This window comes from Lygodium microphyllum, chromosome 8 (assembly GCF_053477565.2).
Source record: "Lygodium microphyllum isolate KBCC chromosome 8, Lygodium_microphyllum_v1.1.10, whole genome shotgun sequence".
In the NCBI taxonomy this organism is placed as follows: domain Eukaryota; kingdom Viridiplantae; phylum Streptophyta; class Polypodiopsida; order Schizaeales; family Lygodiaceae; genus Lygodium; species Lygodium microphyllum.
In genome coordinates, this window is record NC_141142.1 from 155352705 (window position 1) to 155424793 (window position 72089).

General features: G+C 40.0%; 1 protein-coding gene across 2 annotated transcripts; it reads right to left on the minus strand.

Annotated features, from left to right (window-relative positions):
* Positions 1–5783: 5783 nt before the first annotated feature.
* Positions 5784–47700, minus strand: LOC148033029 (proteinaceous RNase P 1, chloroplastic/mitochondrial-like). Of its 2 annotated transcripts, none has more exons than XM_087683735.1 (6): positions 46406–47700; positions 45942–46040; positions 29559–29740; positions 29301–29421; positions 7625–7693; positions 5784–7518 (listed from the first exon to the last, which is right to left on the minus strand). In XM_087683735.1, exons 1-6 carry the CDS (start codon positions 47504–47506, stop codon positions 7477–7479), a joined length of 1614 nt encoding a protein of 537 aa, XP_087539861.1. In that variant the 5' UTR covers positions 47507–47700; the 3' UTR covers positions 5784–7476. The 2 variants fall into 2 exon arrangements, with proteins under 2 accessions (XP_087539861.1, XP_087539860.1); XM_087683734.1 differs by having other exon boundaries at positions 5788–7555; positions 46406–47699.
* Positions 47701–72089: the final 24389 nt, after the last annotated feature.

A 72089-nucleotide genomic window follows, 5' to 3' on the forward strand; every position in this document is an offset into this window, starting at 1 on the left:
CGTTATCTTAGTATTTCGATGACTTTTCATAATATAAATTTAATTTTTTGAAAGTTTCAACAATATCTTGTATCTAAAGTCAAATAAAGGACTCAAGTAGAGGTAACCTTAAACTTCACTCTCTAAGATAGACATTATTACATTATCCCTTCTCCCAAGAAGTGTGGTTTTAGATTAATAGACCCAAAATATAGAGCAATCGATATCAAAACTTTGAAAGACATAGTTCGAATCTTTGAAATTTTGAACAAAATTTACAAAATTCTCTTTTAGCCAAATTCAAATAGACAAACTATCTATAGCTTAAGATAGGAGTGTTTAAGACATCTCATGTTTAAGATAGGAGTATTGATGAGTCATATCCTGAGTACATGTACTCTCCCTTGGACTCTAAATGCATCAAAATTGTACTCTTTATCTAGGTCTCCATTTCTTGCCATCTCTCTTAGGTTGCCAACCATTCTACATGGCATTGTCTAGTTGTGTTGTTTTTATATCTTACTTCCCTAACTTCATATATTTCCCTACTTACAAATTCTACTTCAGAGATTTTGGACTTTTTTTTCCCTCTCATATCGTATCTCTGATCTCTTACACCACCATTGGAATAATTGCCTCATGGAATTGGAATCATTGATGCCATCTCCATGATCAATTGCCTTTTTTTTAAAGCATAGCGAGCTTGCCAATGAGATCGTTCCATGCCTTGAGTTGACCATACTACTAAACTCCCTTGATCTAGAAAGTATGGACCATGTGCCTCAAGTATATGCTACATAAGAAAAAGAGATTAGAAACACAAACTAATTTGCAATGATAATATATTTTTGTAATGGTGATAATATTGACCATGTAGTGTGTTATGTTGTTTGAAGTCTATGCCTCCACCATAGGGTTGTGAAATTTTGCAAGTGTCTTTGTAAATGTATTGGCATTACCATCCCTAAACCTCAACTTTTGTAAGAGAGATGCTAATCTATCTAGATGTATCCACACTTCTGCCTTTGCAATCATCATTCATGCCCCATTGCTCCAATCTAGAACAACAAGCTACAACTTTTCCATGCTTCATACTTCTCTAATTGTTTCACAAGTATATTGCCTTCCTCATCTCAAGATGGAGATACAACTTTCTAACCTTGGGTCCGCCAAAGCATGGTTTGCAAGGGATATTTCCACTCTTGCATATATCCTTTTTTATTTCTACTTGGCTCCCATGTAATCCAAATTTAGAGAGGACTTGTTCTATCTTCCTACATGTAGCATCAGCTTTTGACATAGGTTGAATCTTGTATGTGAAGCATACATATTCATATACTAGCTTCTCAATTATTCTAATCAAACAATGCAATGTGCAAAAGTAAACTCTTCTTAATGGTATTTTCAAAATAGGATGCTAATTTGGATCCATTGGAACAAGCATTCCATTTCTCATGACTTTTTGATCATATGTTGCAGCATCTTGTTGCCATGTCTTGGCAAGCCATTATTTCTTTCCATCTTTTCCTTTATTCCTAGTTTGCATATAGTATATGTATGAAAAATTTGTATTTGCTGCATTCAATAAACCAAACATACACTTTATTATTTTTAAATCACTTGCAAGAGGCCATTCAATTTAAGTCTCCAAATCCTTTAACATGTAACATTGCTCTATTACTTTGTTGTTGAATAACACTGGGTATATTAGTGAGGTTTAAAAAAACTGTGCTTCATGGTCCTCCTTTGGTATTTCAAATGCTACAAGCCACCATATTTCATTCTCTGATTGCACCCCTAAAGTATAAAGTATGGTTTTCATTGATGTTGGGATTCAATGCTCGATTCATAAGTATTATACTCACAAGTTCAAGTTTTTTCCCCTTAATCTCACTCTCGTCAAGTTTGAGGATAAACTTAAGCTTGCCTCTACATTATTCAATTGACATATTGTAAAACTTAACTATAGCCACATGCATCCCACATATATCCAATACAAAGTTGTTGGATGCATTCAATATAAAGGTAACTTCTTTGGAACCATACTTGTGTGTGTGTGTGTATTCCAAATGTATAAGCTCACCACTCAGTTCTCAAACTTTCTTATTTAGTTCTTTTCAAGCCTTCTTCACGTGAAAAGGTTTTCGCAGAGGCACTACTTGCTTAGTTTTAAAAACTTGCTTAAACCTTTATCCAATTGTTGATAGAGCATGCTCTATGACTCAAAACTCATTCCCACCTTGTTGCATAATCCCTGAGCATCTGTAGCAATAAACAAATTTACATCCCTAAGATGTTCACTTTCGACACCATCCACAATATCCCTAAAATTTACGATTTTCCAATGCATTTTTTACTATGTCATCGTTGCTAAGGACTTTAGCAATAGTATCGTTCTCTACATGAGGAAACATATTCCTCATTGTAGCAAATTAAGCATATATCCGTCTATGATATTATCCACTTCTTTTGGTTAATTGGTTAATTTGTTTAAATAATCTAATGTGTTGATATGCTTCTTCGGTTTTTAAAGTGGACCCAATCTTCAAAGTTTTTATGAGCTTCCTCTTTATATTTCTATTCTTCTTCTCCAAGTCCATAATTTTAGTTTGTAACTCTATATTTTGTACCTATGTAGCATGCATAGCATCTTCAATGATAGACATTACTTGTTGTAGGTTGTGATTCTCCCTATCCTTCTCAGCCAACTATATATCTTTTTCCATCAAAGACTACACATATCCTTGTAATCTTATTTGTATATTTGTTAAGGCTTGATGAACCCCTTCTAATCCTTGTGTCACAAATCTATATGTGTATCCGTACAATCTTTCATTACCTTGTACAAAAAAACTTTACAAATGATGTAAGCTCACTAAATAGTGGTGCCCTTTGAGTTAGTGGATAAGGTGGATAAATGCACCCATCAACCCAAAGGTCCACATTTTTTTTCCTGCATTTCTTTCTTGTTGCATATTGTATCTTATTGTGTCATCCCTTTCCATAGTTCTTTTAAACAGTGGTACATATTCATCCTCCAATTGCAAATGAATCTCTCTTTCTCTTAGTATGTCTCGCACCTCTGTTCTGCAAAGAAAAATGTATGACAATTTTAACTTGGATTAACATCCAAATCACACAATTATACCTCTTTGATTCATTGTATCTTTATTCTTTTTTACCCAATTGGATCTTGACTCTTTCTCTTAATTTTAGTCATGATAGGCCCTAATCAAACCCTAATTAGCCTCTAGTCTTAGCTTGTAATCAAGTCCTAATTAACCTCTAATTTTTCTTAGTTTGTCTCACACAATCAAATTCTCTCGTACGCTCGATGCTTAAGGCCCGAGCTTAAGCCCCTTTCTTAGATCCCTGGCTTGCAACAAACAAGCCCTCAACTTCCAAGTAATAAGTTTTCCCCTACTTAAGTAGGCCATGTACTTACATACATCAAAGCCCTATACTAAGATTTCTTCCCGAGATTTCAAAGCCAATCTATTTTACTTTAATTTTAACCATTAATGGCTACCCAAATCCAATCAAATTGGACTATGAAAACTACCAAATTGAGCCTCAATGGCTCCTTAAGCCAAAATACCCATTTGACTTAGATGTAGAGCTTGGTGATGAGAAAAGTGTCTCTATTAATATGTGGAAAACAAGCACAAAATATTGTAAGAAGCTCAAATCCTTGATCTTCATGACAAACTTTACTCCTCACACTCCTCACTCCAAGCATGAGCTCCCTTAAACACCTTTTTTATTTCAATTCATAGGGAACAAATGGTGGAATGTGATATAGAAGCTATAGAGTGCAAGAGGGTTGAGAGAAAAGCACATAAGAGAGTTTAGTGAGTACAATGAATGGTATCATTATTCTTTGTTATCTTCACTTATGTATGATTGTGCAATATGTACCTATACAAGAGGTGCCCACTAGCCATTGGCCATTGGCCTTTTCTAGAAGAACCATGAGGTCTCATGTCCATCATAAGCCATCTGTCAAGAAGAGGCCAATACTCTTCATGTTAACCTGTCGAGTGTCACACTCTACACTTTGAATCGAAGTGATTATTTGAAAAAGTATCTCTACCTCCATGGATGGTACAACAAACTCAACTCCAAGAATCTCATGTAGCGCTAAGGATCTGCTACGTATTATCTGTGGCAACCAAATAATCCAGAGCCTCTATCTATGTTTGAATCAATGTGCCTAGGCTTGGGTCATAGAGCACTGCTAAGTATATAAGGACTGACTAGGGTTTCCAATAGTCGTTGCTTGGTATACAACCTTGTAGATATGTCTAGTGACATTGTCTCTCCAAAGGTGCCACTGATGCATATCCTATGGTAAATAGGGTCCCATGTTGCATGCATATTGAAAAAGCAACCTAACATGGCAATAAAGTGAATTGATGGCCATGTAGACAATGATCACAAAAATGTACAACCCAAATAGTGTAGGTGATAATGGGTAGTCTTGCTTAACACCAATGGTGCTAGCAATCTCTCCAAACAATCCTTCAAGGCATCTCACTCATCCACTACTCGCTCATATAGTGCATATATGCCCCATATTATATTCGATGGCACTCCCAAGGTCAATAGGCATAATTATCTACCTCTCAACACCATATCAAAGGCTTTGCAAAAGTCCACAAAGTAACTCTATAATCTCTCTCTGTCCTAGCTTGCTCAAGCATGCATCACATACTAAAAATGTGATCCAAAGTGGAGAAACATAGCAGTTAAGTGAATCGTTAGCCATGTAGACAATGATCTCAACAATGAGTAGCCTAACTAGTGTAGGTGATAGTTGACAATCCTACTCAACACCAATGGTGCTAGCAATCTCTCCAAACCATCCTCCAAGACGTCTGACTCATCCCACTACTCATTTATATAGTGCATGTGTCCCATACATCTTATGGCACTCCCTGCTTCAAGAGGCATAATAGTCCACCCCTTGACATTGCATCAAAGACTTTACAAAGTCCACAAACTGAGTATACAATCTCTCTCTCTCGATCTTGGCTTGCTCAATCATGCATATCATAATAAAAATGTGATCCAATGTGAAGAAACATTGTCTAAATCTTGCCTACCGTACTACGTACATGGACTTTCACTCAACCTAAGTGCTCCACCACTCAAAGGAGAGAGAGAGAGAGAGAGAGAGAGAGAGAGAGAGAGAGAGAGTGTGTGTGTGTGTGTGTGTGTGTGTGTGTGTGTGTGTGTGGACATGACACTCCACCACCCAAAGCCTACATAGAGAGCACAACTCGACCACAACTTAGCTTTGCAACATAGCAAAACATTTCTTGATTTCCCTTGATTTTGCCTCTTGCAAACTGCAATATTTTCAACCTTGATACCATTGTATTGGGGTGCTAGCCTTTGCTTAAAGGATCGCATCTGCACAAATTCCTCTTCAAAGCCACTCACCAACTCTTATGACTATGAAAATCATTACAATTACAAGATTAACATAAGCATGAAGATGACTATTTTCCTAGACTAAGCCCCCCCCCTCACAAAAATAAGGGTAAAGCTTTAAGGTAATATGGGATCAAAGTTTTCATGAAAATTGATCTCAAACAAGACTATCATCAAAATCAGCCTGGAATTCCCTAACAAGCTAAAGATCAAGAAAACAAAGACTACTTTCCCATAACTAAGTCCCACCTTGGGAAAAATAAGGGTAAAGCTTTAAGTTTATATGGGATCCAAGTTTTCATGAAGCAATATTGCTCTCAAACAAGACTATCACTAAAATCAAACTTGAATTGTACAACAGTTCAAAGGTAGCCTTCTTGTCAATGCATTCATCCTTCTTACAAATGAGTTAGTCTTTCCATAGTCTTTAAGATCAAGAAGCCAATAAACACCACTTTGAATTTCAACATTGATCAAAGACACTTAAGGATATGTTGCCTGTTGAGAGGGATATCAATCCCCATCATCTCATGCAACATGCAAACAGATCTTACTACTTTTGAATTATACATATCGAATGAACGCTAGGAGTGATCGCTAGGGCTAGAGAAAGAAAAGGCGATGATTTTGATGACACCATATATGACCCGTCACATGTTCTTGAGTGCTTTGCAAGATCTACGTAAATTACCCCTGTTCATAAAGTCTCCACTTAACCAAAAAAACAAGACATGGCCCATCTTGTAGCTAAGAAATGACGACTAGCTTAAAATCTCATAGACAAGACAAAGCCCATCTTGTATATATAAGAAATGACCAATAAGGCTAGCTAATTAGCATAGCCGCCAAGATCTACTATGCTGTGCCATGAGGTGGAGAACAATGGTGTTTACTCTGCAGACATTATTGACCCCACTATTCCATTGCTCTCTTACTATAGCTCATATGCTGAAAACCTTCTTGACGATTCGGTCCAAAACATACCGCTGTTGCTATAGTAACTCTATACTGCTCTTGCCGGCTTGATTGTCCAACTGACATGCACCAGTAATCAGCTTTGACATTTTAACCGGTCGTTCTAAGCCATTCAGGCAAGTCTCTGCGCCTCAAAAGATATGAACGAGCAGCTAACATCGCAAAATCCATAAGATCATTTACATCCTCCAAGAAAAACTTCATGAGCTTAGAAGAGACCTACTTCACAAATCAAGTGGTGGGAGGCTTACAATCCAGCATAAGTGATTACTTCATAAAGCTTTGGACACTTCAAGAAGCTCTCTTGTCATTCATTATCCTAGATTTGCATTCACACCTTCCAAAAACCAGAGAATGATCAATTTGCATTGCAGTAGAAAATTTCTTCTCTTTACTAGACTCTATGCCCGATGACATGGTCCGAATTTGGCCATCCTGGAGGGCAACAGCCAAGAGCTTCTCATCTCAATCAAACTATTGTGATTAGCTTCTTTAACTTCAATTGTGACCTTTTTTGAGCCAAACATTTCTACTATGGACACTTAAGGAGCCTCTCCTAGGCATACTGGTACTTTGGTTGATGTTGCTATAACAACTTAACCAGCCTCTAACTCCCTCCCATTCCCTTCCCTCCCCTTTCAACAACTTCAAACAAAGCATTGTGTCCTCTGTTCACACTCCTCCCATTGGATAGGAAGAAGAACCACATACAACAAGAATGAACTCGTCAGAGAGCCAGGTAGATTTTAGTCAAACCAGAAATGCACTGCCCATCCTCATTTCATGCAGTGGAAAAATACTCATCAAACTATACCATCCTTGAAATGCCGCGATCCCCTATACTTCTACATTTCTTAGAATGAGTTCTAGCACTGCAAACCCTCCAGTGCCTTCAGACCAAAAACGTGATGTACACGCTGTCCTCAGCTAAGAAGATGCCATTGAGCAACATGGAGCCAGCCAGAAGAGAAAAGCCTGCACCTTAAATACTAATAGTGGTTATTTCTCCACATGCTCATGCTTTGGACCACTATTGCATTTGATGGACACTGACATCCCATGGAAAATGTTAACTATTATGCCGTGTCATACACAACCACTCTCTTGGAGCTTCAATGTCATCACCACCTTGTTGAGGGATGTGCCATGACCCATCCAATGATTCCTACAGAAATCTCAAGTAAGACTTCTTGAAAGTAACCATCAAGAGGAAATAAAAGTCATGAATCATTACCTGAATGACAGTTGAATATGGAGGTGGCATGTGCAGCTGCAAAGAATTTGGTGTAACATTGTATCGGACCTGACAGTAAAACAATTTCATACTTAAAACATAGAAATAACAACGAACCGTTAAACCCCGGAACCCTGATTAGTATGGATTTCAACAGGAGAATCTCTTGTAAGTCCATAAAGCCTAACTAAATATTTTATCATCACTGATAGAAATCACATTATTCTACATTTGACAATCCCAAGGAATCAAATCAACATAGCACTCGACAGACTACCACCCAAGTAGATGATAGAAGTCATGATGAACTGGAGTTCCTTTTTCCAAGACAGATTTCTACTAAATCCACCTCAGCTATGAGCCAAGGTCAAAAATATCAAAACGAACACCATCAAAAACAAGTATTAAAAATCTAGTTAGGAGGTCTACAAAAGCCATGTCAAGAAAAATGCTTCCTTGAAGAATGTGCCAGAATTCCACATGGAAATGCCTCCCATCTTAGAATCACCCTAGAGTATATCTAGGGACCACTGAGCATGTGAATCATCTTTGACCTAATCTGGAAAAGTGTCTTTAAGGGGGGAGTGGTAGACATATAGTCAACAGCCTATCTGCATCTTCCATCCAAATGTACCATGCTATAACGCTAACAGTGAGCTCCCATGTGCGGTGCTGTCTTGCAGCTCACAGAGTCAATAAGTAGTCAAGAGTGTGCACCGCCCAAGGTATCTATAGACCACCAAGTATGTGAATCATCTTTGTCCTAATCTGGAAAAGTGTATTTAAGGAGGCGGTGGTAGTCGTATAGTCAACAGCCTACCTGCATCTTCCGTCCAAATGTACCATGCTATAACGCTAACAATGAGCTCCCATGTGCAGTGCTGCCTTGCAGCCCACTGAGCCAGTAAGTAGTAAGGAGTGTAGACCCCCAAGGGCTCCTGCGTTGAAATGAGAAATTGAAATAGTTGTCAGAGTTGCCCTTCTGCTGGGATCTACCTCTAGTATGCAGTGCATTGGCAGACTTTTTTGCTGAAATATTTTGCCTATTGAGCTCCTCCATGAGTAAAGAGCTCTCCACATCTGAATATAACAACATAGCATTAGAATTACTCATTGTTGTCCTAAAAGTGTCCCAACTTTCAAGCAAAGTGCATAGCAAAAAGGTTGCCTCGAACTCCTCATCAATGTAAAATCCAAAGCAATTAGGTGGCTGAAAATAGAGTTAAACTCATTCAAATATACAGACATGGTTGTACCTTCATACAAAGGTCCATCAGTTTCGTCAACCAATAAACCTTGTTGGCTGCACTTTTCCGAGCATATAACTCCTGAAGTCTTTGCCACATATCATGGGTAGATTTCAGTTTCTCGATGTTGAAAGGCCAAGTGTCTGACACTAAAAAAACTCTATGGTAAAGCGTCCAAGCTCATCTAACTCTTCCCACTCTTCCAAATCCATGGTTTGTTGATTTTACCCCTTTTGTCTTGTATCCTCTTTCTTCTGCACCAAGACATTATAGCACTCCTACCACCATATAGCAAAGGTATGTGCACCCTCAAGCTTCTTAATGTGCAAAAGATTGCTGCTATCACTACTACCAGCCATGATTTACAACTCAAAGGTCACTCAAAGGCCAACAAATGTGAGCCCAACTGTCACACAAATAACCAAGGTACAAAGCAAGTACCAACCAGCAATGAAAATTCAAGTAATTACAAAAATTTCAGATCTGCAAATTAATTTTCATAAGTATAAAATGTGTGCTACAGCACACCACAAGCAATTACAGCCGTATCATGGGCTAATACATTAATTGCATGAGAAAGCCCCAAAATTTAGCTGCAATTTCTGCTCCAAATGCATCCATGGGCACAAATTCGTTTCTCACCATCAAAAGCCCCCAAATTTCTCTGCTCAGCCCTAAATTTGTCCAAGGTCCTATGTGCTCAGCTTGCATAGAAACTGCATTGTAAGTACATACCAAGACCAAATTTTACAAAAACCCCAAATTGTATGGAATCTAGTGTGTCAAAATTCCAAGAATTGTACCTGTCCCACTGCAATTTCTGCAGCTATGCAAAAAGCCCCAATTTCTAAGACCCGAGAGTGTGCAAAAATCCACAAATTTTACTCTACCAAGTAAGTTGTCTACCCACCAGCGCTGACCTACCAATATGTCGCTTGACTGCCTGCCAACACTGACCTACCAAGATGTCCCCTGTGACAGCCCACACACGTGTCACCTACCTTCGCATGCAGCCTACGTGTCGCCCCCTGCCCGCCTGACATGACCTGACGGCTGCTGCTGCTGACTAGATAGTCCCGTGACATGACTAAGACTGATTGATTGCAGTGGCCTATGCGCAATGAAGATTTGATGTTCAACAATGGCAATGGCAACGACAATGGCAGAGAGAGAGAGAGAGGAGCAGCAATAGAGAGTGAGATGCATGATACAAAAATGCACTAGTTCCACCTCATCGAAAGTGTCTAAGACACATTAACTAAAAGACAATCTCAATATCAAAGCTCTAGAAGTCCTCATCTAACTCAGATTGAGGCTCATAGGTAGGAGATAAACATATATGACACAGGATTGCTAACAATATACTTGGTTGAGTTCTTCTATATCTAGTGCATCCTTTATTGGCATTTATAAAAAGGTACCAATCTAGATCTCCAAAGTAACTACAATTGGTGTCTGCATAACCTATGCAAAAATAGAGGACTTTAGCTAATACAATTCACAAGGATTATATGAACCTACCATTGTGTCGGAGTGCAGCAAATGCGGAAGCATATGTACAAGACTGAAAGAAAACGAACACGAAAGAATGGGAGAGAGAAAAGAGACAGAAGAATGCAAAAATCTGCAATCAAAGGATGCTGAAATGAAGAGGGCAAATATGCAAGGGCAGTCAATGTATCTCCTCGAGCCATATCTCTCCCACCAGCACACCTGAAAAGCAAATGAGAAGGGTAGGCTGCTGCTAAGGCCTAAAATAGGAAGAAATAATGCCATAAAATAATGTAGACAACCAACAAAACCGGCAACCTGATCAAAAAACTGCCGACTACACCACAAATGAATAAAATAATCAGTGAATAATCCTACAACTACCATGTGGCATCATCGCATGCCTAATAAACTACCCGTACACTGTGCATGCTGAAAATGCCCACTGATTGACTGACATAATTAATAATGCCCTCCAAGAGTACCTCCAAGAGAATTGACTACACCAATGGTTATAACCTGAGAAATGCTAGTCCAGGGAATGACTAATCTCTAACACCCCTCTCAAATCCTAGACATGGCATAAGGCTCAATGATCTGGAGTGCTATCGTAGAAGCAATTCAAGAAGCACCTTCGTAAACAAATCTGTGAGATTATCCTCCATCTTGCAATAAACCATATCAATGTTCTCATCCAAGATTTTCTCCCGAATGAAATGGTACTAAATCTCAATGTGCTTCGATCTAGCATGAAACACTAGGTTCCTTGCCAAAGCAGTGCAACTCTCCTTGTCGCAATGAAGTGTCGTAGAACCTATTTGAGGATAGCGAAGCTCTCCTAATAACCTCTCAAGCCATACCATCCCACATGTGGTAAAAGATGCCGCTCTATACTCTACCTCTGTGAAAAGAAGGGCAATAGTGGATTGCTTTTTGCTACTCCATGAGATAACACCTACACCCAAAGTAAAACAACATCCTATCATTAACCACCATTGGTCAATATCTCCGGCCCAATCTGAATCCATCGAACCTGTAAGAACCAAAGGTGAACCCCCAGTACCTACTGAATAATGAATACCAAGATAGGGGGTCCCCCTTAGGAACCGCAAAACCCTCATAGCAGCCTTCCAATGTATCATCTTGCGTTCACTCATGAACTCGGCCAACAAACCCACAGGAAATCGCAACTCAACCGGAGTGTTAAGAAGCCAAATCAAGAACCCAATCAATAGCCTATAGTGGATAGCATCTGCTGCCAGAGAATCTGCATGGGCTGTAGACTTCCAATTCGAATCCATAAGAGTAGAAATAGCCTTATATCCCTCCATCTCAAACGTGGCCAAAAGCTCCTGCACATTGCTACTCGGAGATGAAAATCCCCCTCAAAATCTGGTAAATCTCATGGCATAAAAAGAAATGATGAAGGCCCATATCCATCATCTCTGGACACCTCGTATAGTGTCGCCTAAGTCTCCTTGACCTTCGAGGCATAGTCACTTGTCAAAATATGATCGTCCACATAAAACACGAACAACGTGTGCCTTCCAACTAAGGTGTGGACATACAACTAGGGATCGGAAGAGGAACATCGATACCCCAACCTTAGTACCCCGAAACGGCGTTTCGGGCTGCCAAAACGGACCGGCTGTTTCGGACCGAAACGGAAACGGCAAACCGGCATTTCGGGCATCCTGCGGTCCGTTTCGGGCACTCCAACTGCCACCGCCACCACCTCCTCCTCTTCTTCTTCTTCCCCCCATTAACCTTTACTTCGTATTCTTCTTCCTCTTCCTCCTCTTCTTCGTCTTCCTCTTCCTCATCCTCCTCTTCTTCTTCCTCTTCTTCCCCCCATTAGCCTTTACTTCTTCCTCTTCCTCCTCCTCTTCTTCTTCTTCCTTTTCTTCCTCTTCCTCTTCTTCTTCTTTTTCTTCTTCTTATTCTTCTTCTTCTTCTTCTTTCCCCCATTACCTAAAGACTAATCATGGCGTTGGATCCATATTGGAGACACGTCACTCCAATCAAGGGATACGAGGGCTCCAACGGATCAAATAAGTGGCGGTACAACTATTGTGGATTGGAGAATTCAGGGAGCATAACATGCATGAACGACCACTTGGCATGCGTTTCCAACAAAGACATCGGGCCTTGTTGTCCAGACTACAGTTGCCAGTCATTCATTGATGTTGATACTTATTACTCAATAGTTACTAGAGTCTAGAGACTAGTACACAACAGTGCTCAATGCTCACTGGACTTTGGGGTTTTAACTGATTATTCACATGATATAGTTACATGTATCATTATATCTTGATTTCACTTATTATGCATCTTGATTCTTGTTCCATTGTTCTTGATGTCAGTCTTCCATTCTCTTTAGATCATAGATGATTTAGGAGTCATAAATTATAATTCATTTGTTGCCTTCAGTTTTGAAAATTGAGTCTTAATTGTGTTAAGCTGTCTTAAGTTTCAACCATTGAGTCTTAACTCTTCAATCTTCACTCGTAAGTCGTAACATGTATAATGAATCATGATTTCAATCATATACCATGGACTCAAAAGTTTTGTATGAAATTTGGGTACATGTTATTGTAGGCATTGATATATTTACATACCCACATAATACTGTATTTATTTTAGTATACAATCCGAAACGTCGTTTCCCCGTTTCCAAAATTTGGCCAAAACTCCGAAACTCCGATTTTTCCCGTTTCCGAAAGTCCCCCGTACTATGACCCCAACTTCCCTTGGAGGAACGAGTCTATCTTCTTGTTCCAAGTATATGGAGCCTGTTTGAGGCCGTACAAGGCCTTCTTCAATTTGTACACCTGTACATCGATAAGGAAAAGACAGGAGGCTGCTCAACATAGATCTTCTCCTTCAAATCACCATTTAGGAAGGCAAATTTCACATTAAGCTGATAAATCGGCCATCTCTATGGCTACCTAAGGCAAAAGCTGCTCTAATGGTAGCCATCCGAGCTGTAGGTACAAAGGTGCCATGGAAATCTACCCCTGGCCACTGTGTGAAGCCCTTTCCAACGAGCCACACCTTGGGCTCATCCATAGTACCATCACAGTGATATTTAATCTTGAAGGCTCATTTTACAACAATCACCTTCCTATGAACAGGCCAAGACACAACATCCTAAGAGCCATTCCGCTCAATAGCATCCAACTCTTGCTCCATAGTCTTCTTCCAATGCTTTGACTGCAACCTCTCCTTCATAGAGGTGGACTCCCTATCCTATATGGCACGGATCTCTCCTCGTCACATTCCATCTACTAAAGTCTCTGGAATATCCACTGGCAATGACTCATTAGAAAAAGCCGGTGGAAAAGTAGTATCCTCATCCAAAGATAAAGCATCTCCACAAGGCACGGGCTCCAAAGGTACACTCGCTGGCGCCCAACTATCTCCTGGATCTCCAAGCACGGGATGCTCTTCACGCCCCTTTGAGGCCGAAACCCCCACAAACCAAACATCTCAACTTGTCTAGATATCCCACTTAACGGGATCATACAATCAGTAACCCGAAGACATCGAGCTGTAGCCCACAAACACTTGTCTTTGGAAAGCCGCTTCAAATTTATCACAATCTTCAGGATGTGGACATAGGCATCACACCCAGAAACCCTGAAATAAGAAACATCGGGCTTAGACCCAAAATACGCCTCATATGGTGTCATACCAATAATAGCTGAAGTGGGGGATAGATTAAGAATGTGAACTGCAGTAGCCATAGCCTCGACACAAAGACATTCAGGTGTCTATCTATGCTCCATCATGGTGCAAGCCATCTCAATCACACTTCTGTTCCTCCACTCCAATATGAGGTGTGTTTGTGTTTGCAAACTCCTGGTGGATACCACAATTTGCATAAAATCTAGCAAGCCCATTAGAGACAAATTCTCCTTCCTTATCCAATTGTAACGTCTTTAGTTTCTAGCCTAATCGGTTCTCCTCAAAGAGTAACCAATCCTTGAAGTGGGAGAAAGGCTACGACTTTACCTGCAAAAAATAAACCCATGTCATCCAACTAAAGTCGCCCACTATCAACATGAAATACAAGCTCCCCTTAAGGGACTCTGTCCTCATAGGTCCACACAAATATGTAGAAACAAGCTCCGAGGGTGCTGAAGACCACCTCAAAGCCTTGCTGGAAATGACATCACGATGTTGTTTCCCACAAATGCAAGATACACACGGCTGTTGGCTCACCACAATGTCTCACAACCTTGAACAAGTTGTCCCCTGGAAGCCTTCTGAAGGTAATCATAATTTAGGTGGCCAATCCGAGCATGCCAAAGCTTGGACTGTATGTGAAAGGTGAGAAGAAGAGAGGCCAAGGAAGAAGGAGACCTTAGCTTGTAGACTCCATTCTCCCCATAACCGGAAGTAAGCATCTATCTCAATCCATGATCAACAACCTGAAAGCAATCCTCGTCAAACTCAACCAAGAGACCGAGGATGCAAATCTTGTGTATCGAAAGCAAATGGTAACCCAAGCTTGGCACATAAAGCACCTTTGAAGTATGGGCACCACCCGGTCCATCTAGAATAAGTTGCATACGATGAGAAACTATCCATGCAAAGACCGTAAACGGACACCTGTTTACAAGAGTCATGTGCCGAGAAGCACCACTATCAACAATCCACTCACAAGGATGTGGGGCTGTCAACGCAACATCAGAAGCCCTAGGGATCAATGTCTCAATCACCTCCAAGTGGAGAAAGGCAACTAATGAGAAAGCAACCATTCTCCTGAATCCTTTGAAAACTTCTCCTTCTTCTCCTTGTCGAGGCAATCCTTCTTCCAATGACATGTCTTGCCACACATGTGACAAGTGGAATCCTTTTATTTGTCCTTCTTTTGGTCCTTTCCCTTCTTCTAAGAGGCTTGATCTGTCAATGCCTCTGATTTGAAAGCATTTTGTCCTTTCAATTGCTCCTCTTGGTCCAAAACCATAGAAACCAACTCTTCCCAACAAAGAGTCTCTGAATGCCCTAAAGCAATCAGGGCAGAGTAAAATACACTAAATCAAAGCAATAACTGAGAAAAAAGAGTTATCACCATGTCCTCCGCCTTCCCTGCATTCTAGACTTGCATGTAGAATTGCCAAAGCTTATTGACATGCTCTCACATAGAAGGAGACTTGTCAAGACTCAAAGTCCTCATCTAAACCTCCAAAGACACTCGCTTCATCATGGTCATCCAATTGTACATCTAATCAAGCTCTGGCCATATGTCCCACGCCACGGTCAAGTACTCAATGTGAGCAATGATTGCTGGAGTGTAAGAGAGAAAGAGGAAAGAATAGATACGAGCATTCAATTTATCCCGATGTGCATGTACCTTCATCAACTCGGCTTTTTTATCTAAAGAAAGCTTGGAGACATCGCGAGCTTAGAACAGTCTATAGCCTCAGTCACGACCTCTACCAAATCATAAGACTCCAAGATGGCAAGCATCATTACGTGCCATATGCGGTAATTCTCCCCATCAAGCTTTTGATTTGAAGGAAGAGCCAGTAACATGGGGACCTTATGGTCGATAATAGGTTGAAACTTTGCGTCAATTTGGTCAACATTGTAAATATGGATGACCTCCACAAAAACAAGGCAATCCCCCTCTAACTTTGCACATGGTGCTCGTACCTGCTAGGGCTTTCTCCGCTCGTCCTCAAAAAGTTTCACTTACCAGAGGTGATGAAAACTCAAAATCTGCAACAGAAGGCTGAAAATGCAATCTTTTCTCCTTCGCGAACAACAAGGACCCGCAAAAAACAGTAACTTTGCTCCTTCTCCGTGCACAACTTGTTACCACAATCTCCAAAGACTGAAAACTCAAACTTTTGTCATAAAGAATCCTCCCCATTAAGTCAACCCATGATCAAAACAATCAGCCCTTCTACGTTGCTCTGATACCATGTCAGAGTGCAATGAATATGGAAGCGTATGGACAAGACTAAAAGAAAATGAACACGAGAGAAAGGGAGACAGAAAAGAGACAGAAGAATGCAGAAATCTATAGCCAATGAATGCTAAAATGAAGAAGGAAAATATACAAGGGCAATGTATCTCCTCGAGCCGTATCTCTCCCACCAACACCTAAAAAGCAAGTGAGGGCAAGCTGCCACCATAGGCTAAATAGAAGGAAATAATGCAAGCAGCTAGCAAAACTGGCCAACCTGATCAGAAAACTGTCAGCTACACCACAAATGAATAAAAGAATTAGTGAATAATCCTCCAACTGCCACTTGGCATCATCACCTACTTGATAAACTGCCTGTACATTGTGCTTGCTGAAAATGCACATTGGCTAACAAGAATAATGAATAATGCCCTCTGAGAGTACCTCCAAGAGAACTAACTATACCAATGGTAACTTGAGAAATGCTAGTCCAAGGAATGATTAATCTCTAACACATTGGACCTTGCTATGATAAAGACATTGGATAATCACTAGTCTAGAAAGTGGTTTGTCCTCCAACCAAGAGGTGGCCATCCTCACAAAGCAATTCCTAACATTAATATATATCTCCCTCTAGTGTACCTTAGGGAGCAGTAAACAAAAAACCTATTTCACCTTGACAAAAGATGAAACAACGAAACACACAAAGCCTATTGTTTTGTTTTCACGGATTGGGGCCAAAAAATGGGATATCTTTTTGTAAATTGAAAAAAAAATTCACAATTTCATAAAAAAGAGAACATGTGGGCTGTTTTTCTTTTACATCGCTTTTTGTTTCCACACCTCTTGTATGTGCCATCACCTTCTCATCCTCGTGCATCTCCTTCTCCTCCATCTCTTTCTACTCCCACCTCTTTATCCTCCTCTACCTTGGGCCTCCACCTCCTCAACAAGAAATGTCTCCCCACAATTACTCCACTCATTGAAATAAATTTTCACATTTACTTTGCATTAGGTATTTTCCATATGTTGTAACTTATGCGTTGTGATTTGTAAATAGTGAATGCTTACTTCTAAATAAGTAGGTGAAATGCCTCCACAATCCTCAACTAACAAATGCCTCCCCACAAGGAAACCACTCATGAACATCAATTTTCATTTTCACTTTGCATTAGGTATTATCCATATGTTGCAACCTATATATTGAGATTTATAAATCATGAGTGCTAATTTGACTCTAGGATCTAGGTGGAATGAAGTCTTTCATTTAATGGATGTATTTCTTCCTCTAATATTATTAATATATAACAATCTTAATTATAATAGATAACATTTTTTGAAACCTTCAGGTAGCTAACAAAAAAAACTCAAAACCTCAAAGTACGAAACAGGACAAAATGTTTTAGCTTGTGCCAAAGTAGTGTTGGATTAAATCAACAGCTCAATAGACAAGAAGTAAAGTAGAGAGTAAGAGTAGACACACGAGGAAGTAAGCAAGAGTACCTTCACTAAAATGAATCACAGGAATTGGAATACAAGGTACAACCCTAAGGTTATATAGACCTACACATTGAAGTGTGTTCACATGGGAAAAATACCCCTTCCATGCAAGAGGGTAACAAGTGCCCCTAGATAGGGTGTGTTCACACTAGAACAACTCAAGAGGAAAATACAAGGTGTATTTAACAAAACCCCCTAGAGTGAGTGATGTGAACGAAAACAGGGATGTCACACATGAATCCCCAAATGGAAGTAAGCCTAAAGGTTTACAAAAAGCTTCAAACTCTTCTCTAGATAGAGCCTTGGTGAATATGTTTGCTATGTTATCCTACGTAGGCACATAGACCAAATCAATCTCGCCTACATGGAGTCTCTTCCCCAAGGACCTTCGCAACAAATACATGTTTCATCATGTACAACCAAGTGGAATAGCCACTACCATCCAACTTGTCATCAGCAAAAAGCATCCTTAACAACTCATTCTGATTATGTGCCATCTTGACACATGTTGAATACACAAATGCAACTTGGGCAACTACTCAATATTGACCAAAAATGGATAAGGGAGTTGTTGTCCCAACACCTGTGTGCTAAAAAAAATGACTAAAAGGTAAAATGAGATGAAAAAGAGCTTACAACCAATGCAACTGTTAATGTAGATGCTGTTTGGGCATTTACATGCAGAAATATTTGGGGCAACAAGTTGAAATGTATCAAAATCCCCAAATTATGCACACGAATATTGGAGAACTTGCTGAATTTGTACAAATTCAAGGAAGATCCATGCAATGGAAGGTGAATCCAACAAAAGTCCCAAATTTTATGGTGAAAATTTCAAGAAATTGCAAAATTTTGGACAAGTCTCAAAATAACCCCAAATTTCCAAGTACCGAGCGCGTGAAACTAAGAATCTCATGGAAATTAGGATGAGACGGGAAAGACAAATTGAAATTTACAAAAAAATAAAAAATAAAACCCCCAAATTCAAAAATTAGGGTTTCTAAGATTTTCTATGCAGCAAAAAAAGCCAAAGACAAGCAAGATGAACCAAAAATTGTAGAAATTTAAGAAAATCCTCAAATTCAAAAATTAGGGTTTTTTTGTGTTTTTTTGGGATCTTTAGAAAATGGCGAGTAAGACTGAGAGAGACTACATGCAAGGCTGAGAGAGGTCATGTGCAAGGGCGGCGTGTAGGGCTGCACATGAAACTGCGTGCAAGTTGCGTAGAGAGAAAACACAGCAGAAGTGTCACGGGTGAGGTGACAGCACCTGCAGGCAGCAATGCCATGACAAACTCCGTGCATCAAAGTTGGCAATGGAACCAATGTGGCAATGGCAATGAGGCCAGCAGCACAATGGCTCCAATACCACTATTGGATCAAATGGACAGCTCAGTAGACAATAAGTGAAGTGGAGAGTGAGAGTGAGAGTAGAGACACAAAGAAGCATGCAAACTAAAATGAATCACAAGAATTGGAACACAAGGTACAACCCTAAGGTTGTATAGACCTACACACTGAAGTGTGTTCGCATGGGAAAAAAACGCCTCCCATGCAAGAGGGTAAAAAGTGCCCATGGATAGGGTGTGTTCACACCAAAACAACTTAAGAGAAAAATACAAGGTGTATTTCACAAGTAGATGGAGAAATATGTAGAGGATTGGTTGTAAAATATACATTCTTTGAATATAGTCCCAAAACTCTACCTCAATCATCTATCTTAATATCATAACACAATGGAAAATCAATTTTGTATCCTTTCTAATTAGTTTGTATAATCAATTATTTATTGAATTTTCTTTCTTTGTAATTATTAGATATCTAGAAATGTGCATTAGAGCTAGCCACCGATAAGTGGTCATAGGTTATGGTGGAACCATGCAATGGATTAGAAAAAAGATAGTACATGCTTCCACCTATATAACCTAATTGGCACTTGTGATTGGAACTCATGCATATTAAGGTCAAACTCACACAAAGAGAGGATCGATGCCTTTAAGTGTGGATTATATCCACTAGAATAGACAATTACAATCAACAAGATGGCACGATCACAAAAAGTTACTTAATATAGATATGTAGGTTGGAAGTTCAAATTGCACATATCTTTGAGTAGAAAACTCATATGAAGATTTTAATACTATCTTTCTAATATACTCGAAAAGAGCTTTCACTAATACCCACATTGTAGGGGCTCCTAAGGAGCCTCAAATTGACCTAAAAATACTAAGTTTCAAAAATATGGATGACATTCTAAAAATAGTAAGTCTATGTTCTAACAATTCTTATTAAATTTAGTTGTTTCTATTTCTAGCTAGTTCTCCTCCAAAAAGGAAAGCCATAAAGAAGAGAGAAGTGTCTTGACACTTGTGACACAAGCTTCCAAGTGTCCCACCACTTGTCCCACTTCATGGCATGTAACGACACTCCCTCTTTGCACTAAGTCTTCCTTTCTTCTATAACAAGAGCTTGTTTTCCTCTCATCCTACATTAGTTTTCACTATTGTAAACTCGTGCAATAGTTGAAGATAGCCCCAAAGTTGGTCCCGCCTATCTCCCACATCATCCTCCACTTATTCATCACATTGTTCTTTACAAGACAATAGACCTATAAATTCATCAGCGCCTCTTTTTGGAGATCTTCTTTCACTTCAAGATCACAAAGAAAGCCATGTCAATATACTACTAATCAACCATGAAGAAAGTCTGATTTTCCTTCTCTTCCTACTCTCAGTTTGTAAAAAAAATTGTTGTTTTATAACACAGTGAGTAGGTGAAGTTTATAATTGTCATGCATACTACGTTGTCCTAGACATTTTGTACATCCTTTACATGATCTTGTGAGTAAGAAATGCTTCTCCTCACTTTCAACTTGATTGCAACCGAGCTCATCCCTAATGAGCTTGGCCCTCAATTTGTCTCCATTAGTTTTGTGTCCATGGCTATAATTTTCTGAATAAAAGTCCTGTTCAGCTGCAAGTATTCACTTTTCTCAATTTTCTTAAAATGTTAAGTCTCAAAAATAAGTGAAGTTTACAATTGTCCTACATACAACATTGTCCCAAGCGTTTATATCAAAGTCTAATAAAGAGTAAGTAGAGAAGGAATAAGCTAAAGAGAAGTATTGTTCTCCTCGTGACATATCAATGGAATAGTACTGCTGCAAAGCCTCCAGAGAAGGAGAGGCAGTGTAGGTAGAAAGCTCCTAGGATGAAGGTGACTAATACACCATGGTTTAATATGTGCCGCTCATGAAAACCTAGCTCTCACAATATTCATGCACATTACTCTTACAAAAGCACCAGCTGTAATACCATATGAGGATATCCTAGGATTTACAGTGAAACACAAAGAGTGAACAAGCACAACTAACACAATGAGCTTAGATAAAATACAAATAAAAAAGAATAATGAATGAACAAACGTTGGATGAATGAACTCAATTAACAAACTGATACGGGAATGATACAATGGATGCTCAAGGAGCAGAGAGCTGTCCAACAGCCTGTGTGTGTGTGGGGGGTGTGTGTGTGTGTGTGTGTTTTGGGGGGGGGGGGGGGGGCAGCTAAGAGAGAGTATTGGAGACTGTTGTCCTCCAAAAAGGATGCAATAAACCACAAAGCTCAATGCAGAAATCTGATGAAGACTGCCACGGACAGCAGTTCCGAAAAGGGATTAGGAGGAACATGATGTCAAAAAGCTGGGCAACAGCAGGCCAGCACGCCAAGACGCAAAACACAGCTACAATAAGACCAAATGCAGTGGATATGAAGGCCTTGAGTGGAAACACAGTGGCTGGAATGGTTGAGATGGGAGACAACAGTAACTGTGCAGAGGTGGACAGCAGGACAGTAGCCGGATGATGAGAGTGGCAGAAGAGAGGGAAAGTTGGCTCTGAGTTTTGGGGCAGGAAGGTGATGTAGGAGAGCTGGCATTGAGTAAGAAAAGTGGTAATGCACATGGTCCCCCCTATGGAACTTTCTGAGCCAGTCATCCTACCATAATTCTAGAATGTCACTTTGATGGTTTTTTTCTTTTTGGGGACTCTTTCAAAAACCAGAAAATAAACATTAAATAGTGGCAATTTCTTGGTGGCTGTCATTCTTGGCACCTAGTGCAATGTTCTTTAAACTTTGCCTCTTCATCATTTCCGCTCCTTAGGCGTTCAAGCATGCCTAGGATCTAAGAAGGGGTATCAACATGTTCGCCATCTCCTATTTGTTATACCTAGACTGAGTCAGTGATAAGGGACATTAAGATATCGTTCCATTTTCCCAGTTTTGGCCACACCTTTTATTATCCACCTTTTCGTTCACTCAATTTAATTTGGACCTTACTAAACACCAATCAAGGGTCACTAAGCTGTACAGCGCACCTTTACTATCTCAGCCTATCGATATGGCGAGACACTATCCAGTGGATATGAAGGCCTTGAGTGGAAACACAGTGGCTGAAATGGCTGAGATGGCAGACAACAGTAACTGCGCAGAGGTGGACAGCAGGACAGTAGCCGGATGATGGGAGTGGCAGAAGAGAGGGAAAGCTGGCTCTCAGTTTTGGGGCAGGAAGGTGATGTAGGAGAGCTGGCATTGAGTAAGAAAAGTGGTAATGCACATGGTCCCCCTTATGTAGGGACCGGTTAGACACGGAGTTCGGGACAGACTGTCGCTACACACAGTGAGAGACAGAGAGAGTGAGAGAGAGCAGAGTAGAGAGTGAACACATTTTCAGGTATAATGATGAGTGTGTACCTTTAGGTTTTTAGATAGATATATATGTGTAAGTACAAGTGCTAAGGGTGTGTTCACACCCAAGCACATTTCAAAGGCACGAGGCCTTTATTCCCAACAACCTCCCACCTAAAGGCAATGTGCCTTAAGAGGAGAAAAGAATCAGCTAAGTCTAGGTATGTACAAAGCTGAAATACATATATCTATCCAACTCCCATCATCTGTCGGCAATGAGAGAACCGCTCTGCTGGAAGACCCTTCGTGAGAAGGTCTGCAAGGTTATCATCTGTATGCACTTTGACAAGCTCAATGCATTTGCTATCAAGTACATCTCTAATGAAGTGGTACTTCACCTGTATGTGCTTTATCTTTGCATGAAAGACAAGATTCCATGCTAGCATGATAGCACTCTGACTATCGCAATGGACAACAGGTAACTCTGTGATGCCAAGCTCTCCTACTAGACGTGAAAGCCATAAAGCCTCCTTGCATGCCTCAGTGGCAGCCACATACTCTGCCTCTGTAGTAAACAATGCAACACACCTTTGTAGCCTGGAGATCCAAGAGACTGCTCCTCCTGTGAAAGTAAACACATACCCAAAAGTGGACTTCCTACAATCCGCATGACCAGCATAGTCTGCATCCATAAAGCCAACAACAGATGGCTTCTGCTTTCCAAAGAAGATGCACAACTCCTTTGTGCCTTTGAGGTATCTCATAATACCTTTCACCGCATCCCAACGCTTCTTGCCAAGGGTTGCTATGTATCTGCTAACCACTCCCATTGCAAAGGCAATGTCATGACGTGTAGCAACCATAGCATACATCAAACTACCAACATCTGAAGCATATGGTATCTTGGCCATTTCAGCCTTCTCATCATCAGATATAGAGCTTTCCTCTGCACTAAGTTTTACATATAGAGGCAATGGAACCCCAATTGTTTTCCCCTCCTCCATATTGAAACATTGCAAAACTTTGGAGATATACTCCTGGTAAGATAGATAAAGTAAGCCTTTCGATCTATCTCTGAGGATTCACATGCCAAGAATGTGATTTGCATCACCAAGATCCTTCATGTCAAAGTTGCCATGAAGACTTTGCTTCAATGAATCCAAGGCATGAGTATCCCTGCCAGCAATCAGCATGTCATCAACATACAAAACCAAGATAATCACGCTGTCATCTGCTACCTTCTTGGCGTACAAGCAGTGATCCACTTGACTTCTATGAAAGCCTTGGGATTGCATAAATGTATCAAACTTATGATACCATTCTCTTCGTGCTTGTTTCAGCCCATACAAACTCCTTTTGAATTTACATACTATTTTTCCTTTCCCTTGTTCAACAAACCCTTCAGGTTGCTGCATATATATGTCTTCATGCAGATCACCATGTAAAAACACAGTCTTTACATCCATCTATATAAGCTCCATATCCTCAACTGCAACCAAGCCCAAAATGGTTCTCAATGTAGTCATCTTGACTACATGAGAGAAAATCTCATCAAAGTCAATTCCATGCTCCAGCTCATACCCCTTTGCAACCAATCTTGCTTTGTACTTTGGTGAGGAACCAAAAGTGACCATCTTATAAACCCATTTACATGGAAGGGTTTTCTGCCCTTTAGGCAACTACACCAAGTCCCAAGTGCCATTTTTTTCAAGAGATTCCATCTTTGACAACATGGCTTTATACCATTTCTTGCTGTCTTGTCTGTCCATTGCTTCCTTGAAGCAAGACACTTCACCATAGTCTGTCAACACGACATAATCAGCTACATTGATTGCACCAGGAACAAACCTGTCAGGTTATCTAGTAGCCCTAGACAATCTCCTAACCTAATCGTCATCGTTTGCTAGCTATTCCTGCAAATTTCCATTTTCAGCATGCTGTCCTGGCATTTCAAATCAGCATTAACAGCTTACTGTCCTGGCTGTTTCTGCACATGTAATGGCTCATTTTCATGGGCAATAGCTGGCTGATCATTTCCTGCATTTACAGGTTCATTTACAGCAGGTATTTGCTGCTGTACAACGGGCACATTTTGCTGTCCAAAAGGTATTTCTTCTCGGAATACAACCCTACGAACCTCCTCAATCTTTTCGGGCTGTTTGTGCATGCGATCTTCCCGGAAGATAACGTCATTGCTGCGTGCTACTTTCCTTTTCTCGAGATCCCACAATCTATACCCCATTTCACCCTCATCACCATATCCTAGGAAAATGCATTTACAGGACTTTGGCTCAAGTTTGCTGCGTATTTCTTTACGAATGTGCACAAAAGCCTCGCAGCCAAACACTTTCAGATGAGCATATGAAGGTGGCTTGCCCGACCATGCTTCTTGGGGAACTCCCCCCCCCCCCCCCCAAAGACCTATTTGGTGACCGATTGAATTAGTGAACGGCTGTCATAACAGCCTCTGCCCAAAAACCATGGGTTAATGCAGCATGAGACAGCATCGTATGGACCTTATCCTATATGGTCCGATTCATACGCTCTGCAACTCCATTTTGGGGCGGATTATGAGAGGCATTGAGCTCCCTCTTTATCCCTTTGCTGTCACAAAATGCCTGAAAGACCTTGGACACATATTCCCCACCATTGTCAGAGCAAAGACACTTAAGTGTCTTATCTGTCTGATTTTCAGCCGATGCCAAGAATTTTTTAAACTTATCAAGCACTTCCTCCTTGCTACGAATGGGATAAACCTATACCTTCCGTGTAGCATCATCGACAAAGGTGACAAAATATTTCTTTCCCCCTAAAGATAATCTTGGCATTTGACATACATCCGAATGTACTAACTCTAAAGGAGAAGATTTCAAAGAAAGAGACTTTTTGTGAGACGTCTGTGCATGTTTGCCATAAATGCAATGATCACAATGCTTAAAATCAGCATAACGAATATAAGGCAAGTAACCCAAACGAGAAAGAACTTTCATTCATGTTTGACTCATGTGTCCCAACCGGCCATGCCACAAAGAAACGCTTGGTTGCTCAGTCATGGCAACAACATGGTCACGCACACTAGATACATGAAGTGGATGCAAAGTATCACTCTTGCAACCTCTGGCAATAACCCTAGATCCCTTACAAATCTTCTATTTTCCATCACCAAAGGTGGTATGAAAACCATCATCATATGGCTGCCCTGTGCTAATCAAGCTCTTCTTGAGCTAAGGTACATGCTGTACATACTGAAGTGTAAAGACAAAGCCATGCTGAAACTGTAACTGCACACTGCCAATACCTGCAATCTCACATGCATAGTTGTCCCCAAGATGGACAACACCATGTCAGCCCCTTATATAGGCGGAAAACCACTCACGATGAGGAGTGACATCAAAGGAAGCACCTAAATCAAGAATCCAAGTATGCATGTCATCATCTGTATCTGCAAGTAAAGCATGTGCACCAAAGTGTGAAGAGACAAAGAGTACATCACTCCCACTGTCACTATCATAAATGACTACATTCACATCTTCAATTTTTACAATGCTCTTCTTAGGCTGACTGTCCTTCTTCTCTTCCTTGCTATCATCTATCTTCTTGCCTTTTCCTTTCTTTTTCTTCCATTTGTAGCAGTCACGTTTGAAGTGACCCTTCTTGCCACAATGATGGCATTCAACATCTTTGCCACGTGATTTACTGCGTCCCTTGCCATTATATTTGCCCTTTTGCTATGATCTGCCCCTAGTATACAAAGCACTGGAAGACTTACTGGATGCATTGTTCTGCCGATTCATCTCTTTCATAAGTAGAGTACTCTCTACATCAGCATACAAAAGGATTACATTAGAATTGCTCATAGAAGTCCTGAATGTATCCCAACTCTCCGGTAGAGTGCAAAGCTAGAAAGTAGCCTTAAATTCCTCATCAATCATGAACTTCAAGGCAACCAGCTAGCTGAAAATGGAGATAAACTCACTCAAGTGAGTAGACATTGTTGTACCCTCTTTCATACGCAAATTCATAAGCTTTTTCGGCCAATACACTTTGCTTGCAGCACTCTTCTGTGCTGTTTCTTCCAATCTAGTCCATATAGCATATGCAGAATCCAAACCTTCAATGTTGAAGAGCAAGGCATCAGAAATCGATAGCTCTATGGTTGAGCATGCAAGCTCATTTAACTCATCCCAATCGTCCTAATCCATGTCCACAGGCTTTGCCCCTTTGGTTTTGATCGGCTTTGTCTGCTTCTTTTGTAACAGGATATTGTAGAACTGCTTTTGCCAAACTGCAAAATTGTGTGTGCCTTCAAGCTTCTTTATGTGCATCAGATTACTACTGTCATTGCTGCCAGCCATGATTTTCAGCCCAAATGTGACCAAAAAACCAGCAAATGCAGGCCCAAACTATCACCCAAGTGACCAAGGTACAAACAAGTACCAATCAGCAATAAATGACCACGCATAAGCACAGATTTCAGATCTGTAATTAAATTTTCAGAAGCACCAAACCATGTGCTACAACATTATCCAACTGATTACAGCTGTTCCAAGGGCATGTGCATCACATTACATGAGGAATCCCAAAATTTCAGCTGCAATCTCTGTTGTACATGTACCCACGGGCATAAAATTTGACACGAACGGTCAACAGCCCCAAAATTTTGTGCTCAAAGCATCAACCACAGATCTACATTTTCTGTCATGCATAGAACAGTCCAATTTTTCCAAAATAGAGCAATTTCAGCAAAACCCCCAAATTTTACCAAGTGTTGATGTCCAAATTGCGTGGAATTCAACCTGCATGTACATAAAATGACCAAATGCTGCACAAATTTTGCCCAAACTGCAATAGCCCCAAATTGCACGGGGTCCAATGTGCATTAATGTCGAGAAATTGGATAAATTTCAGCCCAATTTGTGCATGTACATGAAAAGCCCCAAATGTCGAGGACAAAATGTCACAAATTCCTGCAATTTCTGAGACAGATTTGCTTGTCCTACATCAAATTCCCCAAATCTAGGTAAAGCCCCAAATTTATGGGCCAAGATTGCATGAAAATTGGAAGCTGTGCCTCCACCCGTGAACGTCTATCAATGGGAAAAAGGAATTTCAAGAAGAAATTGATTTTGTCAAAAATTAGGTGGGATGTGTGACTGACAGCCCGCTGGCGGCCGTCCCCTGCCTATCGCCCATCACGCATCGCGTCGTCAGATCGCCTGCCAAAAAGCCGCCGCACGTTAGCAGGTCGCCGTGTAGTCACTCGTCGCACAGCAATGCCCCGTCACGCAGCACCGCTGCCTCCAACCCCGTCGCACAGCAGTCCATTGCGACTGGACGCCTCCAATCAACGCAATAGTCATGCAGCAATCACCTGTTACCCCTCTCGCCTGCTCACGCTTTAGCTGCTGTCCGTCGCGCACCTGGTCCACGTCAACTGCTGCGTGGCCTGGCGACTGCTGCTCCCACTACTCACACGTCACGTCTACTAGAGTCTTCTACAGGTTACAACCAATTGCCTGTGATAGAATGCCGCCTGATTCAAGCTACAGCTCCCGTCACTCGCCTCACGACCTGCTCGCTTGTCCTGCTCGAACTTCGAGAGGTACGAACACCTCAACCGCAGCTCTGATACCAATTTGTAGGGACTGGTTGGGCACGGTGTTCGAGACAAACTATCGCTACGCGCAATGAGAGACAAAGAGTGAGAGAGAGCTTAGTAGAGAGTGAACACGTTTTCAGGTACAATGACGAGTGTGTACCTTTAGGTTTTTAGATAGATATATACGTGTAAGTACAAGTGCTAAGGGTATGTTTACACCCGAGCACATTTAAAGGCACGAGGCCTTTATTCCCAACACCTTATGGAACTTTTTGAGCCAGTAATCCTACCATAATTCTAGAATGTCACTTTGATGGTTTTTTTCTTTTTGGGGGCTCTTTCAAAAACCAGAAAATAAACATTAAATAGTCATTCTTGGCACCTAGTGCAATGTTCTTTAAACTATGCCTCTTCATCATTTCCGCTCCTTAGGCATTCAAGCACGCCTGGGATCTGAGAAGGGGTATCAACACGTTCTCCATCTATTGTATCAGCCTTCTTCATCCTTTAGCTCTGTAGAAAATAGATATTGAGAATAATTCACTCATTCGCAATAACAAAGGTCTCAGAATCTTTCTAGCAGCTGTGCGCACAAGCCATCATATTGCAAAAGAAACTGTTCGCAGCAAACACACTTGTTTTTCCATATAGAAATACACACAATCCCAGTCAACGTGTCACTAATATGTCTGAAAAAAAAAGAACAAGATAATTAATGTATGAACTTGAACAAAACTTGTAGGAAGTTTGTTAACATGATTGCCATAGACTTAGGTCCATAAAAGTCAGATACAAAACAGAAAAGACCCACAGCTTCTTAAAACTACTCATTGGCTGGATGTGTATCAGAGAAGCCAACTACCAATGGCAAAGAGGCAGCCTTTCCCACTTTGAGATTGGGATTCATAGTATCAAATTTGCAGGTTAGGCAGTCAATGTATTTAGGACTATGAAAACTGTCATCATGATTGACAAGCTGTTCAAACTGAGTACCCCTAATTTGCAGGTTAGGCAGTCAATGTATTTAAGACTATGAAAACTATCATGAATCATGACAAGCTGTTCAAACTGAGTACAGCTAATGCTTCCACATCCTTATAGGGACCCACAACAAAAAAAAAAATCTTTTTAATATCATGATTTTGGAGTCCAAGAGATTTCAGATGATTTCACATCTTTAATACATCTCATGAATCACCCATTAACTGCTCAAAAAAGTCAAAAATTCCAGTGCATACCTGATGTCTTTCTTTCCATTTGGGGAAGAAGCTAGTTCCCAAAAGTTGAAAAATATGATCTCGCATCTCATCATTTGTTACAAGCAAGCACTTACACTTGACTGCAGCATACAGCCAGTACCTGAACAGCACAAATTGTGCCTAGTTTTAGGAACAACTGTATTTGTCCACCTTATGTGATTCATTAATTAACAAGTAGAAAACAAAAGGAGGGAGGGAGAATCTGAGAAAGTTCATGTAAAATACACAATTCCATACCAATCGTCATTGGATCCATAGGGAGTACTGTAAAGGGCATTCTCCTTGATCCACCCTTCAATTAATGATCTATCATTTGGTGACAGACCTGCTCCACTTGAGATACGCCTAGAATGGAGAACAATTAATGGAGATTTGTTAGTCGAGCTTCTTGATCTTACTTCTGTTGCCACTGCATTCAGCTGCATATGAAAAAATAACACAGTAGCTGGTCAATATCTGTTATTTCTTGCTTCCCCATATGGACTTGTCGTTCTCAGTGGAAATACAGAACAGGAGAAGCACAAAGAGACAGGTCAATACACAAAGTTAATGATGTCCAGCTGTCTCAATGATAAGATACCAAGAGGATTCAAAACATCAAGCGTAAAATTTTAACAAATAATGTAGACCCTGGTCTGGCATATAAATATGCAAATGGTGGGGTTCAAGGCACTGACGCAGATATGTTGACATTATACAAGCTTTAAGGATGAAAAGCCGTAAAAACAAGAGCAGCAATCCTTCAGTAATGCATCATTCAACATATACCTAACAAATGGAAGGTTGATACCCCAGCTATGCACATTCAATGTCCCAGCTGAGCAGCAAATGGAAGGGTACGAGAGCAATAAACATCACATATGCTCACAGAAACAAGGCAACCATACCAGTGTAAACTTGCAGTTTGCCATTTATTGTATGACAACTTAATGTCTCTAAATGGCACTCATGGTGTGATGATAGGGACCTAGGGAGTGCAGGTGTTACAAGCATGTGAATCTGGTCTTAGAGATTTGGGCACACACAACCATGCATGGGTATTGTCAAGTAACAGCAGGGTTTGCAAGGAGGAACACACTGTATGTAACACAGCATATGTACGGCAAACACTATGACATGGAACTCAGAAACACAAAAAGTGAATGTAGTAATGAATCATGTACAATATCAATACAAACACAAACAAGATCTATAGAAAAAAATACCAAAATCTACTCAAACTGAAAATATTCAATTACTTACCAGGACTGGTAATGAGGCGAGCAAAGTCGAGTCAATGATATTGATTAGAGCTCAAGAACAATTACCTGGCTGATCAATCAGTAGTACCTGTGGACAAGGGTGCTCTCTAAAGGGAGTGAAACGCAGTCCTCCGGGCAAGAGATGTCTGAGAAGAAACAGGGTGATGATGGACAATAGTAGAGTGTTAGCAGTGTGCATGCCAGAGTGTTTATTGTGGGTGCCAAGACCCACAGTCAGTGTGCATTTCATTTTTATGACAGTGCCATTTTGGCCAGTTGGCTGCATTTATTGCACCCACAACTACTCACTCACTCATCATTTTTATGTATTTATTTTAGCCTCTTTATAGGCTGCTCTTCCTCCACTGTGTTTCAGTCTCATGAGATACTCGTCCTACAGCAAGCCTGCTTCTTGGTGAAGAGAGGGGGAGTCTATTGCACTTTTCTGGCTGCACACACAGCCCATCTCATTGTACTGCTCTTGAGCCTTGGTATGTCAAGTCTATTCTATCTGAGTTCTTGTATTCTTGCTATTCTTTTTTGTTATTTGTGTTCATTGCAGCTTCTATCAATAGTGTCTCTTTACTTCATTGCTCCAAACTTTTCTGACATGGCATCAAAGCTTGTGGCTCTAGGTTCTAGCCTAGCTGCAATGTTTGACTCGTTTTTCAGGTCTGCTGGCACCTAGATCAAGGTAACCATGAAACGTTTCACCCTGAAACATTTCACAATTCAAAGGGCAGATGTCACAAGGATGTGAGATTTTGATGCTTTGCTTATCATTTTGATTAAAAATTAATCAAATGTGCAAATGTGACTTGCACATGTGAGGTGCAAGTTAATTATTTCGCAATGTGGGACCCAAGACCCTTAGATTTCAGTCGGTGCTAGAGGCAAAAGCTATAAAAAGTTATGCCCGACAAGTGTTAGATGGTATCCGGTGTCAAAACTTGGCCTAGAACATTTAATTATTGCCTAGCCAAATTATTTTTTGAACCATACATAATTATAATTTAATAAAGTTTGATAATGCTAGAAATTGTTTTGGAAGGCCAAATTATTTTTTGAACCATAAATAATTATAATTTAATAAAGTTGGATAATGCTAGAAATTGTTTTGGTAGGCTGCTACTTATCAAGACTTGCCTATGCAAGTGGGAAAAACGTTTTTGAGGTTTCCGAGGGGAGGGGCGGGCCCATAGTTGCCAAGAAGCTCATTTCATAAGGTTAGGAAACTCATTTTATACCTACGCATTTCATAAACATATGAAACACCTATTTGAAACTTCTACAAATGCCATACCTTAGATGTCTTGGAACTTTTGTAATCATTGTTTATCATGGATTTATTTAACAATTTGACATGGGTCTTGGCATTGATTGCCAAAGTTTTGTTTTGAGTTCTTATCCATAATGATTGCATATATTGATCGCTCCTTTTACAACTAAAGTTGATGTTGGGCATGGATAGTGGACCATGATGCATGCAAATATTGATGCTATATTAAATGTTCATTTGCATTGTATAAAATAATGAATAATGTCAATCTTTGTTCTCTACATCACATGGGTCATATAGTACATATATATAAAGCTTTCATACTTTTTTTCATCTTGATTGAAACCTACTTCTAACATTTTACAAAACTCATATGAACCTATGAAACTCATTTCATACCTCCCATTTCAAAAACCCTTGGCAACTTTTTTTTTTTAGAGGGGAGAGAGAGTCATTCCCATCTTGTGCAACCTCAAAGACATACACACACACAGGGAGAGAGGGAGGGAGGGCTGCTGTTGATGCTGCAACAATTGACAAGTCATTTCTAGCCAGTAGGAGACCCTCCAAGAGCTGGTGGCATACCCAGAATAAACTACAGTAGCAAGTGACAGCAATTTGATGGCTATTTCAACCAAGCAACATTATATTGGGAGTGATCCATTAGTGGAGACAGCTTTCATGGTTGTCAAGGAGAGCTAGCAATTGATTTCTTCCATTTTCTCGTAATGGAAGTCTGAATTTTCTCTCTCCTTAGTATTCTCTCTCATCCTCCAACCTATTCTCATCCTTCCTCAAAAATTTCCAACAAAATCAGCCATTGGAGGTAGATATTTTGACTAATCTCTAGTGTAAGCTCTAATTTACAGCACAAATTAGGGTTGGACAGCCACCTGGAGAAGCATGCTCAAAAATTTAAGGCTTAGAGACTTGAATTTCAATCACTAAAATTGGGGTAATTTCAAGAGATTCAAGTGGGCATTCAGCCAGCAAACATAGTTGAAGGAAACGGGAAAACAAAAATGCAAACAAAAACGAAAATGAAAATGGAAACGTCAAATTTTGAGGAGGGAAAACAAATAAGCCACATCATCTGGCACGAACAGGCGGGCGGAGGGGAGGATGGAAGGGAGAAAGGGAAAAAGGACTAGCTTAGAGTCCAAGTGCTTAGAAGCTAAAACTTAGAATGCAAGTTTCATACTCAAAATCAAAGCTTTCTAATTTCCAAGCCTTAAAAGAGTCCTACAAAAGGCGTAAGCTCAAAAGAACTTTTTGATGCATACAAGGATTTTGATACATAATTAATATGTTGATTGCAAAGAAAGAACAATTATAAATATGCAATTATTATCTCTTAGCTCCTCTTCCTCTCTATCTCCCTCTTCCTCATCCATGTCATAGTCTTCAATTGTGCTATAGGCAAATCCTCTTCATTCTCATCCTCCTCATTAACGAAGAAAATTGAAACGGAAAGAAATGACTCTAAGCTTAATCATTTTAAATAATTAAACACTAAATATGTAATGATTTGAGCTTAATTAATGAAACATTCAACATTTAAATATTAAATATTAAGGGACTATTTAATGTTATGAGTTTTAAAGAAAACGCTACATTAAAACATTAAACATTAAAAAGCGCAAAGAACATGAGATTAATAATGCTTAAAGCGTAAAGAACATGACGATTAATAACCCTATGCTCAATAAGTGTAAAGAACATAATGATTAATAATACTACATTTTAAGCATAAAGAATATAGTACATTTTACTGAAAACATTTTGGGCTTGCTGGGAAACGGGGTAAACCGAAACGTTTTCCCAAGGGGAAACAACACATGGCAGCCATTTCCCCTTTGGAAAAAGGTTTCGGACAAGGAAACATGTTTTGGATCCTCCTCCACATGTTTCAACATTTCGGGGTGTTTCCCGCTTCTATGCAACAAACATTTCGAGCTGACTTTGTCACCCAAAGGAATACAATTAAAAACCAATCCCCAAGGAAACCAAGGAGCATATTGTTTTGAAGGCTTGCTGGTCATTTATGAAAATAAGAGACAATTGGACAGTAAAGGAGATTCAAGGAATCTCATTGTATTCCATCCAGATTGCAATTTAAGATAAAGAAATACCACAAGATTCACCAATTTTGGGTCCAATAGGTTGTCCATTGTCCAAGATTAAGTGATGACATTTGCATTTTATGCTTGCTGTAATTGTTCATTAATCAAGTCATTACCACCCTCTCTAAGAAGGAAGGCTCATTTCAATAAATCCCATGTGTCAATTGTTGTGCTTCTAATACTACACCCTTCACATATGTTCCTATCTTCGTGTTTTTAAGCTTCGACAAACACCACAATGTTTGTGGGCCAAAGCAATGGCTGCCACCGTTCATATCCTTACTAACCACCACCTCAATCATTCCCGAAACAACTCCCTTTGAGGCTTATTTTGGACCAAAGCCTCATATGTCTTATTTAAAGGTCTCGGATGTGAGACATATATTCATCCAAGGAAGGAATGTGACAATTTGAGCCGAAGTCCAAGAAGCAAGTGTTTGTTGGCTATAATTCCTAGTCACAAGGATTCTACTATTGAGCTAAAAATGCATTAGCTTGGCTTAAATAGCCCCAACAGACGCTTAATTAATGAAGAAACCTTCTTATCTTAAAAAGAGACACAATCCTACAGAGTTACTATGGCCCATATGCAAAATGCTAATTTGGGTGTCCCAAACTTTCTATAGATCAGCATGCAGCCACCAATCTCCCTTAATCTCGGTTTTGCAGGTTTCAAGAGCTGTATCTTTGCTGCCCATACCCCATTCATAGAGGACATCATGGTCAGCAAAGCTTTCCCCAGCCATCTCCTACCATCTGGCACCTAATTCCAACCTTCGCCTTCACTCTGCAATTGTCGCCTGGTATCCTGGAGCTATCGTCTACAATCAGATTGCTGCGTTTGATGCTGACTTGATCATCTCGTGCTATTGCCATCAGTCTAGAGTTGCTGCCCTGACATTCTCTCTCCTCCACAAAATGCATTTACAGTTTTTGACTATCACCCTAACTTTTCCCTCTCCTCTATCTGCTGCATTTGCATCTAACAACTATCGCTCAATTTTTCTCTCTCCTCAGGTACCAATGTTTTAGTCTTTCTCTCTCCTGCACTACCATCTACATCAAATCCAACCTTCCTTGCTATGTTTCTTGGTGTTCAGCACATGGAGGCTGCCTTGCTACATTTCGGGATCCATTCAGAGTACGACACACTCTACAACTCATAACCTCTGTGTAAGTATTTCGTCCCTTCCTTTTCCTTGGTCAATATAAAGTAGGTGCATCTTCGTCTAATGCATTTAATGGACAAAAGAAACCAATCATGTTTCCACAACAACATCCATCACAAATCCATTTGGACTCCCACCCATCCCTCCCCCATCTTTCATCGTACCTTCCTTTCCACTTCCCTTAAGTACAACACATTATCCACCACGCCGAGGGATCCTGCACATTTAGGCATAGCCTTTAGAACCTCTCCATACATGTTTCCAAGTGGTGTACTAGTGACAAAGGCTCTACCTCCCACACACTTGAGTTATCCCTTTGGGAGTGCATCCAAGACATACTGGAGTGTGGATCGGTTGGTACCGCAGTTCACCTCTATGGCATTACCTAGTGGACCATCCAGTCATTCTATTGTGCCCCAACCAACATTTAGACAAGGCTATCATGTCCCAATGCCTTCACCTACACCTACAATATCATATGGGCCTATATCCATTTCCGTACCTCTACATCAATCGACACTCGTTGGACATCAACAACCTGTTTCTGCTTATCCAACCTTTACCCCTTCCTCCTCCTTATCCACCAATACTACCACCATCTTATCCCATCTATCCATCTTCACAAACACCTTATGTTTCTAGTTCCTCATCCGCCAAGCATGCTTTGAATGACAAGACTCATTTCAACGAGTCAAACTACACTACTTGGTCAAATTTAATGAGGCATGTCTTAGACTCTCAGAAACCTATGGGATTTAGTATAGGGGTTGGAACCCCAACCTAATCCTGCCCTTATTCCATACGAGGTCGTCCACTCATGGAAGGCTTGTAATGCCTCTACTATTGTTGAGCTTATGCAAGGCTTATTACCTGAGTTTCACTCTCAACTTCATCATTTCAACTTAGCATCCGAGAGTTGGGCACACTTGACTAACCGCTATGCGGCTCTGCCCATCGCATCAATTTGAATCATGAGCTCCAAAACTTCAAAATCGCAAACAACGATGACTTAAAAGTTAAGTTGGCTTAGTATCGGTGTCTCCTCGTCATGTGCTCAACCACTAGGGCTCCTAAGTCTTCTGACAATTCAATTACTCTATTCCTTAAAAAGTGACCAAGAAAATATTTCCATTTTGTGCAACAAGTGATTTCATAGCCTCAGATGCCAACATTTTATGCGTTTGATCTCAGAGGGGGCAACAGGGCAAGGGCAAATAAAACTCAAATCAAAATCAAAGCAAGACTAGTTAATCCCCAAGAACCACTCAATCCACTCTTAAACCTAGATAGCAAAATGTACCTAAGAAGAATGGGTATTATCAACACTGTCAAAAATTTGGTCATTATGACAATAAGTATCAATCTAAGGCAAGAGGCACATAGATAAAATCCAAGAATCAGACCCTTGCACCCCAGTCAGGTAACCCCCAGCAAGGAAAACAGGGTGGTGGCAACCCCTAGCAGGGGCAGTAGCGAGGCCAAACCCACACTATCACCAGTTAATCATCACAATCGGTGAACTACTAAAATCCAGAGGATTTATCTAATTGGGTTACAGAGGCCCATAACGTCTCTTTAGAGACATCAGATACGAGTCTTGTTATCAAAAAGCATTAATTTAGCATAAACCATGGCTGAAACTGTCAATGGCTTTTATTAACATGTTGCTGTCCATGGAACCAACTATAAACCATTGAAAACTCAACATAATTTGATCATAAATTGATCACTTGCTAATCTGAGAACTAATCACAAACTAATTGCAAAAATTGATTAGTAATTGTGCAAAAGCTGATGCAAAACTAATCCCAAAAGTGACCATAAACGGCTCTCAAACCAATCAAAAACTGAGCTGAAACTGATAAGAATTTTATGTCAAAACTGAGGCAAAAAATCATGCCAAACTGATTATAAACCGATGCAAAAGTATAGTTCTAGTGCCCAAGTGAAACTCATACTCATCTACATACATTTCACAATGACTAGGACACTAAGTAGTGACCCCATGGCAGACATACTATCCACGCAGTACCTTGGATGTATGCTGAATACATCAGAGATCCACTACATACAACAGCTATCCACAACTAGAGCAATGGAAGTGCTACCTCCCCCTTGAGGATTATGCAAGGCTCTGGACCCCTGCTTTGTTGAACCAGGCTGAGCCTGAACAAAAGTCAACTCTAATTGAAAACAACTGAGGATGGTTTGTGAAGTCATCCTCTTCCATCCATTTTGCATCCATTAGTGAATAGTTCTAAAACTTCATCAAATATCTCCTAGAAACTTTACCTCTAACCTTTCTTTCCTTATGTGCCAAAATTTGCTCAAGTTGTTAAGCTAAAATGCATTAGAATGACTTAAATAGCCCCAAAACACACTTAATTAATAAAGAAACCTTACTATTTTAAAGAGAAACACAATCCTAGAGAGTAACTATGTCCCACATGCCAAATTCTAATTTGGGTGCCCCCAAACTTTCTATGAATAGGCATGTTATCCACCACTCTCCACCCACACCTTGTTTGCGGAGGACATCATGGTCAAAGCTTCCCATTACTGTTTGCTACAATCTCGCACCTGATTTCAGCCTCCATTATCCACATCTATCTGTCGCCTACTAATCCTATCACTGCCAGAATTGCGTTTGCTACCAAGTATTTCTTCCTAGCTATAGGCAACCACATCGAGGTTGCATTTACTGTCGTCTGGGGCTTCTAGAGCTATCGCCATAATCTAGATGTTGTCGCCCATATCATGGTCAAAGCTTCCCATTACTGTTTGCTACAATCTAGCGCCTAATTTCAGCCTCCATTACCCACATCTAGCTGTTGCCTACTAATCCTATCACTGCCAAACTTGCATTTGCTGCCAAGTATTTCTTCCTAGCTATAGGCAACCACATCGAGGCTGCATTTACTATCGTCTAGGGCTTCTAGAGCTATCGCTATAATCTAGATGTTGTCACCCATATCACGGTCAAAGCTTCCCGTTACTGTTTGCTACAATCTGGCGCCTGATTTCAGCCTCCATTACCCACATCTAGCTGTCACCTACTAATCCTATCACTGCCAAACTTGCGTTTGATGCCAAGTATTTCTTCCTAGCTATAGGCAACCACATCGAGGCTGCATTTACTGTCGTCTAGGGCTTCTAGAGTTATCGCCATAATCTAGATGCTGTCGCCCACATGTGGCAACCTGCCTTTTGATCTTCTCTCTCCTCCATAGTCTTCCACACTGTCACCTGCACCTTATACCTTGTCGCCCATATCAAATTATTTTTGTTTGTCTTTTCAACTGCCAGGTATTCTCTCCCCTCCACAGTTTTTGTTTACTGTAGATTCTCTCTCCTCTACTACTGTCCGCATCTGACCCTTCTATGGTTTCTGCTTTTGCCGATGAGCTTTCCGATCAGAGGCCAAGGTTTCTCAGAGAGTACCTAGATATGACACCATGTAAAGGAATGCTCTAAACAAAGAAAACACAAAACTAATCATACTACAAAGCACAAATTGATGACATAGAGCACAGTTAGGGTTAGGATAACTCAAAGACAATGAACACAATGAATAATGAAGTGAATGACTACTAAATATATGATGCTCATGCAACAAATACGCTATGCAATGAATACTGAACCTCGAACTCTCATATCTCTCGGATCAAGGGAGAGGTTATGAGCTGGAGAGTGTGTCGTACCCCTGGAACTCTCCCAAGGTAAAGTGGGTTAGAAGCCTCAACAAGCACAAGATCTTCCTAATAGTATACTCGTCAAATGAGAAAAAAAAAATCAAACTCAAGTATAAATAATAGCCACCTAACAATTATTCGTATAGCATATGGCTTGTTTATAAGACACATTCACACCATCGCTCCACTTTCCACAGCCACACATGGACAAAAACAATCAAGAGTGGGCCTCCCAACTTGCTAACTATTCGATCTAATATGAGTGAAGAGCCATCGGACTACCATGGAGTCCAAAGACCATATTAGATTTCCACTACTGAGTATGATCTCATCCTTATGCATAGGGCTCTCAACAAGAGGTTGAAGGTAAGTCAAAGTTATCTCCTTTAGATTCGATGCACAAAAATAATGATCTTGCAAGACCTTCGGAATCTCCACTATGGATGGCCATCCACATGTGGTACCTAGCACGGATTACACTCCACTTCCACATTACTTCTTTTCTCCAATGCCAGGTATGAACTCTCTTATGTTAAATTCTATGCCAACTGATTCTGTCTTTTCTATTGGATATGGGGTCGCTATTCTCCTCAAAGGAGCAGCCCGATACGCATAAAAGGCAGTGGTCTTAGTAACCCAACTGCTGCACATAGTCCTTTTGTTAGCAGAGTATTTGTCAGCTCATGTGTGAGTCTGAGCTTGATCTGGGCTGGGCATTTTTATTAGGTATTTTAGGTATTTTTCTGGTGTGGCATTTTATGCCAGTGGAGCATTTTTATGCACCAGTCGGCCAGCATTAATGCTGTCCGACCAGCATTATTGCTCCCCACTTTTTCAGCCTATTTATACTCAGTGGCTCCTCCTCAGTCAGTCACTTCACTTCACCATCTGCAGACTCTGTGGAGAGAGGAGCCAGTGCCAGTGCCAGTGCCCACGCAGCCAGTGACTCGCTGTTGTATGCGACTATCTTGTGTTCAGATATATGGATTCCATTTCCCGTGCATACATCTGAGTTCTCATCTGTATCGTGTTCTTTTCTTTTCTTTTTGTCTTGTGTTTCAGCAGTTTATTTCAGCACATGTTTATGCTTTCACCACTGCTCCACTTCTGACACCTTTAGGTGCAGAAAGAAGCGCAAGTTATTCCGCTCTTCCACCAAGTCAATCCACTTCAAGTGGGGGTGTGATCCCATCAGTCCAAACTCCTATTGTCAATCCGTTTGTCGTCATGGCACAACCCATTGCAATTCCTGCAGGGACGCCGAATCTGCCAGCTTTAGGGGTGCCTTTGCCCATTTTTAAAACCGAAGAAGATGCAGAGTTTCACATTTGTGAATTCCAAAGATTAATGTTTAATTACCACATCCAAGAGGAGGGACATCTTATGATGCTCGTGATGAAGAAGACTCTTCAAAATAACCTTTGGTTTCTAAGTAATGAGGAAGACAAAGTATTTCTTTATTAACTCAAAACTAGGTAAAAAGCTAAAAGAAAAACTTGTAAGTATTCCTTCGCTTTCTTTTTTTTCAATTTGCTTTCTCATAATCAATTTGGAGTAGGTGCATCTTCATCCAATTCTCAATTTAATGCATCTAATGGACAAAAGGAACCAACCATGTGTCCCACAACATCACCAATCACTAATCCATTTTGGGCTCCCACCTATCCCTCGTCTTCCACTACACCTTCCTTTCCACTTCCATTAAGTGCACCACATTTAACACCCCTCACCATACGGAGGGGTTTTGCACACTTAGGCACACCCTTTAGAATCTCTACATACATATTTTTTCCAAGTGGTGTATGTGTGACGAAGACTAGAACTCCCACACACATACTTTCAGGTTATCCCTATGGGAGTGCATATCCCAGATATACTGGAGTGTGGATTGTGTGATACCACAGTTTGCCTCTATGACATTACCTAGTGGACCATCTGGTCGTGGTGTTGTGCCCCAACCAACATTTGGACAAGGCTATCGTGTCTCACTGCCTCCACCTCCACCTACGGTATCATATGGGACTAAAACAATTTCAGTACCTCCATATCAATCGGCAATTCTTGAACATCAACAACCTATTTCTGCCTATCCACAATTACCCGCTCCTCCTTCTTATCCACCACCACCACCACCATCTTATCCTTCACCTTGACCGACACCTCACGGTTCTAGCTCCTCATCCGCCAAGCATGCTTTCAATGACAAGACTCATTTCAACGGGCTGAACTACACTACTTGGTCTAGCTTGATGAGCCATGTCTTAGACCCTCAAAACCTATGGGATTTAGTGCAAGGGTTAAAACCCTAATCTAATCCCGCACTTGTTCCATATAAGGTCGTCTACTCATAGAAGGCTCATAACGCTTTCCGCTATTGTCAACTTCTATAGGGGTTATTGCCAAAGTTTTCTTCATAGCAACCACAATCTATGTCCTAGACTCTCAAACTCGTTTAGTGATTGCTTGAGACAAGGCACGACCTAATGGCCTTTACCACATGACCCATTTCTTACCGAGCCAACTGTCATTGATTTGGAGTTCCATCACTTACGAGCCTTGGCCACCACATATAAGCCCATGGACTCTTAAGCGTCTTTGGCATTTTCGCTTAGGACATCTTGGCTACGACTCTCTTTATGAGTTTTCACATCAACGGATGGTTGAGGCCCTTCCATACCTAAAACTATCTGAAGAGGTCTGTAAAGCATGTCAACTAGATAAGCAACATCATACACCTTTCCCTCAATAGTCTACCACACGTACTGCAGAACCCCTTACGCTCATTCATGTAGATCTTTGTGGTCCCACATTCACTATCACCTTGGATGGCATTCCACTACAGAGAGCCTTGGAAGGTCTACTCAACTCACCCTCATGCTTCATATATATCGTTGTTTACAGTTGGTAGGAGTCTCACCCTCTATGGCATGAGGCCATGGAAAAGTAACTGGTAGTATCGACCAAAATGGAACTTGGACCTTGGTGGATCATCCTCGTCACAAGCCGATTGTTGAGACAAAATGGATTTTTAAGACCAAGCTAAAGGCTAATGATACTTTAGACAAATACAAGGCTCGCCTTGTCGTGCAAGGTTTCAAGCAAAAGCATGCCATTGACTATGAAGAAACCTTCACACCTACCGCTCGGTTGACATCTTTTCGTCTGTTGGTTACGTTTGGTTCTCACCACATTTGGGTGATCTACTAGATTGACGTTAAAAGTGTATTTTTAAACGGTTATTTAGAGGAGAAAATCTATGTTAAGCAACCTCCTAGCTTTTCTTCTACTGACCGAAATGATAAGGTATTTTGCTTACAAAAAGCTCTTTATGGACGAGTTCTTACTTACTCATGGATACCATTCTACCTCCTATGATCCTAATCTATATGTGTGCACCATGAGCGCGAGGATCAACTTTATCCTGCTGTACATTGATGGCATACTTCTCATTAGCTCAAATTCCGTCGCCATAGCACAAATCAAGGCCTGACTCATGTTTGTTGTCTTATTTTTTGGGGATAAAAATTGCTCGATCCAAGGAAAGTATATTTCTCTCACAACAAAAGTACACCCTACAACTGGTGAAACAATATTGCGCCGATCAAACACGGCCAATAGCCATGCCTCGTGAACCCATTGTTCAACTACATAAGAATATCTCGGGCCAGCCTTTTAATGCTAATACCTATCACTCCGTTATAGGAAAGCTAATTTGGTTCATACATACTAGGCCAGATCTTGCATACTCAATTAGTTAGATTAGTCAATATTTTAATGCACCCAAGATGTCTCATTGGATTCCTTGTTGTCGTGTATTACGATATTTAAGATGTACTTATAATTATGGGCTCCCTTATGGTAATGGTTTATACTTGCAGAGGTACACTGATTTTGACTGGGCGGGAGATCCTGACACCCGACATTCCCATGGCAACCACATCTTTACCTTGGGCATGACACCCATCTCTCGGGCTAGCTATAAGCAACAAACAATGGCAACTTCCACCGCCGAGATAGAGTATCGAGCTCTCTTGGATGGTACCATTGAGGCCATCTATCTAAGAAACTTGCTAGCTACACTTCAGTTTTCTTGTGAGGTGCTTACAATTATCCGTTGCAACAACTAGAGTGCCATTGCCCTTGCATTAGCCCATGCATTGACATTTTGTTCATGTAAATATGCATCTATGCGTATTTATCCCTTTTCAATCACCCTTGAAGTAGTCGACTCTAGATCCACCATACTCATAGCATTGTACATGGCAGTCTCCAAAGGCAGTTTCTTCCTATGCTTGCATACTAGCTTTGTTTATCTTGCTTGCTCACACGTCATATCGCTTCTCTCTCCTCAAATTCTCCATATGATTGGCAAATACACACCCTTAGGTAATCCCTAGGTACTTATCCTAGTAGTGTGTGGGATAGTTTTGTTTGTTTTATGAAGGTAGTGGAGCTACACATCCTTATTTCATGTACCTTGGGACACTACGACTCAATGGAATAAACATTAATCGTCACTCGACTCTCATCTCAAGAAAGCTTAGAGGAATCGCGAGCTTTAGGACGGTCCATAGGCTAGATCACAAGCTCTGCCAAATCATAAGACTCCAAGATAATAAGCATCATTACACACCACATGCAGTAATTCTCCCCATCGGGCTTTTGATCTGCAAGAAAAGCCGACAACGTCGGGACCTTACAATCCATAATAGCCTGAAACTCTATATTAATTTTAATCGGCATTGTAAATAGAATGGCTTGCACAAAAACAAGGGCAAACTGACTCCATGCATGGTGTTGGTGCCCGCTAGGGCTTTCTCCGCTCGTCCTCAAAGAGTTCCATCCGCTGGAGGCGATGACAACTCAAAATCTACAACAAAAGGATGAAAACGTAGCCTTTCCTCCTTCACGAATAGCAAAGCACTACAAAAAACAACTTCCTCCTTCTCCACGCACAACCTGTTCACCGCAACCTCCAAAGGCTGAAAACTCAAACTTTTGTCACGAAGAATCCTCCCCATTAGGTTTTCCCATGATCAATCAACCCTCCTACGCTACTTTGATACCATGTCAGAGTACAACAAATGCGGAAGCGCATAGACAAGACTGAAAGGAAATGAACACGAGAGAAAGAGAGAGAGAAAAGAGACTAAAAGGCCAAAAATTTGGAGTTAATGAATGTTGAAATGGAGAGTAGATATACAAGGGCTATAGACGTATCTTCTCCAGCCGAATCTCTCCCACCAGCACCTGAAAACAAGTGTGTGGGGCAAGCTGCCAAGCGAGCTAAATAGGAGAAAATAGTGCAATAAAATAATGTAGTCGGCCAACAAAAAACTGGCCGACCTAATCAGAAAACTACTAACTACAACATAAATGAATAAAATGATCAGTGATCAATCCTCCTCCTGCTGCCACGTGGCACCATCGCCTACTTGACAAATTATCCATACACTGTGTCTACTAAAAATGCCCACTAACTGACAAGAATAATGAATAATGCCCTCTAAAAGTACCTTCAAGAGAACTGACTGCACCAATGGTAACCTGAGAAATGCTAGTCCAAGGGATGAATAATCTCTAACATTCAGATGATAGAGTAACGGCCCACTTCTACTCCCATGAATCTAAATTGGAAGGCTTTGGCTCATGTAGTCTTCATCGTTCTTCTATCACTTTCACTCTCTTTTTTCTCTCAATGTTCATTTCTTTCTTTCAATCCGGTCATATGCTTTTGCAATTGCTGCACTATGACATGGTATTAGAGCAGTGTTGAAAGGCTAATTGATTGTGGGCAAATTTGAAGAGTAGATTATAGCACTACACCAAGAGTCTATTTTTAGTGTTCAAGGGTAAGTGGAAGGGCAATGCATTGACATAAGGTTGAAGCAAGCAAAGACATAAAGAAAAGGCAATTAATTTGCTGTTTTTGTGCAATAATTTCTACCTTGGGAAGGGGGAAAGGTTGCATTTTCAGACATTTGCAACAATTTTCAAACTTTAATTGCCTCCAATGGTTAAAATGGCTTTGGAAGGAGTGTAGGAAGCCCTAGTAGGCTGCGTTTTTGGAGTCAAAGGGGGCTACCCATTTTCTTGTGCAAACTATTCGAGTGACCATGTCTTCCGAAGCTGATATGGAGTTTCAAGCTATCATGTCCCAATTCTATCGACTCTTCCATAGGATCAAAGAACTTCCGCATTTGGCATGTGATGATGCTTGCCATATTGGAGTCCTATGATCTGGTGGAGCTTGTGACCGAGTCTATTGATCATCATATGAATCAAAGATTCTTCCATACTTTCTAAGGATGAGAAAGCAAAATTAGCAAAGGTATAGACACATTGGTGTAAGCTGAATGCCAGTATATGCTTACATGAGGTGATGGTTCAAAGCCAATTAATCCTAACCCAAACTTGGAAGTCAATTGGGTTTCTCCTTTATCTAGCCAACACTAAGCCAAACATTTCGTTCTTAATCAGCATCGTGAATCTGTATTCCCCCTCTCCTTGTGTGAGCAACCCAACATATTAGTACTCGGATATCTCACTTGTGCTATCTCCCTTGGAATTCGATAGCATTGAGGCACTACTTTACAACGCCATCTAGGTTAAAATGGACCCATGACCTCAACACCAAGCTCTCAGATGAAGGATATAGCTTCAGCCTTGGCTTGAGGATTATTTATCACTCTAGCCAAAAGCTGCCAATAGTCACATGATCTTGAGCAAAGGCAGAGTAGCAAGTTGGTTACAACGCCGCTTGTTTTCCATCAGCTGCTTCAGAAGTCGGGGGTTGACAGGCACAGCTCACTGTCACCTACTCTGAAAATCAAAGTGTTGTTGCTCTAACCTAGAACCTGGTGCTCCATTTGAGGATTATTAGCCTCCATTTTGCAATTTCATTAGTTGTTTCCTGCTTCATTTTCTTAATCACAAACTAAATATAAATTATCTTTACAACCTAAACTTGGCATCATGCTTTATCAACAATCGTTAATCTAAAACAAGTTTTTATGCACCCATATTGGTCTTGACTCAAACAAGGCCCATGATCTTAAATTAATTCACAAGACTGAATATATTAGAGCTTAAGAATTGGTAGAAAATAGAGCATGCCTGGTCAAAATTCAAATTTTGCTGACCCTGCAGCTTATATAGGCCAACATTTGCACCATCAATTACAAACTCATAAGGCCCGTGCATTTCTAGCCATTCCTGTTTTAGCAAACAAGTTTCCTGTCAGTAATTTTAAAGCCCCCATGCCTCCGCTCAAACACACGCACATGCACAAAATCACTTTAGATAAAACAAGACCATTCAAGATATTGTGAGCATTCATGTATACATTATAAGCTCAACAATAAGATCTCACTTGAGAGCTTGCACATCACCTTAAAAGAAGAACTTGTGCATTATGAGTACAAAACCCCATGATTTAATATCTTATTTTTAACAGGCATATAAGAGATTCATTACTTAATAGACGCGATACTAAACAACTATTCTTTGAGCTGCAATACTCATGTTAGTTGAAGCTCTTTCAATACGTTGTATGCTTCGCAGGATGTGGAAAGTAAGACCTGGAATGCCTGAAATTCCTTGCTCTTGTTTTCCCGTTGGAATGCAAGCTCTGCAAGCGAACTTGCAAATTTAACTGTCTCCTCAGGATCTAGATCAATAGTGCAGAGCTTTTCACCACAGGACATGCAAACACCTGATCTATTTACACTTGTTCGTACAACTCTCCAGTCACCCTTGCCCAGCCAACCAAGCCCATGCCAGCCCCCACCTCCTGCCTCAAAAGCCTTGACAACCTCTTCTGTCAAAGGTAAACTCTCCCACTTTGACTTTCCAGCAGATGATGCAGCCTCACTAGCGAACCATGTTTCAATCGTGTTTGCAGTTGCCGGTAATACCTCTCTCACAGTTTTCCTTAGTCTATGCAATAAAGAGTAGACTTTATCATCTAGCCCAGCTTGTGCGCTTACTTTCAACAGTGCTTCAAGTAGGCTTTCATCTGGAAGGACTCCAGAAGCAAGCATATGATTATCCACTGCAAAGGCCTTTTCTACCATGTTATTCTTGCAGAAGCACAGAAAGGCTGGACCATAAGATCTGAGCTTGGGAGTTATACTTGCAGCAGCCATCCTCTTCACAGTATCAAAGGCCAAATCACCATCACCCTTAGCAACAGCTAACCTGGCTACAGAAGTAAACGTGGCTTCATTGAAGGGAACCTGTGAGCGTACCATGTCCTCGTATATTTCAGTGCCTCTCGTGATTGCCAACTGCATGTCATCTGCACCGAATGTAACAACGTCGCCCTCTTCTCCCTCTGTTGAAGGTATGTCATTAGACACCTCTGCTCCTATATCACATTCTACCATGTCCGGCCCATTCTTCAGGTACTCAGGAACCTCAGATGTCTTCTTCTGTCTACCTCTCGCCCTGACAAGGCTGCCCATACCAGCACCGGAGCAGATGTACAGCAGAAGGTTATAATGCTGCTGCTTGAGCTGAACGGATCCCTCTTGCTTAACCTTGTCATAGACCTCAAGAGCACCATGAAGGTCACCATGCTTGGAGCAAACACCGAGCTTTGCAATGATCTCAGGGTTAAGGTGATCCTTCTTTGCCCTCTTTTTGGCACGTTTGGAGGGATAGTTGTGATTAGGCCCCATTGTCGAGCCAACTGGGTCGATCTGTCGGGAACGTCGAGAGCAGACAGGCAGACAGAGCTGCTGCGGAGCAAAGAGCGCCTTCACTCAGTTGAGCTCATTAAGGCCCGTTACACACCAGGCCCTGGACGCCCAGTGTGTCAATCACGGGCCAGGATACTAAAAAAGGGACGCCTGCCTTTTACACACACCGCGTGCCCAAACAGGGCATTCAATACCTTCCCTGCCCTCTCATTGATCAAGGATTGGAGATTGATCATTCTAATCCAAGCTCTGATCATGGAACTGGTTGATCAATCTAATCATTGATTAAGGATTGGAGATTGATCATCATTCTAATCATTGATCAACGATTGGAGATTGATCGTTCTATTTGAGATTGGTTGGTTGCAACAGCAATTTGGACGAAATTTTTTTTGCCAAATCAAGTCATATTAATGGATGACTCTCATGCAATGTTGACATGCGATTATGCATGCATCATTTCCCTTTCTCTTGGTCTCTCTGAAGTGCAGTTCATATCATAATTTGAATGGCAATGTTGATCACAAGTTTTTTGATGATATCACGAGGAATATAGGGCCATTGCTATCATCAAGCTGAAAGGACGATCGCGCGAAAGGAATGAAGATCAATTAGTAGGTGCTCTCTCTCTCTTTCTCTCTAGGTATGGATATAAGACTTGCGTTATGTTTTAAATTGCTGCATGCTTTATAGTTCATGCTTTGTATCTAGTGGTTTGAGTAAGCCAACTATTAGATTCAAGAAATGATGCGATAATAAATTTTTTGGGTCTCATGCATGTTATTATAAATCATTGTATATGCATTGCATCATCATGATATCTATCATGTATGGATGCAAAAATCTTTAATATTCTCGGCTCTTTTATACGAAAGTTCACAAGTCATAAGAATCGTGTATTTGCAATTATATTTTGCCTATCAAAGTTTATGGTCTTCTATGGTTTGGGTTTGTGTATCATTTATGCATTTGCATTGTCGTTATAAGAATCATCTATCCATGCAAACTCATCATCATAAGTTTGTGCTTTATGGTTCATGCTTTGTGTAAGCTTTATGTCAGATTCAAGAAATGATTCGATAAGAAACTTTTAAATCTTTGATATTCTTAGCTCTTTTACATGAAAGTTCATAGGTCATAAGAATCGTGTATCATTTATACATTTGCATTGTCATTATAAGAATCGTCTATCCATGCAAACTCATCATCATAAGTTCGTGCTTTATGGTTTGTGCTTTGAGTAAGCTTTATGTCAGATTCAAGAAATGATTTGAAAAGAAATTTTTTGGGTCTCGTGCATGTGATTATAATTCATTGTGTATGCACTGCATCATCATGTGATAACTATTATGTATGGATGCAAAAATCTTTTATATTATCGCCTCTTTTACATGAAAGTTCATAGGTCATAAGAATCGTGTATTTGCAATTATGTTTTGCCTATGAAACTTTATGGTCTTCTATGGTTTAGGGTTTGTGTATCATTTATGCATTTGCATTGTCGTTATTGCCAGCTACCCTTTTATGGTATCCAAGCCTGTGATGGGTCCATGTCACACACACTGGGCATCTAGGGCCTGGTGTGTAATGGAGCTAAGAATCATCTATCCATGCAAACGCATCATCATATTCATAATTCATTCATGGTCTTGTACGATATGGGATTGAAATCATTTATGCATTTCATGATAATCCCAAGAATCATGTATTGATGCAATATCACCATCATAAGTTCATAAATAATTTATGATCTTCTATGATATATGCTTCTATGATGTATTCATGTAAAATCATCATCACAAGTTCTTAAGTCTTTATGGTCTTGCAAGGTTTGGCCCCGTAGTATTGGTCACATAAAGAATAATAAAGTTATGCATAGAATATAAAGAATAATAATGGCTGAATTATGTAAAGAACAATAAACATGTCTATCCCTTCACATATTTTAAATAATGGATCAATTTTCATGCATAAGGTGGAGCTCGATGGATTCTCAAGAGAACACTCCCATGGAGGAGTTGCAACAGTTCGTGTCTCAAATGAGCAATATGTAGTAATGACTTTATGTACTTTTCGAGCCAAAATGTGGGTGTTCCAAGCCACATTCCAAGCCATAGTGTGGCTGGTGATATTCCTATAAACGTGTTTTCAAATCGCCCTCCTTTGGTCAATCCTCGTCCTCCTCAATTCGCATCATTCCAACGACCAAGACAATTAGGTATAGATGGATCCACAACAATACACAATGATGTAATTCTTCGTCCAATTCCACATAGTCCTCAACATGGCCCCTTGGCACCACCACAACAAGAACCACAAGCAATACATTCATGTGATGCAATCCAGGACACGTCATGAGGTTGACATAGTTCAAAGATCCAAGTACCAATGGTGCCACATTTTGAGATTGCTAATAAGCAGCATCCACGATGAACTTCATCGGAGTCTGACGCACCAAAACTTCCTATACCAAAGAGGGCGCAGAAAGGAAAGAATAAGGATGACACACCCAAGACACAATATCATTCAACAACAAATACAAAAAAACCATTTGCTCAGTGGAAGGATGCATGGACAGTACAGCTCATTCACATCCAAGGATCCATGAGTGCAGAGTTCTCAAAGCCACTAAAGCAAGGAGTGGATATATAATCCAAGGTAGCCACACAGCTAGCATCGTTATTTTTGGAGTTTGAGAAAGATGGTAAGGCATGCAAAAAATGTTGGGGATGTGTCTATGAGTCATATAGAAAGGATAAGGCCCACAATCGCAAGATCACTTGTCAATGGTATGATCTTGTGGATGAATACATGTGGAATTGGGCCAATGTTGTTAGCAATGCACGTGCCTCGTCTATTGGAGGATTATCCTCTCCAAAAGACAACACTACATTAATCTCCAATGATACAGGTGAGCACACCCAGGAAGACATTGACTCCAATGAGCCTTCAAAGATCGAGCAAGATCAAATGACCAGCCAAGGAGCATGCAATAAGAAGGGTAGAAAGATAGAGGAGTCTCTCAGTGACATGGCTAACTCTACCCGTTAGCCAACCAAAAAGCAAACTTAGAGGAAAAGAAAACATTTGAAGAATGCAAGCTCGTTACCATGGATACACTCGCCCGCCTCCTCAATATCTGGTATGTTAGATGTAATCAAAAGTCTTAAAAAGGAACGATGGTTTCAATAGTAGATGAATCTGTAACTTTTTTTAAAAAATGTTTTAAAGTGTACTTATACATCTCTCTTTAATTGTCTCATAAAGTTTCGTCAAATCTTTTGACAGGCGAATGAACAATGAAAGTCATCTGATAATATGTCTCGTCGATGTTGTAGTTGCTGTTGTGGCAATGTTCCAGCTATTGCTAAGTGATTTGGATGCCAAGGACGATCACAGTATGCAATTGCATACTTTGATGGAGTGCATGGCTTGAGGTTAAGTCGTGAGCTAGAATAGGTCAACGAAGGTACGATTGATGGTCATGCTAGGCCTATCCAAGACCACAAACTTTTATGGAGCAGGGACTTTTGGGGAGTTATTCAAACTAAATGTTCAAAAGCAGGTTACGAGTTAGCAAGAGTACATTTAAATATCTCGTCACGAACGATGTAAGAACACGAACTATAGAAGAGCAATACTTGTCGAGAAGCGAGTCTGTGTGGCCCTACATCACTTGGCAAGCGGCTCAAATTTGGGACTTATAGCTAATTTGTATGGAGTCTTGACTTCGTTTACAAAATTGACTATTTTGGACATTTGCAATGAACTGGCCGCATCTAGATCTGATGGTATGTACATAAAGTGGCCAACATCACAACAAATGCAAAAATATGCAAATGAATTTCAGACTCTTCGAGGTATACCGTATGTCATTGGTGCAGTAGATGGTAGTCATGTACCTATCATTGTCCCAAGAGAGAACCACGAAGATTATTTTAATAAGGAGGGCTTCCACTCAGTTATTCTATAGATCAGTGTGGCAGCCAATTGTATTGTTTGGAACTATGACATTAGCTGGGCAGGTTCTATGCACGATTGGAATGTTTTTCAACGTTCAAATCTAGGAAAACGATGCACAAACAAAGCTTTGGGAGAATACTATCTATTAGGTGATTGTGCTTATCCTACACGCTTTTGGATGCTTTCTCCTTTCAAGGGTAGTAAGGAGGATGGACTATCTCCGGAACGTTATTATTGGAATTACATACAATCAAGTACTCGTATGCTAGTTGAAAGAGCATTCGGCATCGTTAAAGTGTGATTCCGTATATTGTTGAAGAGATGTGACATGCTTTTACAAAGTGTCCCGAAGATGGTGGCAGCATGCCTTGTTCTACATAATATATACATTGTGCATAGAGATAGTTTTGATGATGCATGGATACGTGAAGCGAGAACGGAACTTGAGAGAGAAAGTAATGCACCTCATCAAGACATGGACTAACAAAATAGTTTGAGGAATGGATTAGTAGAGGTTGCTATGCTAACAAACACAGGTACCATGCGAGCAATACAAAAAGCTCAATCAGCAGACCTAACACTAGGGGCAAGCCATCCTGGGGGAGCATTTTGGAGAGACAACATTGCTCGAGCCATGTTTCGAGAGAGGGAGAATGCAAATGTGAGAACTGTCTTTGGTGATTTTGACTCTACAGAGGAGATCGACAACGAAGACAACGACGAGTAACCTTCAGTTGCATCTGCATTGCAGGTGAAAAGGTGGAAGGAGGGGTGGTGTGCTCATAAATTTTCCCTCTTTCCACCTTTTCGTAGAGAGCTTAGTAGAGCCATGCCTCAACATAATGGTGAAGGGGTTCAACTCCCCTGCTCTCTTTTTCATTACTAATTTTATTAGCTGATTTTTTAAAAGTTTTATAATGCTTCTAGTTTTATTAGTCATTTTAAAGTGTTTAATCAGGTATTCTAATAATAATTATTATGAGAATAATGATCAACATCCGTAGTGTCCTTTCATTTACATGCCATTCGGGAAGTGTCCAGTGTGTAGGTGGTGGCCGGTGTGTAAATGATTGCGGACGGAAGATGGATGGGACACTTATTGACAACGAAAAGTGGCGCATATTGGGGGGGCAATGCCGGTGTTTAACCAGGCTAAGTTTATGATGGTTCAATGGTTTGATCCATGAGGATCTGGTTAAACTAAATGATCATAGGGCTCCTCTAGGTTCAATGGTATGAATGATTGTGAAGATTTTATGGGATTTAATAGTTATCCCTACCTATAGGATCTTCATGGGTTTAAGACCCCTATATGTGGTAAATACAGAACTTTATGGGTTTAAGAGATATCCCAAAGTGTGTGGATTAATCGCTCGAGATCACTAGTTTGAACAGCATTTGATTGGCTCCAAGACATGCTATCCTCGTGAGGACGTCTGATACAATGGGTGAATCATGGGCTTCAGGCATCCACTCTGTAGTTTTTTACCATAGTAGATTTAGGGGTTGGGTGTCCACTCTCCTTTATGTATTGGAGAGGAGGCGACTTATTGTGTACATGCTAAAATAATAAATCCGTGCTCCAGGAGTTTCCGGTACCCACTTTATAATTAGTAATGGATAAGGGTGCACTTCTTGCACATGCACCAATTAAAAAAATGTGTGTATTATTTCAAACTTTTTTGCAAACTATTCCTTTTAGCATGTAAATGTGTTCCACCCATGTCCACTTCTACCATCAAAAAGTGTATGCCCACACTCTAGGTAGTGATTCAGTCTCCACGAGTCCGTGCCTATACACTCTAACTCACAAGCTTTACTCACTGATGGTCATATAAATGCCTTGCATTACAAAAAAGAGTATCCTAGTTTCATGCATCTGCTACCTACGAGGATCTTATCCATGCGACCAAAGGCCACTTGGATATTCAAGGAAGTTCTTGTCAAATGTCCAAATTAAAACATATAATCATGTTGGTTTCTTCTATTTTGAAGCCGGTCCTCAAGGAAGTACACTTTGACCTTTAATTTGGAATTCTAACTTTTGTGCTTGGAATTCATGTATGTAGAATTGAGTTGCTATCATGGTATTAACTCACAAGAGTCCTCTCTTAAATAGTGCATTTCATTAACTTCTTGTCTTATTGTAAGGATAATATATGAGGGCACTATTTAATTATTCTCACAATTGTTTTACTAATGATAAGGTGATAAAAATATAGATGTGTTGTGCATTCTTTTTTTCATAGTTTCTCTTTAAATTCTAGTGTATGTGGTAACATCAAAATACACTAGTGTTCCACGCGCGCTTTGGAATGCTAGGCCGCTTTGCTACCCCAAAGCAACAAGCAAAGTTGCCGTGCATAGCAACTTTGCTCGACAATCGATTTCTCCTCTCTCTCTCTCTCTCTCTCTCTCTCCGCCGCTTTTCCCTTTGTTTCTAACTTTTTCCTTCACCCCCCTCTCTCTCTCTCTTTCCCCCTCATATTCCCTATGTCTAATTCTCTCTCTCTCTCTCTCTCTCTCTCTCTCTCTGTGCCTTCTATTTTGGTTCATTTTTTCTCCTCCTCTCTTGGCTTTGTCTCCGTCTCTCTCTCCTTTTTTTCTCTTCCTGCTTTTCTTCTCTCTCTTTTATTCTCCACCCTTTCTCTTCTCTTTTCCTTCTCTCTCCCTCTCCTCTTTTTTTCCTTTTTGTCTTATTCTCTTCTCTCTTCATTTTCTTTTTAAATTTTTTTCTCCTTTCTCTCTCTCTCTCTCTTAAATTTTATCTTGCCTCTCTCTCTCTCTCTCTCTCTCTTCTTTCACTTCCTTTCCCTCCCTTAATCTCTTTTAAAGTATGTATATCTTATCTTTTTTCTATATATAAATCTCTCTCTTTATGTTCATACCCTCTCTCTTCTTCTCCTATCTCTCTCTCTCTTCCCCCTCTCCTTTCTCCCTCCCCCTTCTCTAAAAAATATTTAAATTTAATTTATTTTTTCTCTTTCCTCTTTTCCCTCGTCTCTCTTCCTCTTTTCTTCTTCTCTCTCTCTCCCCTCTCTTTTCCTTCTCTCTCCCTCTCCTCTTTCTTCATTTTTTTCTTATTCTCTCTCTCTCTTCATTGTCTCTTTAAATTTTTTCCCTTTCTTTTAAATTTGATCTTTCCTCTCTTTATAATTCTCTCTCCTTTTCTCCTCTCTGTTTCTCTCACCCCTTTTCTTCTCTCCCCTCTCTCCACTCTTTTCCTTTTTTATTTTTCTCTCTTTGTCTCTTAAATTTTATATTTTCTCTTTCTATAATTCTCTTTCTCTCTATTCCCCCTCTCTCTCCTCTTCTTTCTTTTTTGCTCTCTCTCTCTCCTTATTTTTCTTTTCCTCTCTCTTTCTCTTTCAAGTTTTTTTGCTCTCGCTCTCTTTTCTCTCTATATTTTTCTCTTTCCTCTCTTCCCCTTTCTCTCCCCTATTTTCTCTCTTTCAAATTATTATTTCTTCTCCCTCTCTCTAAGTCAAAAACTATATTAAAAAATATTTAATTTAAAAAATACTATTCTCTTTACTCTTCCTCCCTCTCCCTCTCTCTGTCTTTTTCTTCTTCTTCTCTCTCTCTCAAAGTGTGTGAAAAACTGTCAAAAAAAGCTTTTAAAATATTTAAATAAAAAAGTTTAATCTATCTAAGAAAGAAATAGAGATATTAAAAATTTATTTTAAAAAGTTTGACTTAATTAAAGGAGAGGAAAAAGAGAGAGAGCAAAAAAAAAACCTAGACCCTACACATGGGAGAGAGAGGGGGGAGGGGGGAGGAATTTAATTTAAAATGGGAGGGGGAAGAGAAAGGGAGAGATTATACTTGAGAGAGAGGGGAGAGGGTTTTAATTTTAAAAAGGGGAGAGAGAGAGAGAGAGAGAGAGAGAGAGAGAGAGAGAGAGAGAGAGAGAGAGAGAGAGAGAGAGAGAGAGAGCCTAGGCCCTACAATGAGAGAGAGAAGGAGGGGAGGGAGGGGAGGGGAAGGGGCTTTTAATCAAAAAGAGGAGGGGGAAGAGAAAATGAGAGATTACATGTGAGAGAGAGGGGAGGGGAGGGGGTTTTAATTGAAAGAGGGAGGTTTGGTGGAAAAGGGGGTAGCTTTGGAGGTTCGGGGCTTTTCGAACCTATAATCAAAATAATATAGTAGTAAGATGTAGCCAATTCTAGATGTAATGGTTGTCCTATACTTGTATCATGCATGACCTCTCTTTGATATAGTTAGAAATTTTGAAGTTGTGTCTTTTATAGGTGTACCCATATTGATGAATATAGCATTCAACACTAAGATTTTCCTTATTTGCCACCAAGAACTGCTAGCTCAAGTGGTTGCAAAATGTTGAAGTATACCCAAGGTCACGAGATTCATTATTGTGGGTGGTGGTGCAAAATCTTGTATGATGTATGATGTAAGAAGTTGATTATGGCTCCACTTGGTTGGTCACAAAATTGGATGTTATAATGAGACCACTTGAAAAAATGTGTGGTTTGAGGTTCAAGCACACCTTAACCACAAGTGTTGATGTAAGCCCTAATATTCAATTAATACAAAATCATTTCGCATTAAAAAATTTCCTTGTTTTGGAAAGTACGTATTCAATGGGCATTGTGATATAGATGGTAGTCCCACTTTTAGTATTACTTTGCTGTTACAAAACTAGTGTTTTTTCTTGGATTGCCAATGAGTAGTGCAAGAAAGCATAACATTGTTTAAAATGTATTATTGAATAAGCTTGGTAGTGTGTTCTTTGGCTAATGCTATGTGAAATGTTCTATTATTAAAGTCAATCACTTGGTTAAATGAGTGTAAGCTATGCATTAGTGTATTTGCATGGATGTATCGACTGTTATTCGTGTTTTTAGTTCTACATTTGTATGTCTTTAACATTGTTTGTGTTTTGGTGAGAAACAATATGTTTTTTGGGTTATTGCTTTCATCACTAAATGTGGCCTTATAAAGCGTATCAAATATCATAGTGTTGTTGAGATAGTCAAGCTCGTGTCACTCATCTATTACCTATCGACACGACAGCCTGGTGTGTGTAGTTGTTGATCATGTGTGTGTTCTTAATAAGTCGGCACATGACTTAACCATAGTTAGTTAGTCAGTGTAGTCAATTAGACCTAGTTCATGTTGTGTGTTATTCAGTCACAGTAAGATTGATATGAATAATGAAGAATAATGAGAACATTTAGCTCAATGTTGCCCCTATCTCTCTCCCATTTTTCTAGCATGGTATTAGAGCCGTGACCCCACGAAGTCCATGAAGCCATGAAGCCCTACAACTTTGAGCCTAAGAGTCACGTGTTTGCATCGCGGGAGCTGGAGTTTGAAGTCAAGAGTTGCATTTGACATGTCTTGATAATGCTAGAAGCCATAGCTCAACCTTGTTTGATATGTATCGGTGCTTTGAGGCTTACACTTGGTAGAGCTTATGAGACTTGCATAGACGATTAATGGCATGCATAGAAGCTCTTGTTACTGAGCATTAACCTCAACATTTACAGTAGGTTTTAAAAAACATGAAAATATAGGTTGCACCATTTTTCACATTTAGTCTGAAGGGCAGCACTAGTAGGGAATCACAATGATCAATGTGATGGGCATCCAAAGACATCATTATGTGCCATCTAAAGATTGTTATCAAGAGCTTGTGGAGTATGTGGAGTGCTCAATGTGCTAGATCAATGTGACAGGATCATAGCATTGCTCCTATTTTCTCAGGAGTTAATGTCATGAGCTTCTTGGTAGGGGTGAAGGCACATGTGTATTACTACATTGACAGTACCCACGCCTATACACTACAGGCAGCGAGCACCCATCACTCTCTTTCATTCTTTATTCTTTTAGTGACATTTGAATAAAGGGAAGATTGGTCACACATTGTGACTTTGGAGTTCCCACATTTGGTCTCTCTCTCTCTCTCTCTCTCTCTCTCTCTCTCTCGCTCCTGCTCCTTTCACCGTAGCTTTCGCTCCTGCTTTGCTTTCACTTCAGGGCTCACCTCCCTTCAACTAGTATTAGAACCTTCTTCTTTATGAGCTTGAGCTTGGTCTAGCACACTCTCAGCTTCCATTCAAATACCTATAGCAGTCATCTCTTTGTTGGCAGCCATAGCCACTCTGTTTGAGCTTCCTATCAGTTGCATTCTTCTTTTGCATTCTTCTTGGGCACTCTTTGAGCCTTCTTGAGCACATCTTGGAGCAGCCCCCCATAGCCCTCACCCTACTCGTGCAGCATCATGTTGCGTGGAACAAGTCCTTTTTTAGCAACAACTCACATTTTTCATCTCCTATAGCATATTTTCTTCATTGGGCAGCTATACAAGCACTTATACACTAGGTTTTAATACTTGGCATTGATCCTTCTACTGTTGGCATTTGACTTGACTACTAAGATTTAGTTTTGGACTATTATAATAGTCCATAGACTGTCATAAAATAGGAAAACACTTATCTTTGATGTCTACACTCATTGCCATTGGTTGGATGATGCACGATTATGCCAAGTAGATACTTATATATCCGAGGATGCTATGTCATTGCTTGAAGTTGATTTTGGATTGATTTAACCACTTCATTTACTCTGTTTTGGTTGAGGTTTGCTAGTTGGAAATAGAGGGCAACACCCTATTTGATGCTTCTATGGTTAGCTTTGTTGGTCTTATAATGCCTGGTTATGCTGGGGTGATGTCTACATGTACGAGAATGCTATGCTCTTGTTATGGGTTGGATTTGGAGTTGATTTTGGTACTAAAATAACTTGGTTTGATAGTGTATTCACTATTGTATACAATAGGGTCGAACCTCTTTTAATAGGGATTTTATATGCCTATTGCTCATGGCTATGATTCGGGTGTTCTATATGCACTACTGATGTGTACCATTAATGCTACTACACTAGTATATCATATGACCATGATTTGAGGTGGCTTTGAGCTTGATTTGAGGACTAGTTTACTCAATTTTGACAATGAATTTATAGCTGTAATAACGAGGGTTGAAGCCTATTTGGGTCAGTGTATGCTCAGCCTATTGCTTATGGGCGCATCTTGGGTGATTCATTTGACCATACGAATGTATATGGAGGTTGAAAAATGTTTTGTTTTAGTTCCAGAATGCTTTTGAGCAGTGATTAAGCTTTGTTTTGGTCTACACTAACTGCATTAGACTACAATTGACATTCTTTGTGATAGTTTATGCCTATTGTCTATGCTTGATATCTAGGCTTCATGCTTTGATGCTTATGTCATAAATGGATGCTACTTGGAATGGCTATGTCTAACCAACATTTGGGGCTTCATCTATGATTGAATTTGAGCATTTTGGAGATCTTAGACACTCTATTTTGTCGCTAGCTACTCGACTTTGGAGCTTCAATGCTTTATGCTTTACAAGCTTGAGCTACTTTGGGATTTATGCTCTGGATGTATCCTACTTGGATGTTGGATGTTTGATGATATGTCCTCCATCTGCATCTAACTTTCCTTCTAGTCGGAGATTCTGGCCTATTTGGATGTACATAGAGCTTTGACTTTGCAGTTGAGCTTGAGATCGTGGGACATTGACATGTGTCTGCTCTCTCTATGCTTCATGTATGCAGTTCATGCTTATTGGGCTGATTTGACCCAACTATTGGGTAGACACCTATCTCTGTCATGGTGTTGTCAGTTATGTATGCATCTTGAATGGCTCTGTATTGAGCTTTACTTACACTGCTCTATCAATTGTGCCTGTCCTTGGTTTCTTTTGTTATCGTGAGACTTGTTGCATGTATGACTTTTATGTCTATGAGATGTATCTTCTCTAACACCTTGCTTGGTTGACGTTCTTGGTGCCCATTGCTCTTTTTTCACTCATTTTTAGATGTATTTGCTTCTTGGAAGTTGTAATTGGTCATGTATTAGTGATAGCTCCACTTTTGGATTCTTTTGCCTATTGTTGTGATTTATTACAACAAGTTGTAAATTGTAGACTTTGTGAGCATTTAGTGAGGGAAATCATTACTGTTTGACACCCTTTTAGTCATTATTGATGGACAACTGGTCATTTTAGTAGTTTCTATTATTTTCAACTTGTTTTGGAAGTGCTTTTGGCCTGTTTACTGCTAACTAAAGTAGCCTATTTTGTGCATTGTATGCCTCTATTTGACTCATTATGGCTAGTCATCTCAAAGATACGGCTTTGTTTAACATTGCCAAGTTGGATGGCACCAACTATGGCTAGTGGAAGTCTCAAATATGGTAGGTTTTGGTGAAAAAATTATAAATTAAGCGCTTAAGAAACAAGGGTATTAAACTCGAGAACATCGATGATGATGACTAGGGTGATTTAGATGCACTATGGAAGTCCATTATCATTTTATCACTCTCTGAAGAGGTCCACAATAATGTTGTTAAAGATGAAGATCAGAGTGCATGGAATTTATGGAAAAAGATTCATGAACTTTGTGCAAAGCAATGCACTACTTCGCAGATGTATTGGCTTAAATAGTTGATGGATCTTCACAGGAAGGAGGAGACCTCGTTGTTTGCTCACTTTAGCCAGTTTCATTCTATCATGAAGAATTTGATTCAATAAGGTATTGAGTTTTAGGATAGTCTATATCCTTTTATTCTGCTTGGCACTTTACACGAGTATTGTGATGTATTTTTCATTGCGATCTGTACCAACAAACTTGATGGGTTGAAATTGAAAGATGTAGAGAGTGCTCTTTTGACTGAAGAAATTAATAGGAAAAACAATGATGCTTCCCACACTTCACATGCTTCATCCGTTAGATGTGGAAATAAAGATAATTATCGTTTGGGAAGGGTTCTCAGAAGTTCCAGTCTAAGTCACGTGGACGCAACAAGTGTCCTGTAGATGTAAGTCTAATCTTACATGCCATTATTGTGGGAAAGCAAGACACATATAGTCACAGTGCAATAAAATGCATGATGACAAGCTCGGAGCAAAGGGGAAAGAGAAAGTGCAGGAGAAATCCAATGATCGCAATATTATACCTACAAAGTCCAACATAAAGATTGAGATAAATGTTATGTAGCTTGAGGAGTATGATGGTGACTACATAATAGCAACCTCTTCATGTGATGCCTCTCAAAGCTGACCAAGACTCAGTCTGTGTATGCACAATGTTGGCTCTTGAATTTGGGTGCATCTTTTCATGTGAGCCCCTACCATGAGTGGTTTCATACCTATCACAATGTATATGGTTCTGTGCGCTTAGGTGATGATCAGTCTCTTGCTATTATTGGCATTGGCGATGTCACTCTAAAGTTTCCCTTTGGTAGCATTTTTGTTCTGCATAATGTATGTCATGTACCCATTGCACTCACTAAAAGCCTTATGTTTCATGGGCAGCTTGATAATGTAGGCTATCATATATGCTTTGGTGATTTTGCATGGAAGATAATCGTGGCAGGGTTGTTCTTGCAAGAGATGCCAAGTCTAGCAACCCCTACCCCTTGGTTGTATCTGGTACTATTGACCATGTTTTGTTAGTGGGTTCTATCCCACATGTATCTCTCTAGCATGCTTGTCTTGGGCATATGTTAGTTAAGGAAATGAAAATGCTTAGTGCTTTGCAGTATCTTCCAACTTTAGACTACTCGCATTTTGAGTTGTGTGATCATTGTTTATATGGTAGGTAGACTAGGAATTCGCATAAAAAGTATGGTATTCCACACATGGGTGAGCCTTTGGCTCTTGTGCATTTAGATGTATGTGGACCCATGCCCTATCAGTTTGTTAGGGGGTGCGAATTACTTTGTCACATTTATTGACGATTATTCACGTAAGGTTTGGGCTTATCCCATAAAGCAGAAATTCAATGTCTTGGTTGTCTTTTAGCATTGGCTTGCTCTTGCAAATAGTCAATCTAGGGATAGGCAAAAATGCTTAAGGTCAGATAACAGGGGTGAGCATGTTTCACATGCCTTTGAGCAATTTTGTGATGAGTGGGGTATTAAGCATTGATTGACTGCCCTTACACCCCTCCCCAAAATGGTATGTCTTGGTTGTCTTTTAGCATTGGCTTGCTCTTGCAAATAGTCAATCTAGGGATAGGCAAAAATGCTTAAGGTCAGATAATAGGGGTGAGCATGTTTCACATGCCTTTGAGCAATTTTGTGATGAGTGGGGTATTAAGCATTGATTGACCGCCCTTACACCCCTCCCCAAAATGGTATGGCTAAGCGCATGAATAGGACTATCCAAGAGAGGATCTGCAATATGCTTAGCCAAGCAAGCTTACAAGAGCATTTTTGGATTGAGGAAGTCTCTACTGCCATGCATCTCATTAACACGTCACCTTCCAATAGTATTGACTTCCAAGTTGCAGCAAAGGTATGGGCAAGAAAGCCTCCTTCATATGCTCATTTGCGTGTCTTTGGATGTGAGGCCTTCTGCCATGTGCCCAAGAACCAATGCAATAAGCTAGTCTGAAAAGTGTGAAATGCATTTTCCTTAGCTATGGAGATGTAGGTAAGATGGGTTACCGTCTTTGGGATCCGCAAGTGCGGAAAGTCATCCGTAGCCATGATATAGTCTTCCATGAAGACAAGATGCATCAGCACAGCTGATGCTCATGGCCAGGATATTGGACAGGCAACATAGCTTGCCTTGAGGCGTTTGACCGCCGACCAAAGACCAGGGCCAAAAACAAAGCCACTTTTAGCGAGGTTTCCAAGCCAACTCCTAAAAGTTGTTGCACTAGATAGGTCATATTTGTCATGAATTTTGATAACTCAGTCTAGCCTTCTAGGTATTTATGATATTGTTTTGCCGTAGTGGTCCAACTTATATCACTCAATGCTTAAGAACTAAGGAAATCTATTGAGTTATTTTATTTTTATTTTCCATAATCGTGCACGGGTAGGTCTCTAGATTAGGCATTGGAATGCTAACCCTAGGATAGCTATGGTTCGCCCTTGAATCTAAATTTCCTTTCAGTGGGAGATTCTAGCCTATTTGGATGTACATAGAGCTTTGACTTGGCAGTTGAACTTGAGATCATGGGACATTGACACGTGTTCGCTCTCTCTATGCTTCATGTATGCAGTTCATGCTTAGTGAGCTGATCTAAACCTACTGTTGGGTAGGCACCTCTCTCTACCATGGTGTTGTCAGTTATGTATGCATCTTAAATGGTTCTGTATTGAGCTTTACTTACACTGCTCTATCAATTGTGCCTATTCTTGGTTTCTTTTATTACCATGAGACTTGTTGCATGCATGACTTTTATGTTTATGAGATGTATCTTGTCTAACACCCTACTTGGTTGATAGTTCTTGGTGCCCATTGCTCTTTTTCACTCATTGTTAGATGTATTTGCTTCCTGGCAATTAAAATTGGTTATATATTATTGATAGCTCTGCTTCTGGATTGTTTTGGCTATTGCTATGATTTATTACAAGAAGCTGTAAATTGTAGACTTTGTGAGCATTTACTGAGGGAAATCATTACTGTTTGATACCTTTTTAGTCATATTTGATGGACAACTTGTCATTTTAGTAGTTTCTCTTATTTTCAACTTGTTTTGGCAGTGGTTTTGGCCTCTTTATTGCTAATTATAGTAGCCTATTGTGTGCATTGTATGCCTCTATTTGACTCATTATGGTTGGTTATCTCAAAGATATGGCTTTGTTTAACATTGCCAAGTTGGATGACACCAACTATGGCTAATGGAAGTCTCAAATATGGTAGGTTTTGATGAAAAAATTGCAAATTAAGCCCCTAAGAAACAAGGGTATTAAACCCGAGAACATGGATGATGATGATTGGGCTGATTTAGATACACTATGGAAGTCCACTATCATTTTATCACTCTCTGAATAGGTCCACAATAATGTTGTTAAAGATGAAGATCAGAGTGCATGGAATCTATGGAAAAAGATTCATGAAATTTGTGCAAAGTAATGCACTGCTTCGTAGATGTATTGGCTTAAATAGTTGATGGATCTTTTCATGAAGGAGGAGACCTCGTTGTTTGCTCACTTTAGCTAGTTTCATTCTATCATGAAGAATTTTCTTCAATAAGATATTGAGTTTCAGGATAATCTATATCATTTTATTCTCCTTGGCACTTTACATGAGTCTTGGGATGTACTTTGCATTGCGATCTGTACCAACAAACTTGATGGGCTGAAATTGAAAGATGTAGAGAGTGCTCTTTTGACTGAAGAAATTAATAGGAAAACAATGATGCTTCCCGTAGCTCACATGCTTTATCTGTTAGAAGTGGCAATAAAGATAATGATCGTTTGGGAAGGACTCTTAGAAGTTTCGATCTAAGTCACGTGGACACAACAAGTGTCTCATGGATGTAAGTCTAATCTTACATGCCATTATTGTGGGAAAGCAAGACATATACGGTCGCAGTGCCATAAGATGCATGATGAGAAGCTCAAAGCAAAGGGGAAAGAGAAAGTGCAGGAGAAATCCAATGATTGCAGTGTATACCTACAAAGTCCAGCATAAATATTAAGGAGATAAATGTCATGCAGCCTGAGGAGTACGATGGTGACTACATAATAGCAGCCTCTTCATGTGATGCCTCTCAGCTGACCGAGACTCAGTCTATTCATGCACAGTGTTGGCTCTTGGATTTGGGTGCATCTTTTCATGTGAGCCCCTACCATGAGTGGTTTCATACCTATCACAATGTATATGGTTCTGTGCACTTAGGTGATGACCAGTCTCTTGCGATTGTTGGCATTGATGATGTCACTTTAAAGTTTCCCTTTGGTAGCACTTTCATTCTGCATAATGTATGTCATGTACTCGACGCATAGACTGAAAACCTTATTTCTACTGGGCAGCTTGATGATGTAGGCTATCATATATGCTTTGGTGATTTTGCATGGAAGATAATCGTGGCAGGGTTGTTCTTGCAAGAGATGCCAAGTCTAGCAACCCCTACCCCTTGGTTGTATCTGGTACTATTGACCATGTTTTGTTAATGGGTTCTATCCCACATGTCTCTCTCTAGCATGCTTGTCTTGGGCATATATTGGTTAAGGGAATGAAAATTTTTAGTGCTTTGCAATATCTTCCACCTTTTGACTACTTGCATTTTGAGTCATGTGATCACTGTTTATATGGTAGGTAGACTAGGAATTTGCATAAAAAGTCGGGTACTCCACACATGGGTGAGCCTTTGGATCTTGTGCATTCAGATACATGTGGATCCATGCCCTGTCAGTCATTAGGAGGTGCGAAGTACTTTGTCACATGTATTGACGATTATTCACGTAAGGTTTGGGCTTATCCCATAAAGCAGAAATTCGACGTCTTGGTCGTCTTTTAGCGTTGGCTTGCTCGCGCAGTCAGAGAATCATCTGGCATAGGCGAAAATGCCTAAGGTCAAATAATGAGGATGAGTACACCTCACATGCCTTTGAGCAGTTTTGTGATGAGTGGGGTATTAAGCATCAATTGACCCCCCTTACACCCCTCCCCAGAATGGTATGACTGAGCGCATGAATAGGACTATCCAAGAGAGGATCTGCAATATGCTTAGCCAATCAAGTAAGCTTACAAGAGCATTTTTGGGCCGAGGAAGTCTCTACTGCCATGCATCTCATTAATACGTCACCTTGCAATAGTATTGACTTCCAGGTTGCAGTGGAGGTATGGATAAGAAAGCCTCCTTCATATGCTCATTTGTGTGCCTTTGGATGTGAGGCTTTCTGCCATGTGCCCAAGGACCAATGCAATAAGCTAGTTCGAAAAGTGTGAAATGCATTTTCCTTGGCTATGGAGATGCATGCAAGATGGGTTACCGTCTTTGGGATTTGCAAGCACGGAAAGTCATCCGCAACCATGATTTAGTCTTCCATGAAGACAAGATGCATAGGCAGCTTGAGAAATTGGTTGAGATATGTAGGGTTATCTTTTAGGAGGAGTTCGCTCCTCCTGCACAGCTAGCTAGATAGCTCGCATAAGCACAACTAATGGTCATGGCAAGGATGTTGGATAAGCATCACAGCCTGCCTTGAGGTGTTTGATCGGCAAGCCACTTTTAGCCAGGTTTCGAAGCCAACTCCTAAAAGTTATTGCACTAGATAGGTCATATTTGTTAGGAATTTTGATAACTCGGTCTAGTCTTCCACACATTTATGACATTATTTTGCTGTAGTAGTCCAACTTATATCACTCAATGCTTAAGAACTAAGCAAATCTATTGAGTTTTTTTATTTCCATTTTCCATAATTGCGCACAGGTAGGTCTCTAGATTAGGCACTGGAATGCTAACCCTAGGATCATAATTTTCTCCTACCATACTTGTGGTGGTTTATCCAAGAAATTTGTTTAACTTTAAGAAGATTGGTTTCAGAATATAGATCCAATGGATCTATTAGTATATCTCCGTTTAAGTTTCTTTTAATTGTTCCCTTCTCCACCTTTTATACAATTAATTACTTTTATTTAATCAACAAACATTCAAAGAAATTCAACTAATGTTCCATAAACCATAAACTTTAATTCCCCTTTTTAAAGTGCAAACCCTCTCCGTATTGTGCAATCCGTCGTTGCTCTTTAATGTTTAAGTAATTACATCATTCTCATTTTTCGATAAAAACATCATTCTCTCCTCTCTTTAAACTAAACATTAATCATGATAAAAACAAGTTCTTTCCACAAGCTTATGCATCCACATACACAATTCATTTTAAACCCAATGTCTTCCCTTAATTAATAAATTACTCTAATGGCCCTCCACTCTTTACTTTCTCGATCATCTAAGCTGCTTTTACATAAATAACATTTAAAATTCTAGCATAGATGCTTAGGCTTTCCCTCATGCCATCATGTTAACCAACTGTGAATTTCAATGTTGTTTAAGAATTTTTATATTTAATCTTTTGATAGTAATTATTCCCTATTAATTATTTTTGATAAGTCATAGCAAATTAACCATTATTAATGTTGATCAAGAATACCCATACACTTCCCTTACCCCCATGTGACACGAATCAGCGTAGTGTATATATTCTTGTTTTGTATAAATTCATAAACACAATGTTTCATGTGAGTATTTTCTTTAAAAATATCATTAAATTGATTTTTCTAAATTTTTTAAAATTTTAGAAAATTATTAAAAGATATAAATGGTGTTTTTGACTTCTCCATGAAATATCATGATTTGTTGATGTGGAAACATAATTTTCTATCAATAAAAACTCTTATTTTTGCTCAGAATAATCACTTTTCAGAATATTTATTTTAAAAATATTAATTTAATAAATATTCACTCATAAGTTTTATGAAATTTTCATATATAGTTTTAAAGTAATTTTAAATTTTTAAACCATTTTTTAATTTTTAAAAATTAAATTAAAATCAATAAATCTTAGCAACCATTCAGAGTGAGAAATTAAGATTTGAGGTATTGTATAAAAAGTCTAAATTGAGAAAATGTCTATGTTATACAATTTATTTTTGTTAAATGAAATGAGACACTTACTTGATAATACACGGGTTATAATCACATCTTTGGAAGCGTGTCCCACGGTCCAATTAGGAAATTTGGTCTATCCAGTCATCTTGAATAGGAAGCTCTCCATTTTTCCCTTTCTCTTGAGACTTCCGACTTGCTAATTGACTTGTGATGGTATGAATGGCCACTTATGTATGTGTTTAAAGAGTAAGCTTTAATTAGAAGCTTAATAGTAAAACCATGGCTTCTTGAATGAAGATGATGACGAATGAAGGGGGAGGAGACTAATGGGAAATCTTGGCCATCTGTGTACCAAATTGCATGCGAAGTCAGTTGATTGGAAGCCTGTAAATTCTTCTCCTAGCGCTTGCAACTTTAGTTTGCCCAAGTATATTGAAGCTCCATGTTGGTGATCATAGCCAAAACAGAGTGATGGAGGAGAAGAAAAAATAATAGCATCGTCTTTTGGCTCTGGCATGCATTTTGTAGCTTGTCTAGGCCCTCCTCGGCCTTCTCTCTCCCTCTCTCTCTCCCTCTTGTTAGAATATTACAACGGCCCCCAAGAAGGCGCCCTCTCTCTCTTTCTCCATATCTATGCAACTAGGATCCTGGTGATGGTAGTCAAGAGGATGATATGATTGAATTCAATGAAAATTGACCATGAAAAGCATTGCAATGATCATGAGTTCATTGCCCTCTCTTTTTCTTTCTCTTAAGTGGCATTGATTAGAAAATCCTTTTCTCTCCTCATTCTCACACCCTCCATCCTCCTCTTGGCCACCATCATGGCGCCCTCTTGCATCACGTTTTTACAATGGCTACCTTCATCATTTTTTCGCTTTTTTAAAATAAAATTAAACTCCTTCTTATAAGCCTTGACCTCCTTACCCTTAATCTAATCAAACTTCCAAATAACCCTCCTACGGCTATCCCTTTGAACCATCAAAATCCCTCTCTCGAACATCTCATTTTTATGAGATGTATCCTGTGGGTGCTCCTATTACAATTTTGTGCGTCACGGACATTCACCCCTTCTGTAAACTTTGCAGAAGATGAAGATAACCATCCTGATTTGGACTTATGTACCCGTGGTGGAAGAGGAAATCCAAGACTACAAGGGCACAATTGGGGTTATAAAGATTGCTGCTTTAAAGAATCTTTTCAATTACATGTATTGGCAACAATATAAAACTATCTACTTCTCCATCTATGTTGCAGGGCTCAAAATCTAGATTGTAACTACCTCGTATAGATTCATCTCCCTATATTCTACAATTTTCCATTGACTTTAAGATTCTCTCAAGCACTACATGCAAGATTCAAACTATTATTGCTCTTATCTACCCCAATTACCTTGCAACATCTTATGCTTGTTAGCGCGGAAGTCGAAAGCGTAATTGTCAATCTACCCAAATTTCCTTTCTTCAATGTCAGCGATTGGTGGTAAGTATAAAATGATTGAGAGGACCAAGACTGTCCCCAATACTCCTAAGATTTATCATTGAATCTACCTAATCATTAGGGTTATCATACTACCCTTCTTTCCTTGCCAAACTATGAAGACTGTTCTCCAAAGACAACAACTACGAACACCACATCTACATTAAATGAATGTAAAAAGATGGTAATAGTATCTCAGATGTATACAATTTTGATAAAAATCTTGGCAATTATTGATATGTTTTTAGGTATTGTCATTTCTCCCCCACTTAATTGCAAAGTGTCATCACAAGCAAAGCTACAACAAACATCACTGACATCAACATCATTGCTACCACAAAGCCCTGCTATGCATCTTCAAAAAAGAAAATATATTCTCCCCCACTTAATTGTGAAGCATCCTCGTGAGCACAACTACAAAGTCTTGCAAAGTATCACATAGAAGACTAGTAGACACTGAGAAGGTATAAAAATACTAACTTGTGTCTTATTATAAATTTTAAAAAACAAAGCTTTTGTTTAGATGACAAGCTCAATGCATGCGGACATTAATGATGGACCGCCTGGTTAGATGGGTCCACACGTTTACACTTAGCACGTCGGTGGTCATTATGACTCTCACATGGCCACTGACTCATTACTTATTATATTTAGGTTGTTACACCTATTTACAGTTGGCATAGTTATAGTACCAGTCGACTAACGTAGTCGGTTATGCATTGTTTGACTTAGTAGGCCACTTTCCTTTCTGTTATATCTTATCTATACTTTGTGTACATTGTAAAGTGTGTGGAAGAAGAAGAAGAAACCAGCAAGAAAATATTTTGGCCTCCATCTCTCTTCTTGTCTCTTGAGTGAGCTTCTCCTTGTGCATTCTGTGTGTGTTCGGCACAACATCTTGAGCAAGTCCCCCAACCACACGATTCTTGACATGGTATCAGAGCTGCACCACTAATTGAGGCTGATTTTGAAGGCTGAAATGATGTAGAAGAAGCAAGGTTCGAGTAAGCAAGCCACGGGTAAGAAGCTCTCCCATTCTTCCACTCTTTCTCTTGGACAGTGCCTGTGGAGGCACCAAAAGCAGGGCAGAGCAAAAATCTCACATTGTAGTGAGATTTGGTGTGCGCGAAGAGCATTATGTATTCTGCAAATAAACCCTTTAGGGCTATTCCGCTGCTACTTTGGCCATCCGAGGTCATTTCAGGCCCCGTTTTAGAGCCGCAAGGTTGCGGACAACAGTTTCAGGATACACTGTGATTTCGGCTGTATTGACTGAAAGTGGATGCGCAGGTTACAGATTGCAAATCTGTAATTTTTAAGGTATTTGCAGGAAATAAACACAAGGTTTATCTGCAAACTGGTTGCTGATTGCATGTATTGTTGAGCAAATAGTGAAAAAGGTTGTCTAGTGTATTGCTGTGCACTATAGGTTGAGGGTTGCAGAAGATTTGCTTGCTGTTTGGTATTAGTTTTGTGATAATGGCAGAAAATAGTGGAAACCCCATCATTGAGAAGCTCGACAAGAACAACTACCCTTCATGGAAGTTCCGTGTCACGAACTTTCTTATTGGAAAATGCCTCTACAAGTTTGTTTCAGGTGAAGAAAAAGAGCCGGAGGTGAGTGATCCTCCAACTGCAGAAGAGACAAAGGCACAGAAGGAATGGAATGCAAAAGACAAAAAGGTCATGTATTGGCTGTCTGCAGTAATTAACAATAATATGCTGGGACATATTAGAAATGCAGAGAATTCATATGCAGCTTGGACCATACTTGAAAGTATGTTTTCCGTAAATACAAAGGCACGAAAGATTCAACTCAAGCAAGAGTTGAATACATTGAAGAAAGGAAAGATGTCTATCAATAAGTATGCACTGAAGGTAAGGAGCATTGCAGATGCCTTGGCAGCGATTGATGCAATGCCCGATGATGATGATTTGGTGTCATCTACCTTGGGTGGACTTAACAATGAAAAGGCTTGGAAGTCTTTTGTAACTTCCGTATATGTCAGAAAGCCATTTCCAGATTTCAATGAGTTGGTCTCCCTTATGATCACTGAAGAGATCAACATGCAAAGTGAGACATTTGAAAAAAGTGGTGAACAGGTCCAAGCTTTCTACTCCAGTTCAGGAAGGGGACATGGCAGGTTCTCTTCAAGAGGCCATGGTACACGACGTGGTAGTGACAACTCGCAAAACAGATTGAATAAGCAATTTGGCGATATGTAGGTTTCAGGAGGTCATGGCAAATTTAGAGGCAGGGGGAGCTTTAGAGGAAGAGGTGAATGGCAGAACAGAGGTTCTAATAACTCTGGTATTGTATGTCACTACTGTGGCAAAATAGGTCATATTGCAGCCCAATGTTATGCTAAGAAAGATCATATTCATAGTGGTAAGTTACAGCAAGGAAACTATGCATCGTCTTCACGACAGAATGAAGACAAAAACGAGCGTCTGTTTGTTATGCACCATATGCTGAATGCTGTTATAGAAAAGGGAACACATGATGATGTTTGGTATGTTGATTCAGGTACATCCAATCATATGACTAGCCATGCAGAATGGTTTGGAGAGATGCAAGATTTGCAAAATACAGGTTATGTGCAAACGGGTGATGATTCATGCCACCCAATTTCACATATTGGAAAAGTTTACTTATCCTTGCATGATGGTAAGACAAAGAGTCTTTCAGATGTATTACATGTGCCATCTATTACAAAGAACTTGGTGCCGGTCGGTCAGATGGTAGAGCAAGGGCTGAAAGTCAGATTTAATGCAAAGGGCTGCTTTGTAGAAGAGTTCAATGACAAGTGCAGGTTGGTTGCAAAGGGAAGTAGAGTTGGACGTATGTTTACTCTGGATGTTGGAATTCCTACTATGAATGTTGCTATGTATGCTAAAGGAAAAGGTATTGTTGCAGATATTGAAATTTGGCACAAACGCATTGGACATGCAAATGTACAAAGGCTGAAATTAATACAGTCCAAAGGATTGGTTACAGGTTTGCCTACATTTAGAGTTGCAAAATTTCATAAGGTATGCGAAGCATATCAGTTTGGTAAGCATGCAAGATAACCCTTTTCACATGACAGAGATGTAAGCAGAAATATCCTTGATGTTGTGCATACAGATATTTGGGGGCCTACACAAAATGTATCTCTTGGAAGCAGTTTATACTTTGTCATATTCATTGATGATTGTTCTAGAAAGCTGTGGGTATATTTTATGAAGGAAAAGAGTGAAGTATTTGAGCACTTTAGAACTTTCAAGGCTGCAGTTGAAATAGAAACATGCTTGAAAGTAAAGTGCTTGAGGTCAGATGGAGGGAGAGAGTATCTCTCGAATGAGTTCAGTGATTTTCTGAGGTCTCATGGGATAAAGAGACAGTTCACATACAGGTATACCCCACAACAAAATGGGGTTGTAGAAAGGAAAAACAAGCATATTGCAGAAGTTGCACGCGCCTTGATGGCTGAAAAGAATATGCCTAAGCATTTTTGGTTTGAGGCTGTTCATATTGCTGTCTACATTATGAATAGAACTCCCACAACTGTAGTTCATGGGATGACTCTTGAAGAATGCTTTACTGGCAAGAAGCCTGATGTATCGCACTTGAAGTATTTAGTTGTGTTGCATATGTTCATGTGCCAGATGAGCTACAGAAGAAGCTTGATCCAAAGGCAGAAAAATGTGTCCTTATTGGATACTCTTTAGAGCAGAA

Coding starts and splice junctions, on each gene's coding strand:
- LOC148033029 (XM_087683734.1), bottom strand. CDS start 47,506: ATGGGGCCTAATCACAACTATCCCTCCAAACGTGCCAAAAAGAGGGCA. Junction 46,041..46,405: donor AGGAATTTCAGGCATTCCAG/GTCTTACTTTCC, acceptor TTGCTAAAACAG/GAATGGCTAGAAATGCACGG. Junction 7,694..29,300: donor AATGGAAAGAAAGACATCAG/GTATGCACTGGA, acceptor TTTTACTGTCAG/GTCCGATACAATGTTACACC.